The sequence below is a fragment of the Mytilus galloprovincialis genome, chromosome 8, assembly GCF_965363235.1.
Source record: "Mytilus galloprovincialis chromosome 8, xbMytGall1.hap1.1, whole genome shotgun sequence".
NCBI lineage: Eukaryota > Metazoa > Mollusca > Bivalvia > Mytilida > Mytilidae > Mytilus > Mytilus galloprovincialis.
Genome location: NC_134845.1, coordinates 44,274,824 through 44,346,912, shown reverse-complemented (window position 1 = coordinate 44,346,912; position 72,089 = coordinate 44,274,824). Strand labels below are relative to the sequence as shown.

General features: G+C 31.5%; 3 protein-coding genes across 3 annotated transcripts in view; 2 read left to right on the top strand and 1 right to left on the bottom strand.

Moving 5' to 3' along the window:
* Positions 1-28,763: 28,763 nt before the first annotated feature.
* On the bottom strand, positions 28,764-32,169 carry LOC143042024 (uncharacterized protein KIAA1958-like). Its single transcript, XM_076214240.1, has 4 exons — positions 31,458-32,169; positions 30,685-30,942; positions 29,990-30,136; positions 28,764-29,648 (listed from the first exon to the last, which is right to left on the bottom strand). The coding sequence occupies exons 1-4, from the start codon at positions 31,915-31,917 to the stop codon at positions 28,846-28,848; spliced, it is 1,668 nt and encodes a 555-aa protein (XP_076070355.1). The 5' UTR covers positions 31,918-32,169; the 3' UTR covers positions 28,764-28,845.
* An 11,553-nt stretch (positions 32,170-43,722) lies between these two features.
* On the top strand, positions 43,723-51,369 carry LOC143042023 (uncharacterized). The gene is made up of 6 exons (XM_076214239.1): positions 43,723-43,918; positions 45,631-46,196; positions 47,074-47,299; positions 47,560-47,751; positions 49,309-49,578; positions 51,070-51,369. The coding sequence occupies exons 1-6, from the start codon at positions 43,741-43,743 to the stop codon at positions 51,291-51,293; spliced, it is 1,656 nt and encodes a 551-aa protein (XP_076070354.1). The 5' UTR covers positions 43,723-43,740; the 3' UTR covers positions 51,294-51,369.
* Positions 51,370-68,855: 17,486 nt separating this feature from the next.
* The window catches only part of LOC143043312 (uncharacterized), an 8,539-nt gene continuing 5,305 nt past the window's right edge, over positions 68,856-72,089 (top strand). Inside the window, exons 1-3 of the mRNA XM_076215685.1 lie at positions 68,856-68,966; positions 70,209-70,792; positions 71,414-71,639. Of these exons, the coding sequence (XP_076071800.1) occupies positions 70,238-70,792; positions 71,414-71,639 (781 nt within the window). The 5' untranslated portion in view covers positions 68,856-68,966; positions 70,209-70,237. The remainder of the gene's footprint in view (positions 68,967-70,208; positions 70,793-71,413; positions 71,640-72,089) is intronic.

The following is a 72,089-nucleotide window of genomic DNA, read 5'->3' as shown; positions in this document are numbered from 1 at the left end:
TTCAAAAAATGACAATGTTGTCATTTGTCATTCATTTAAAGGTCGTTAAAGTATACATGCACAGCGGTTGTCAGATCAATACTACTTTAATCGAAGATAATGTCGACGGATGCAAAAGTCTTTAGCAATCGGAACAATATGGATGCGTGAATTTTATTACTTTTAAGTTTAGAAAGGTCGATCCAAGATTATTAGAATTGATGACCAAGATCCATCTGCCATTATTTTACGAACTACGAGGACGATAATGTATTTTGCTTGATTTAATTTTCAAAATTACCGCAATTTCACAATTCAAACTGGGATATCAAATTGGTTTGTCATTAGGAGCCTATAAGGTATTAATTTTGCTTATTTGTGAGGACTATAAGGTGACATTAACTAGAGGTCGTTGATGGGGGATTATGGAATTGGGAATAGTGGACAAAAAATATAAACAATAGAGACAATGGACCAAGAAATAAATAAAACAGCTAGAATAATGGTGTTAAAATGTAATGATAAGAGAATAATTGTAAAAAAAATATAAAGAATAGAGAAATATGGCATAAAATATCACAGAATACAGAAATTAAGAACCCCGAATCCAGACCATCATACTAGTTGCCTTAATGAACGTTAGTTTGTCTCTGGGAGATTGCTATTGGTTATCATATGGTTTCTCTTTATTTCTATGTCTATTAATTCAGAAGCATGCTTTCTTTATTTACCAACATTTTACATATCACATTATAAAAAAAGACTAATTATTTTGCAAACTACCATAGATTTCCGGTAATTGTTCTGCATAGACCACACCACATTGGAGTCCCTGTAAATTTTTTCAAGTGGACCGCAGTTACCCACCCTACCCCATCATTACATAAAAGTTAATAAACAAATGTCTACGGAAATACTTCTATCTGAACAACGTGTAAAGGGGAGCTTGGTAGCTGATGTCTGCTGGAGAAAAAAATCAAGGTTGCTGTTTAGCTTATTTTTTTAAAGACAGGTCCAAAGTTGGGGTCGAACACCCAACCCTATCCTTACCGAAAATGTAATAAAAATTGTCCTCACTAGGTGCAAAGGGAAGCTGGGTAGCTGGGGTCTACAGTAGAAAAATCCAGGGTGTTGTTCTGCTTAGTTTTTTTTCTAAAGTAGGTCTAAAGTTGAGGTCGTATACCCTACAAAAACCCTTACCAGACAGTTAATAAAAAAAATCTGCGGCAATACTTTTATCCGCTCTAGATGAGAACGTAAGCTAGAGATCTAGGGCCTACTTGATCAAAATTACAAGTTAATTTATAGCACGGATCAATCTTTTTTAAGCTAATAAATAATTTACTTGCCCACCATACTTTGAATACAAAAAATAAACCTTTTGTCCAGTCAAATTTAAGCGAAATCCACTAGTTCAGAGGTAGAATGTTTTGTAAAAACAGTTTTGTGTGGCAAAAAAAAAGTTAAAGCACGAGTGCAACTTTCTTTTCTTTTAATGCAGAATTATTATTACTTTTCATGAACTATTTGACAGGATGCCGATAATAAGAAAAGCTATTTCACCCAATAGTGCAATTTTGCCATCATTAAAAAAAATCATAATTATTTTCGATTCTATAAACACTCCAAGTGTTGACTATTCAAAATGTAAAGCGGGCAGTACGCTGTGTAATATATCGAAAGCGATTGATTTTGGCTTTATATAACTAATAATAACATAAGATGTATGTTTTATTATAATTCGTTATTCTGATTGGCTAACTGCACATCTCATGTTACATTACACAACGAAAATCATTATTCATGATGACACGAGGTCCCACAATAAAGTGCAAAGGTGAATTTAATAAAAACTTGATAAAAATCGTGTTTTCATGATCCTAGCTAAAACATGTAATTATAAATATTGAATGCTTCTTTTTGTAACTTCATAGGGTTGTAAAAGCGTTGACCGTGCGTACATTTTCAGAATGAAGCGCTTCCGCTTTTCATACAAAATGTATTTCGGTCATCGCTTTACACCTCAATGAAGTAACAAAAAAAATGCATTCAATTCTTAAATAAACCAGAAATGAAATTTTAAAATTCATTGAAAAGTGTCTTTGACTGCTTAATTATATTTTAAAAACTGATGATATATAGTGGTTATATATTAATAAAAACATTTTAAGTACGTTTGAGTCTTATGCAATATTTGTTTTTATATATTTGAAAACTGACTGCTACCGACTGGTTGCTTGAGCCTGGTCTCACAAACTCGGCATTTTCATTACAGCCGATTACATTGAGTGTGTAGACAAAGGTAATATCTTTGGATCGCTTGTTTGTTAGCTGAACTATGAAGTAACTAGGTAAGGTATACCACCCTCCTGTAGAAGGAGCCTAGTACTACAGACAGATTGATTGGTTATTTGTCGAACTAGTCTACTCTTAAAGGAGGGTAATTTACCTAACATAATAATACAAGCAAGCTAACCAAGGATAGGTTACCTTTGCCTACACACTCAGTGCAATCGGCTGTAACTTTTTTACATTACAGGTTGCAATACCTTGCCAAATCATTAGGTTCCAATAAACGTTTGGAAAATTTAGTTAATGTGCTTTCCCATAGGGTTTTATGCAGAACAATTACCGGAAATCTATTATGGAAACTTGCAAAAACAATATCAAAATCGAAATCTAAGTGAACAATGAAGTTACTCACATTTAAAAAGGTTGTAACATTGAAGGCCAAATATTTTTTTTTTTTATTCTTGCGTGTCTTATTATAATCAGACGGTAATTTTAGAGTTTACAAAGAAATTTAATATTAAGACAAACATTAGTGTCGAGTATCATTGGTGAAATTAACACTACAATACAAGTAAAGGATTCTCAAATGATCTCTTGCTTGTAGTAAAATGATCAATCAATCAATCAATCAATCTATCAATCAATCAATCAATCAATCAATCAATCAATCAATCAATCAATCAATAAAATTGAGAATGGAAATAAAAAATGTGTCAAAGAAACAACAGTCAGCTTAACCAAAGAACACAGCCGAAGGCCACCAATGAGTCTTCAACACAACGAGAAAATCCGGGCTTCAGCTAATCTCTAAATAAAAATATATACTAGTAATGTGAAAATGGACGTCACACTTAACTTAGACAAAAAAAAAATAAAAAAACTAACAAAGATCAGAGTCTACTGTCTTGGGACAGGCGCAAAAATACGGCGGGGCTAAACATGCTTTGTTAGATCTCAACCCTCCCGCTATACAATTATATCTAGCTCAAGTAGAATAAACAAACACACAACAATATGCACAGAGAAACTCAGTTTAAAAGAAATCCGAGTCCGATGACAAAATAGTAAACAAAAGAAACTACACAAAACGAATATGATTCATAAATTAACAAAGAACTACTAGCAGTAACTGACATGCCAGCTCCATACCCCAATCAAACATATCGAAAGAATATATAGATATAAGAAGATGTGCATGGTATGAGTGCCAATGAGACAACTCTCCATCCAAGTCACAGTGTGTAGAAGGAAACTATTATAGGTTAAAGTACCCTCTTCAACACGAATCCTTGGCTCACACCGAATAGCAAGTTATAAGGATCCTCCAAAATGACTAGTGTAAAACCATTCAAACGTGAAAACCAAAGGTCTAAACTCTATATATAACTAGAGGCTCTGAAGAGCCTGTGTCGCTCACCTTGGTCTATGTGTTTTTGGTGATGGTGATGTGTTCGTAGATCTTACTCTACAAAACATTGTTGATGCTTACAATTATCTCTATCTATAATGAACTTAGCCTAGTAGTTTCAGTGGAAAATATTTTGTAAAAATGTACAAAATTATGAAAATTGTTAAAAATTGACTATAAAGGGCAATTACTCCTTAAGGGGTCAATTGACCATTTTCGTCATGTTGACTTATTTGTAGGTCTTACTTTGCTGTACATTATTGATGTTTACAGTTTATCTCTATCTATAATAATATTTAAGAAAATAACCAAAAGCTGCAACATTTTCTAAAAATTACCAATTCAGGAGCAGCAACATAACAACAGGTTGTCTGATGCATCTGAAAATTTCAGGGCAGATAGATAATGACCTAATAAACAATTTTACCCATGTCAGATTTGCTCTTAATGCTTTGATTTCTGAGATATAAGCCAAAATCTTCATTTTACTCCTATGTTCTATTTTTATCCATGGCGACCATCTTGGTTAGTTGGCAAGGTCACCGGACACATTTGTTATACTAGATATCCCAATGATGATGGTGGCTAAGTTGTTGAATTTGGCTCAGTAGTTTCAGAGGAGAAGATTTTTGTAAAAGTTACGACGACGGACGACGGACGCCAAGATATAAGAAAAGCTCACTTGACACTTCGGGCCAGAGAAGCGAGAACGACATCAACAAACGACAACCACTGTTTTTTGTGTGATTTTTTTATTACTAGACCAAATATTTCATGATTTTTTATTATCTAGGACTGTATGATAAAAGTTTGATAAAATCATATGTGTGTATAGCAAACATATTAACTTTGGCTTGAAAGACGTCTATTTAATTGTTTTCGACTCGCTCTGCTCGGTCGGAAAAATTGACAAGAATAAAATCCTAAGATTGAACGCGTTCGTTCAGCAATCTTATTTAAATTAATATATATATTAATTTTCTCATATACATAAGTATTACGAAATTAGAGATATACATTTTGATTAGATTAGTTCGTCTAATTTACAAATGTAGTGTTATCTGTAGTAAATTTACTGACTTCTTTAATAAAGGATTTGAATAAGAATGTGTCCATACCACATAAATGTCCCACTCGCACTATCATTTTCCATGTCTAGTGGACCGTGGAATTGAGGGTCAGAACTCTATATTTGGCATTGAAATTAAAAAGATCATATGATATAGAATATGTGTACTGAGTTTCAAAAAAAATATATCTGTACATTAACTTCACTTTCAAGTATAGAGATGTAATTTTTTTCTGAGACAAGTGCTTGTGACAATCCAAAAGAACTTGCAGTCATTCGATGTTTAGTACTTCAGTACTTGGATTTTTTGAAAACGAGGTAAAAATACCCTGCCACATTCGGTATGTGTTTTTCTTAGACCTTTTTTTTTCCTTCTGTTTTGTATCGATCTTATACGTTAAGCCCTTTTCCACTGATTTGTATAGTTTGTTCTTATGCTGTGCTGTAACAAAACTGTCCCGGCTGTTTACAAGCATGTTAAACGCCACAATATATTGCATGTGCCTGCTCCAACTCAGGAGCATGTAGTTCAATGGTTTTCGTTGGTTGATGTCTTTTATATGTGTTTTTCGTAATTCATGTTGTTTTAAAATAGGCTGTTATTTTTCTCAATTGAACTGTTTCATATTTTTCAATTCATGGACTATTGTAGCCGACAATACCGTATGTTTTTTCTCATTGTTGAAGATTATATGGTTGCCTATATATAATTGCTTACATCCACTACATTTGAACTTTGTTGGATAGTTGACTCATTTGCATTAATACCAAATCTCCTTATTAAAAGTTGAGGGGTGTGTGTGTTTCTTTGGAAAATTTCAATGTTTTTCTCCCAGGTCACCCAGTTTGAATAGAATATTTTGACATTTTGCTGTGCTCTTGGATTTGAGTTAAGAGTTAACCAAATCTCACGGCTTGTTGGTGGGTAGTTGATGACTATATGGTAAGCTCTGGATGTCTTTTTAAGTATTGCATACGGTGATTTGGTGATGTCTTCATGCCATGCATTGTCCCATTACTTTATATAGACAGCTAATCAGTCAACCTGATCTATCAAGTAGCTCTCCTCGCCTTTTGTATAGTCAGACGAAAAACAAGATATAAACTGACTTAGCTTGGTATATACATGTTTATTTAATATACTCATATAAATATAAAAAAGAAGATGTGGTATGATTGTCAATGAGACAACTCTCCACAAGAGACCAACATAACACAGAAATTATCAACTATAGGTCTTCGGACGGCCTTCAACAATGAGCAAAGCCCATACCGCATAGTCAGATATAAAAGGCCCCGAAATGACAATTGAAACAAGAAAACTAACTTATTTATGCACAAAAATTGAACGAAAAACAAAAATGTAACACATAAACAAACGACAACCACTAAATTACAGGCTCCTCACTTGGGACAGGCACATACATTTTGAATGTGGCGGGGTTAAACATGTTAACGGGATCCAAAATTCAAGTCAAATTGATATTTTAAAACAACATAAAAGTTAAAGTGTAAAAAAAAATATTTTAATAAATGTTGAAAATATTATTGTGTTTGTGAGTGGAAAACTACTTAAAATTGTAGAAATATTCAAAAGTAGCTCTCGCGTTTTTGTTCTGCCGCTACGTTAACGGAACATCAATCAAGTAATCGATCTTCATGACTATGGCTTCAATATTTAATGGTATAAAATATCATATTCTGCTTGTCGTAGACTCAAAAAGACTTCAAGTTGGAATAGATCTACGAAGACTAAAGAACGTTCATGTGTGGTTTAGCAATTGTACATGCCCACGAAACCGACGTCCAGATATTGTTCGGAAGATGTTTTGAGAACTTCCGATGCAACCGGACAAGTAAAATTAAACTGTTACAGTATATTATCTTTGCTGTAAATACAAGTTAAAAACCTGACATGGTTTACATTAAAGCAAAAAATCCCAATCTCACGGCATCAAATAATTTTAAAAAAAAACATAGCATTGAGCCGTGTCCAGCTCCGAAATAGAAAATAAAGAGATGTGGAGTAAATGTACACGGGACAAAATCGCACACAATATATAGAAAAAATACAAATTATTAATGAACAGGGCTTTTATGTCTGTTCTTCATCTTGAAAGGAGTTGGAGGGTCTTCAACGAGAAACTAGACCATTGATCCTCATTATACAAAAGTAACATAGGTTAGTGCATCGGACTATACAAAAACATAAGTTCCTGGTTCGATCCCCGTTCCGCTGAGAAAATTTCCAATCCACTATTAATAAATATGTTTAAACTAACAATAGCCACGCACTTGACTTTGTGGATTACATTATTTTTTTCATCATCCTACATATGTCTTTTGATATTGTTCATACATGTAAATACTTAAAGTCTTACACTGTATCTATATATTTTGCTCCGAGACCAGAACATAATAAAATAGATAAATTAAAACTTGCGCTTTAGATTAAGAAAGGGTGTGAAATATTTTGTATCATTTTTTCCAGTTCTTCTGGAGTCCTTGAGCCCTTCCCTCGCCAACAATACATAGTTTGCTTTATTTGTAAAAGAAGCTAGTTACGCTACAATTTATCATCTTAGATTAACCTCTCCAAACTTAAAAGTAAAGATCACGCACCCTTATTGTTTAGATTGATAAAGACTTTTGCATCCGTCGACATTATCTTCGATTAAAGTAGTATTGATCTGACAACCGCTGTGCATGTATACTTTAACGACCTTTAAATGAATGACAAATGACAACATTGTCATTTTTTGAATGACAATTAAACTGTGTTGGAAAGATAACATAAATACACTTTCGTTTTTCGTTTTTTGTTTTTGTGAAATCAAAAATGAAAAATGAAAACACTTTCATTTTTCGATTTTAGTTTTTTGAAAAATCAAAATTGAAAAATGAAAATACTTTTGTTTTTCGTTTTCTGTTTGTGAAATCAAAAACGAAAAACGAAAACACTTTTGTTTTTCATTTTGGTTTTTAAGAAATCAAAAAGGAAAAATGAAAACACTTTCGTTTTTCGTTTTGGTTTTTAAGAAATCAAAAACGAAAAATGAAAACACTTTCGTTTTTCATTTTGGTTTTTATGAAATCAAAAACGAAAAATGAAAACACTTTCGTTTTTTGTTTTTTGTTTTTGATATTTCAAAACGAAAAACGAATGGACGCAGATATACACGGACCGATATTGATAAATGTTTTGAAACTTAACTTTATTGTTTATTGATTTAGAAATTTCAGAAAAGATTTTTGAATAGAAATATATTTTCATTATATTTCAATTATTTTTTATTTCTGTTTTCGAATAACAGTTAAAGATTAATCTTCAAGTATCTGCATCTTTGAAAAATGTCACAATTATAAGAGTAGAATACTTGTTTTACTTTATAAGAATCCGGCAATATTAACAGTGTAAGTGTAACATTAATATAACAGCCCGGTTTCTTTATCGGTTTGAATAGTTTATGGTTATACTCAGTTAACAGCCTTCTAATTAATAAACTTTAAAACAATAACCGTAAACATGTATCATTGTCTCAAACCACTAACGATACGTGTCCAGTGTCTCAGATTTTATATTTTAGTCAAATCGTCTTTAATCTGACCGATTTTGTCATATTTTAAATTGTCTCTTTCTACTGAGTGTTGATTCACGACGCATAAGATGCTTTTTTACTGATTCACATGATTTTGCCCCTTTTGGTGATAATATGTTTCTTTCATTTGTTTTTTGGTACAATGATTTGCCACTTCTAAACCGATTAACGACATTTATCATCAGTTTACTCCTGTTAGCTTTAATACACTTCTGTTCAATATTTCATTACGGTTTTTGGTATTTTTATTATGCTTTCTAAAACTGCTTGAGTCTAATTTCATTGCACTTCGTAATCAGCTCGTTTGTGAGCTTTAAGACTGTAGTCCCAGCATGATCATAAAAGTAAAATGAACCGTATTCTAATCATTTTTAATGTTGTTTTTTAATTACACGTCAACATTTAAAAAAGGAATTTTGCTTTATATTCTCTATCGTTCAATTTGGAATATGTTTTCTTTAATCTTGTTATCTAATTGATGTAGGCCTATATTTTTATAAGGATTGTGATACAACATGTACAAGTTATTGCAACTTATATTAATCCCTTTCCATTTTCAATCTAATTTGTTGACACACAACTTAACTACGGAATTTTATTTCAGTACCCTACACTCGACTTTGTATCTGGACCAGAAGAGAACAACTGAAACACTAAAGTGCATCAAACACACGATAGCATACATAAAAACAAAATATTTAATAACAACCGTCATATTCCTGATCTGGTATACGTACAGGCCATTTAAAGAAAACTGGTGGGTTGAATCGGGTTTTATGGTTATCCAATCCTCCGGCTTCAATTTAAAGTGACGACTCTACATGACAGATATACAGCATATACAGCACAAAAACAAGTAAAAACACTCATCACAGAAAAAACGCACAACAAATAATATAATAGACGATACAACATACAAACTGCAAGAAAACAAGAAAACTCTTCTATTTACGACGTTGGTCATATATTCATTTGTGAATTCTTCAATGAACTCAAGACACTGTCAAAAAAGGTTTTGATCTGCATCTATTCTGGTATACTGTAATTGATCAACTTTATCTCAAATCCCTCCTAATATTTAAAATTAAGTACATTTTGTAAAACAGTTCACGCGGTAGAATTTGTCATGTCTAACTTGAAACCAAATGTTATTTTGTTTCTGTGATTTATCTAAATGTTATTTTGTTTTGCTTTGTTGAAATTTTTTTAAGAGATAAATTTCATAACAAAATGTTGACTGCCGGATCGTTATTTTTTTTTTGACAATTTTACCTATTAAGGATATAGGAAGATGTGGTATGAGTGCCAATGAGATGACTTTTAATCCAAGTCAGAATTTATAAGTAAACCATTATAGTCCAAAGTACGATCTTTAACATTTTAATACTTGGCCCACACCGAACAGCAAACTATAAAGGACCCCAAATATGACTAGTGTATCATCAATCAAACAGGAAAACCAATGGTCTAAACTATGTAAAAAAACGAGAATCAAAACACTTTTGAACCATTACAACACTACAAATTATAATTTTATGCGACTGTCAGGTTTAATCTATTCTACATTTTTCGATTTTGCATGTCAAAAGTTCTGTATCGCTCACATCATAACTAGAGTTAAATATGCCAAATTCACATGATAGTTTATGTAAACTTGCATCATTACCAATAATATCATCAACACTTCATGAAATAAGGGAAGAGACTCAGATGCCATTTCACTAACTGGTATTTAAGTAGTAATAAAGCTTCCTCTTTCCTTCTTCGCATTTTTTTTATTATAAAAAAATTCAATTCTCATGTATGTTTTACAAACAAAATGCAGAAGATGAACTGATTAAATACACTTTACTTTTTAAATAGTTAAAATAAAAATTTTGTATTTCCTTTACAATTGAGTTTCTTATATCAATTCAATTTTTTATAATTTTTCAAAAAGTATGCATCTGGTCAAAATACTCATATCGATTTAAAAATGTATATATATACTTTAAGTTTACCTGTCTTCAAGTTAAAATCAAGCCATTCGTAGTCTATATTACGGTACATACCTAGACATGCAAAAAAGGGAACTAGTCCAATGAGCAAAAACTGTATAAACATTATTCTAACAGAAAATTCGAAATAATAAATGATTAAATTATTCATACATTGTAGAATAAATATGCCGTTTGTGATTTATGAAAGAGTGTTAAATCGATAAAAGCCATGTTTAAAGTATGGTCGGAAATAAAAATTCAAAGACGTTATCTGATTGGATATACTTAGACAGTATATCATTGTTGTAATACACCCCTCATGGTATAAATCTCGTATGACGTTCATTGTAATAGTAGAGGTTAATCATATAACAAAATCCTAAAATGTTGCCAAACAAATGTTTGTATTATAGTTTTTAAACATTAATTCGACTTGTATCATTAATCTATATCAGTAAAACGGGTGATTGTTTTGAATTATAGGAGAAATATACTGCCAGTTTAATACACTTTGTGTTTTCCTGTCAACTTTCCATTTCTTAGGAGTAAGACATCCTATGCAACATCGATCTGCGTTTAGATATTTAACTTAATATGTTACTCACGTCAATATTCACGAGTTTTCCTTACACAATCAATGCTCCAGCAGAGCTAGAGGTACGAGGAAGAACGACTACTTTGGACAATGCCAACGTTATACTGTCTCAATTTTGAATAGTATGACCAATACGACGTGTCGCTGTCTCTAATAAATAGCGACATGTTTTGCAGTCCTAAATTTTTTTTGAAACCTTGGTTTATTTCTTTTAAATTTATTGTCGAAATTACATTATTGGTTATACTGTCGCTGTAATCGAACATGATCGTTGTGTCAGTTCAAGAATTTGTGGATTATTGAGAACGAGCAGAAAATTAATAAACGAAAAGATTAGTGAAATTACACAAGCTTGGTTTGGACTGCCAAACAATTCAGCTAAAAAAAATAGCTTTTATTTAAGCGACGATACAGACAACTTTTGCTTTTCCGTCCATGAATTTTTGTCCTTTATCGTTTGGAAAAATCCTAATCTATGGAGGTTCAGATAATTTGAGAAAATTTTGAGAACCTCCTAACAAATAAATTGAAATAAAGAAGAAACATTCATGAGTTTTAAGTACAAATAAAGATTAATTGGCTTTAATTAAGGACGCTTACTGTTCGATACATAGATTGATTGATTGATGTCTGCTTAATGCTTTGCAGATCTAGAATTTCGATATTTCAAAATTAACATGATTGAGTGTTATTTTTTAATAAACAATAGCAATAAATGTTTCTTGTCTCTCGTTTTTTATATAGATTGGAATTTCATTAATTTAGCACCAGCAACAAAGTATTTCTTTTACAGATTTAGTGGACGTTTTCAATTTCTTAGTAGCACTCTGAAAAAATAATGCTATAATTGTTTAAAGACTTCAAATATTATTACAAGAACACTAACATGTCATACGGACACAAAACATGCCCACATTATCGCCTTTGTTTATGCATTCTTATGGGGCATACTTCTTTGGTATAGAACAACTTACAAATAAATGATTTCATACGCACATCTGTTAATTTCAAAAAATGTAAGCTATGGTATTTTTGAAACTTTTTCAAACATTCAGGACCCGGGAACACGGGTGAATCCTTATCGGAGGTTTATTTTGATACAAAAAAGCATTGAATTGAAATGAAAAAGCAGTGGAAGTTAATTTCTCATAAACCTGACTTGGTACAGGCAGTTTCTAAAGAAAATAGGGGGTTGTATCTAGTTTTAAAGCTAGGTTAATTTCACACTTGTGTGACAGTTGTATGTAAGTGTTCTTTCTATAAAGCCTTAGAAATGTTAAATAATCTTCTGTACATGAATTTCCCTTAATCTCTTTTTAAGTTCTTTTTATCATTAACCCTTGTTTAGAGTATATTGCATATTTTTATTTCAAAGTATAATGTTCTTCAACTAGCAAGTTCGTTTTCTATTATACCGTTATTTCATATCAAGGGATAATCATATCCTGATTTATAATGCATGCTATCTGAAAAAAAAAATTTAAATTACGTAAAAGTATATCTTATATATATGTAGGACTCATATCTATGATGGGTTTTAAATCTATGGTAGATTCCTAATCTATGGCAAATGTGACGTCATGCCATCCCAAATCTATGGCAAGTTTTGTAATTTCCTAATCTATGGCGTATTTTCGTTGTTTCCAAAATCTATGGCAAAATGTTGTGCAAATGTAAAACAATGCAGTACAAATACAACTTGTCTTAAACAGGTTGAATTCTCGTTTCTCGTTTTGATAAATTAGACCGTTGGGTTTCCCGTTTGAATGGTTTTACACTAGTAATTTTTTGAGCCCTTTATGGGTTGATGTTAGGTGTGTGAGCCAAGGCTCCGTGTAGCTTGACCTATAATGGTTTACTTTTTAAAAAAATTACTTGGATGGAGAGTTGTCTCATTGGCACTCATACCACAACTTCCTGTATCTATGTGTACGACAACGGGATCATGTCAAACATTTGTGAAATAAACATTCCATAATGGTCAACCAAAACATTTTGAAAATGATTAATTCATAGAACTTAATACAGACTTATTATCAAAATTATTAAAGATTAAAATGATGCGCCCGGTACAAATAAATATTTTTTAATCTGTGCATGGTACCTGTTTAGCCCATTCATCAAACTAACTAGTAAGTCCCTTATCAAACAAGAAGGCAGGCTTTTGAACAGTTTTAATTTTCTCATAATGTTATTTCATTGTTTGTACTTTTTTTACAATTTAAATCAAGTTAGTATCTGGTAATTTAATTTTTCACTTCATAAACTGTGTCAGCCGTAAAATATTTATTATAAATCCTTTTCTAAAATCTCAGGAACTGAAAACAGCGGTGTCGTTATTCAGCACGTTTTGTCTTAGTAATATGTCGCTATTCAATTGTGACGTTATCAAAAAGATCTGCCATAGATTTGGAGAAAACAAAAATCTGCCATATATTTGATTTTTTTGACGTTTGTAACGTCCCATTTACCATAGATTAGGAATCTGCCATAGATTCGAAACCCGCCATAGATTTGAGTCCTACATATATTTAAACATAGTGGTTCATTTCTTTTTCCGTATTTCAACAATATTCCGTATTCCTAATTTCAACCTTATTGTCCATTAGTTATATTCATCCCTTTGATGTAAATTACTTATATCACATATATCTTTATTAAGCGGACGCATTATTCCATTTTAAGAAGCAACATATATATTAAAATGTGTTGTCGCTATTTTCGCCAAATTGTCGAAGTCTGTATTTAAATCCGGGAGAACTGATTGGAAATAAAATCGAAAGAAATCATCAATCATTTAAATCTGAAAAGGGAATTTAAACAGCATAGAAACGATCTCAAATATATGCATAATATTTGTAACGTTTAAAAATTTTTTCAATATAGTGGTGTGTGGGTGAGTATTTTTAACGAAACAATATTTGTTTAATTTATCAGAAACCAATTTTTATTTATCTTCTTTTCTCTGTTGCAGCGTGGAAAAGAAAGATTGATCTAACAGTTATCAATGTTAAAATAATAAACGTTTTATTCCATCGAAGGTGAAAGCGAGATAATCCCGAAAATTAAGCCTACATTACTCCGAAAACTGACTGTATTCTTCATACACTACAAACCATTAAAGTCTGAAATGGCCTATATCTGTACTCGACTGTACTGATTTTTACTCGATCAGTCTGAATTGTTCTGACTTTTACTTGACATTACTCGACCCCAGTCTGAACCATACCTGACTGTACTGAATCGTACTTGACACTTATCTTTGCCGTTGAAAATAGTCTGAACTATTACTCGACCAGTCTGAAACAGTCTTAACCCATTCTCAACTTTTACACGACCTATTTTTCCAGTCTGAACCATACTTAACTAAAGGTCTGAACAGTACTCGACCAGTCTGAACCATACTAGACCAAAAAACTCTACTTTTTTAAATGTTAAAATAAATTTCTATTTAATGACATATATAACAACAGCCAACAAAATTTATAAAAAAATTTAACCTTATATTAGAAATATATCTATGATTATATTTAGGATGAAAAAAAATATATTATATAAAACTTATATCAAAAAGGGATAATATTAAATAAATAAATAAAATTGTTTTTCTGATTAGTGGTGAAATATAAAGAATAACCTCTGCTTGTGGCAAACTCATAAATAAGATCACACCTGGTCAGAGGTATTAAATTCTAAATAACATTGATTCAAAATTGCAACATCCTGTTTAAGTTAAATAACAAGGCCTTTCAAATATACATGTATGTACTAGATAAGTAATACACGAATTTAAGAAAATAGGGCTTTCTTCTTACCTGTAAAACACACATGTATTGAGGTAATTAGAACATATTAAAGTGCTTTCTGTATGCCATGTTAATTTGACAAAAAAATAACTTAAATTAATTGAAAAAAATTTTTACTGTTACTTTGGAATACATTTCTTTTTTTAAAAAGGTTATCAAGGATTGCTATGGAAATTCTATTATCATGATTACATTAAATTCTTGATTTAATAAAACAAAACAATTAAGCTCTCATTTTTTTAAATTTATTAAGTTGTTTTATATACTATTTTATATATATATTAATAAAAAAAAACATTCACTGCATTTTTAATTCAACTCAACTAAATCTTTACTAGGTTTAAGTTAATGGTGAAAATAGTCCAGTTACCATAAAATACTTCCGAAGTATTCATAAAATTTTGAATAAATATTGAAAATATTAGTCATTTATTAGTCACAATTGATTTTTTTAGATTATGTGATCAGCTTGATTTATTTATATTTTAAAAGTTGATATATATTTTTACGTAAGTGTTGATTAATATTGTGTTGACGTTATATTATGATTGATTATTGTGAAATTTTAATATCAATACTGTATTGAATACATTTTTAATTTCAATTTATTGTTCAAATTTCATTTTTATTTGAAACAAATCCTAAATTGATAAAATTCATTTGATAGATACAAAGAATAGGTCTAGGTTGGTTAAGACTTGGTCGAGTATGGTTCAGACTAGGTCGAGTATGGTTAAGACTTGGTCGAGTATGGTTCAGACTAGGTCGAGTATGGTTCAGACTAGGTCCAGTACGGTTCAGACTAGGTCGAGTACAGTTCAGACTAGTATAAAATGGTTAAGTACTGGTCAAATACACATTCAGACTGTTAAGTATGGTTCAGACTACAGTCGAGTATTATCAAGTAAATCTCAGACGAATTCAGACTGGTCGAGTACAAATCAGTACAGTCGAGTACAGATATAGGCCATTTCAGACTTTTAATGGTTTGTAGTGATAGGAATAAATCATATAATTTAATATAGGTTTGGTTAATTTACTGGTGGAGAATTACAAATAAGGTTAAACCTGGCGTCTATTTTCAATTGGAAATTGGAAAAAGTAAATCTAAACGATATTAATTTCTTATTGTTTCTGTTAAATTATTATCACAATTTTTTGTTGATTTGGGACGCCCGAATATTTCAATATATTATATACATTTATCTCTTATTCAATATGGTCATTCATATAAACTTCCTTTTTAAAAAGTTCAAAATACTATAGGTGTTCAAAGGAACCAATCTTATAATTTGATTGGGCAGACGCGCGTTTCGTTATCATAAGACTCCTCAGTGACGCTTATATTAAAACAGTTTGAAAGCCTAACAAGTATAAAAGAGGGACGAAATACACCAAAGGGACGGACACCATGATAGGAAATATCGTATCAATTGGGAGATATATACCCCGTATGCAGGTGCTGCTGGAATGTTGCTACTTAGAAATGGAAAGTTCACAATTGGAAAGCTGAAATCATCTCTTTTGTCGTAAAGTTTTGTCTTCAACCGACCCTCATTGTCAATTTCTAGATGTAAGTCAAGATATGAAGCCGACTTAACTGTATCTGTAGTATCCTTTGTCTCCAATTCGATGGGATAGATGCGATCCACATAGTCACCAAATTTTGAATTGTTTAGTGAAAGAACGTCATCTATATAGCGGAAAGTAGAGTTAAAGGATATTGCTAAATTCTTATCTTTCTTCCTAAGAAGTTCCTGCATGAAGTCAGCCTCATAATAATAAAGAAACAAGACAGCAAGTAGAGGGGCACAGTTTGTTCCCATTGGGATGCCGACAGTCTGTTGAAAAACACGTCCTCCGAACGTAACAAATATGTTGTCAATCAAGAAATCAAGCATCTTGATAATATCGGTTTCAGAGAATTTTTTGTTTGAATCAGAATGATTCTTTACAAAGTAGGATTTATCCCTCCCTAAGACAAGATACTTGTATCTACGTTGGCCATTCTTTTTTATGAAGCAAAGTAATACCAACTCTTTTAATTTGTCTTTTAGTTTGGAATATGGAATACTTGTGTAAAGAGTAGAAAAGTCAAATGTTTTAATACTGTTACAAGATGAAAGAGAGTTAGATTGTATGTACTCTAAAAGATCTTTGGAATTTTTAAGTATCCACATCTGATTCACGCCACCTCTAGAATAGGCAGTTTCACAATAATTTTGAAGCCCGTCTTTGATTGCTGATAAAATGGATGTTAATAATTTAGAAAGGGGTTTTGTGGAGCACTTGGAAGACCCAGCAATATACCGTTGTTTGTAAGGACACTTATGTAGTTTAGGTATCTAATACAGTGATGGAAGATCCAGTTCTTCATCTTTGGTTGAAATACCAAAGGAACAAAGAACAGACCTATGATTATCCAGGATTTCCTCTTTGGTAAGTGTCGTGAGGGTATATGTTGGGTTTCCAAGTGAATTGTCTATACCTAATTCGTTTATCGTTATCAACGGTACCAGGATTATAATTTAATACGCCAGGCGCGCGTTTCGTCTACATAAGACTTATCAATAACGCTCATACCAAAATAGTTATAAAGCCAAGCAAGTATGAAGTCGAAGAACATTGAGAACCCAAACTTTCAAAATATTGTGCACAATACTTGGAAGATAATCTTTGTTTTGGATAAGAACATCCCTAGCATTTTGAATAATTCATACGCAAACAGTTAATTTATTAAATTTTTCCTTATATTTGATATTCATGACTGTTATATCTTTACGTTTTTATATTTTATTTTTTATAAGATTTTGGGATTTAAATGAGACAACTACCATCCAAAAACCAAATTATTTGGATGTAACCAACTATATGTCATAGTATGATAGTCAATAATGAGCATAACCTTTACATTTACAGATTGATAATTTTTCTGATAAAATGTTATATAAAGGCCGGTGATGTGAACATAAAAGATAAATTAATTTGGTATTTTGATGCATTAATATAATTATTATTATATATATTCAATGCATATTAAAAGTATATGTTAACGTTCTCCCACAAAGAACAGATTCCTGACGAGATTTATATTGAAAGATTGTCAAGACGGGTTTCATGACAGTATGTGGCTTTTGTTTACTTTTGTCGTTGACGTACACCATACTATTTTATTTACAGGTTATTCTAATAAAGTGATTGATGGTTTACATGTTTATGCAACTGCAATTACCACAAATGCGTATGGTGCAAAATCTTGATAATTTATTATGTAATGTGATGGTTGTTGTTAATATGCAGGGTGTTATTTGATTTTAAAAATAAGGAAAATAAATTACAGAAATTGAAAAATAAAGAAAAACCAATGATGTTACAAATGTTATTTACATTTTTGTTGTGTAACTCAGAGTTACAAATGTCATTTACATATACGTTATGCAACTCTTGGGGCTTTTTAGCAGATCCAAATATGTATTCTCATATAATTTTACATTTCAAGCAGGTAACATTTGCTTATGAAATAAACAAAATATATGATACATACTTGACTGTTGTTAATTTTTAAATGTAATTTACTTTTTTACAACTTTGTAAAGGGAAATTTCATGCAAAGATTCCATGTCGTTTTGCAATCTGATTTCACCATTAATCCCAACAATCAGTGCATGAAGGTAAAGTCTCGTCATCGTTGTCTGTATATTTTATGTACAAGCTGTTTGGTTCCGATTGAATTATAAAAAGGCCAAGCAAGATAAACGCTGTTTGTCTCATATTACAAGAGTGTCAGACATTCAACCCGTTGAGAAGAAGTTATTTGGGTAAATGAACTCATCATAGATACAACGATTGAATTTTTGTATAAACGACAGACGCGCGTTCCGTCTACAAAAGACTCACCAGTGACGCTCGAATCAAAACATGATAAACAACAAAATAAAGGACGAAGTTGAAGAGCATTGAGGAACAAATTGGTTTTTTTTAAAGTTTTGCCAAATAAAGCTAAGGTTATCTATTACCGATGTAGAAAAGCCTTAGTAATTAAAAAATTCAATGTTTTGTTACCAATTAATGAACATATCAATAAAAATTCATTTCTACACAGAAGTGCTGACTACTTGGTCGGCGATACGGTAAATAGTCCGTATCAGACCGTAGATGATTTAAAATAATTTTATGACATGACATCACTTACAAGCAACATACACATGGTAAAAAAAAAGGCAACAGTATTATACCGCTGTCGAAAATGCTAAATGTAGCCAGTTTAAAATGGAAATAAAAATACCTGAAGGCATAGTAAGAGTAAGTCTAGTAAGACCTCTTTTCCATTTAGGGAATTTACATCTTAGTAACCCCAATATCCTGTATGAACTAAAAATTTAAATAAACATATATGGAATCAACTATTAACTACAAGCTATTTACAGAAAAATAACAGCATTATTTTTAAGCTGAAATTTATAATTCAATAGGCAAACATTATCTCTATGCTTACTTTTCTGTTTCAGGCCTGCTTTAATCTGGTATTGGATAAGCAATGCGCTAATTAGTATGTGTAGGGGCATTGAAATATGTAATGTTGTCCAAAAGTACTAACGTTGATGGATGCGATGAAAATAGATAAGTCGGCATTAGCTGCTTCATACTTTATTTTGCACATATATATTTACATTATTGTCTTTCGAAACATGTACTACAAAATAAATCCTTATATTTTTTTTTTATAAAATACATATTAGATAAGTGTAAAAGCAAGTAATATGGAATATAATTATCAAACAAAAATATCTGTCTGATGAGGATTACTAGTATATATTATATATATATATATATATTTCTGTGACTGTATCTTACATTAATTTGTAGGATCCTTTACTATAGATAATTTAGCTGATCTGTAACAATAACATCTTCATGCCTTATATATCATGTACTGCAGTACGCCGCTAGATTAAAACTGACGTGGAAAGGTAACACACGGCCAGCGAAAGCTCTTTTTTTGAGAGCCCAGGTGGTCGTGTGGTCTAGCGGGACGGCTGCAGTGCAGGCGATTTGGTGTCACGATATCACAGTAGCATGGGTTCGAATCCCGGCGAGGGAAGAACCAAAAATTTGCGAAAGCAAATTTACAGATCTAACATTGTTGGGTTGATGTTTAGACGAGTTGTATATACATTATGTACACAGCCATGTATCACCATCATTGATGGGGATCCGATGGACAGATCTGTTGTAGGGTTGTCACTGACTCAGACGTACTTATAAATATAATTATTTTCTGTGACTGTATCTTACATTAATTTGTAGGATCCTTTACTTCTGTGACTGTATCTTACATTAATTTGTAGGATCCTTTACTATAGATAATTTAGCTGATCTGTAACAATAACATCTTCATGCCTTATATATCATGTACTGCAGTACGCCGCTAGATTAAAACTGACGTGGAAAGGTAACACACGGCCAGCGAAAGCTCTTTTTTTGAGAGCACAGGTGGTCGTGTGGTCTAGCGGGACGGCTGCAGTGCAGGCGATTTGGTGTCACGATATCACAGTAGCATGGGTTCGAATCCCGGCGAGGGAAGAACCAAAAATTTGCGAAAGCAAATTTACAGATCTAACATTGTTGGGTTGATGTTTAGACGAGTTATATTATAGAAGACCATTATGCAATATATGTTCAATTTGTAATTTATAATGTTACAACATTAATTCAATGTTTACCAGTTTATAGCCGTGACATGCATTTTTATTCTAAATGATACAAAATTCAATCAACTTGAGGTAATACTCATTTTCCATTTATTCCCCAGCATCTTACTTTTGATTCGAATATTAAACCCCACAGGCAATTGGTTGGAGTTTATGTGATACGGCTAGTTAACTCGTAATTTGTAAGCTGCATGTATTACTTATATAATTTTGTTTTATATATAGAAACTACAATTTCATTTAAAACCCTGATTTAAATTACGATTTCAAATAAAAAGCGGTTAAAATGTATATATATAAATACCGAAAAAAAGTAAAATCACAAAAATACCGAGCGCATGGGAAAATTCAAAATGAAAAGTCCCTAATCAAGTGACAAAATTAAATGCTTAAACATGTAAAACTAATGGATAACAACTGTCGTATTCCTGATTAAGTACAGACATTTTCTTATGTAGGAAGTGGTAGATTAAATCTGGTTTTAAAGCTAGCTAACATCGATCTAAATTGTATGACAGTCACGTAAAATTCCACTAAATTTTAGTGTATAAATTTATGTATTTAAGGAGATGGACGAATGTAAAATAAACAGCAAGTTCATTGTCATTCTTCATTAATCATTGCCTTGCATGTTATTTCGGTATTTCTTTGACTTTTTGTTGTTCGTTTTGTATTGTTCCACTTTATTTTACTGATCACATAGATACACTCTTCAGATATATGAAGTAACAATTTTATAATTCAAAATGAAGTTTTTTAAGAGACAATATATTAACAAAACCTTGGTTCCATCTTTAGTTTAACAAATTAAAAGATAAGAAGATGTAATGATTTGCAATGATAAAAATTTCCATTAGAGACCAGATGAGGCAGCAGTTACTATACTAGGTAACCATACGGCCTTTCACAATAAGCAACACTCATACCACATAGCAAGCGTGTATACACTGTATATAAGTATTGTATGTTCGTTATGATTTTAGCGATCTTATTTTCATGTACATAAGAAAACCTCGTTACGACAAATAGGCTATATAGGTCAAGGAATATGACAGTTGTTTTCCATACGTTGTATGCGTTTTAGATTTTGATTTTGCCATTTGATTCGGGACTTTCCGTTTTGAGTTTTTCTCGGAGATCGGTATGTTAGTCATTTCACTTTTTTCAATGAGTGTGCAGGATAAATCTTTACGAATTCAACTTATGCAACTGTTTAATGGAAGTTGAATTATAATAATAATTAAAAAAGGAAGAACCAATCCCATAGCTGAATAAATGAAGCCACTGTCCTTCTAAGAAATATTTTATATACAATGAGATATTTGTTGATTAAAACTATGAAAATGTGATTTTTTCCGAAGAAACTAAGATTTCATAGAATGTTTTGTTTAGAAATTGTCACGAGAAACAATGATGGAGAGAACACAAATTACCTGTATACTTGTTTGGCTTGCCTACTATTTTGATTTAAGTGTCACTGATGATTCTTATGTAGACGAACAACCGATTAATAGATGTGGTATTATAATAAATTTGAGACCAATCCATCAACAGAAAGTTGTAGAAACTAACATTGTTAAACAAAAATGCATGCTATGTAAAAATATAAAGAAAATTCAATTTATTTTTTTCTGTTATGCCATTAGTATATTACATTCAACTATACCGGTATAAAATAATAATAAACAGCTTTTGCTCTGATCGAATGAGAAAGTCAGATTTTAACTTTCTTATGAATGCAGTAGGACCTTTTTCCAGGAATTGATATTTTCAAATCGTAATTCTTAGTGTATATTATTAGTCTAAATTAAAGAACATTTTCAGTGTTTGATAATATTTCAAATTGTTAGATTCTATAGCTTGTGAATTCTCTCAAACACAAATATCTGGCAATAGTGGGTTATATAATAGAAGGTCATTATGTAATTATACGATGTTTGATTTATAATTAATAAAATACTTATTCAATGTTTACCCTTTATTGGCCGCGACATGCATATCATTTTCAGTTAAAGTAATTTTCACTTTTTACTTTATTCCCCAATATCTTAATTTGATTCGAATATAGAATCCCACTGTCAATTGACTGGATTTGAGAAGATAGGTTCATAATATGTTTAAAGAAAATTAAAAAAAAACATGGTGTCACCGAACTTGTTTTCTTGCTACAAGTAAAATTTAAATTTTCCTATTAGCCCAGTATAAATTTTGTACCAAAAGAGTTATCTCCCCTTAAATGGCTCATTTGAAAAAAAAATTGATATTTGTTTAAATATTTTAAATAATACAATAAATAAACAATTTTTCTTTATAAAAATAAACAGTCTAACCATTAAATTGCAACGCTGTCTCCAAATTTGCAGATTTGGGCAAATAACTAGACCGATTTTGTACTGTGATTGTACAATACAAGATGGCGGTATACCATGAATCTACCTTAAATTACGACTTATATCAAAAACCGTTCATATTTACGGATATAACAACTAACATATGATCCAATTGTTGTAACTCTAATCCCGTCCTCTTTTTCACGAATATATTCTTACGATTTAGATTTATCAAAGGGTTTGAACTTACATTAGCAACATATAGAGCGTGGTATGATTACCTTTCCGGAGTATCTGAGATCACCCCATGTTTTGTGGGGTTCGTGTTATGCGGTTTTATGTTTCTGTGTTGTGTTTTGTGTACTGTTTGTTCATGTTGTTGTTTGTTTTTTTTTTTTATTTTAGCAATGACGTTGTTTAATTTTCGACTAAAGAATTTAATTATATCTTTCGTCACTTTTTTCAAAAGTATCTTTCCTTTCTCAAATTATCAATATTAGATCACTTGTAATTTGACTATATATTTGAATGAAACAGATAAGTTAATAACAGGTTGTGCACAGATGTCCATAATCAGTATTTATCTATGTTGGAAATTAGGGAAAAAAAACTTAATGTTTATAAATTGCTCATTTTCTTCAAATACAAATGTTAATTGGAGTAAGAAATACAATTTAAAAAAAACAAATTCATAGCTGCAGTGACGAAGCTATTATCTTTGTAAGAAATATATTAAAATATGCAACTAGATATTCGTTAATTGAAAAATATTAGAATGCAAATTTTTCCAACGATACTAAGATTCCATAGAATGTTTTGTTTAGAAATTGTCACAAGAAACAATGATGGAGAGAACATAAGTTAGTAAATATGGTAATATAATAAACTCGAGATCAACCAATCAATAGAAAGTTATACGTAAAATAGAAATAAATTCTATATAAAGTTGTAAGAATATTTTACTGTTGTGACGTTTATATATTGCATTCAACTACACCGGTTCAACGTTACATGAAATTACTGTTCCAATTTACAACCTTTTCTCGTAGAAATTATCATTTACATCCAGTTTACTTTGCTGTTAAAACTAACTCATCAATGTTATTGTAAATAGATAGATATAATTTTTAAGAAAATATATTATTAAGAGAAAAAACAGTCAAATTAGCTATTGATCAAAAGCATTGCATGCTTAATAAAAATGATTAAAAGCACAATAGAAAGAGGCGTTTCTCATGTATAGCTCGGTGCAATAGTGCATTTAGGTCAATGATACGTATATAACATGAAACTTCCCTGAATATATGACATAAACCAAATTAAATCACCCAAAGACCATTGGAAAAGTTTGTGATATTGTGCACAGCAATGTTAAAGTCCTTGTGGGTGCTTGCATTTTTTGTGGTTTATTCAGGTAAGAAGAAAACATTTTGCATTTGTCTACTCTTTATATCTATTCTATTTCTCTTCTAAATTTTATTCTCAGACTAAAATCTTTAATGAGTTTTAGTAATTATATATTCTTTTAAAGTAAAACGAAATTCATTTGTTAAAGATTATTATCACGTGTAATTTGTTTGTGTTTTGTTGTATGGGAGATTAAAGTAAATAAAAAAACGCAGAATCTATAGAAATCTAACAATTGAAAATATTATCAAACACTGAAAATGTCTTTTAATTTAGATTATTAATATACACTACGAATTACCACTTAAAAATATTAATTCCTGAGAAAAATTCTTACTGTATTCTATATAGAAAAGGTAAAATCTGACTTTCTCATTCGATCATAGCATCAGTTGTTTATTAATTCGTTGTACCAGTATAGTTTAATGCAATATGTTAATGGCACAAGTAAAATCAAATTGATTTTGTTTTATATCTTCACATATCATGCATGTTTTTTAACGATGGTAATTTCTATAACTTTATATTGATTGATTGATCTCGAGTTTATTATATTATCATATGTATTAACTTATGTTCTCTCCATCATTTTGTCTTGTGACAATCTCTTAACAAAACATTCTATGGAAGCTAAATTTCTTCGAAAAAAAATAACAATTTCATATTTTGAATAAACTTATATCTCACTGTATATTAAATATTTCTTACAAATATAATACATTTAGATTCGTTTCTGCAGCTATGGGTTTGGTTCTTCCATTTTTTATTTCATCTAAATTAACTTCTATTTAACATATGAATTCGAAGTTAAATTTGAAAAGGTTGATCTTGCATTTTCTTTGAAAAAACTAAGATAAAAAACATACCGAGCTCCAAGAAAAATGCAAAACAGACAGTCCCTAATCAAATGACAAAATCAAAAGCTCAAACAAATCTAGCGAATGAACAACAACTGTCATATTCCTGACTTGGTACATGCATGTTCTTCTGTAGAAAATGGTGGATAACACCTAGTTTTATAGACAACTAATCCTCTCATTTTTATGACAGTTGTATTTCTAGTTCGTTTTATTTTGTTTTGTCATAAATCAGGCGGTTGGATTTCTTGTTTAAATTCTTTCATATTGTTTCTTGTCGCTGCCCGTTTATGCTAACTGTTATGTATGGGTTGCCTTCATTGTTGAAGACCATGTAGTGGACAACAGTTGTTTCATTTGAAATTAGGTTGATAGTTATCTCAGTGGAAATCATACCATATTCCTATTTTTCGTCATTTCCGTTATTTATAAACAGAATAAGAATGGGTATTTCGAATTAAGATTTCTTTTACGGGATTTTTATACCTAATATCCCCTGATTTTGTTTTTAATATTGTTTTGGTGGGATTTTATTAAACAATGTGAGTTTTGGAAACATCATCGCGATAGGCACATTGGCAACTTTGTCTTACTATGATTGTTATACTTACTTCTGCAGGTTCTTTTTTTTATTTCTGAATTCTTAAGGGCATTCCAAATTGCACACATGATGTGTGTCTAATTAGTTCACAGCCAGCTTGAATCTATTACAAACATAGTGTTTTTAAAATATTTGGACGCAAACTCCCTCAAAAAGGTTAATGAAAAGACATGCTTACTAACACTTAATATTTTTGATTGGTCCAATAAGAGCATAATTGCATGTACTTTGCTTTAAAACACTTTTAACTGGAAATGGTCGCAATTTTCCGGACTTAAACGGCAGTACCATAATTTTCAAGTTACTTGTACTCAAATATTCAAAATAAGTTCCTGAATAATACTTTGTGCCTTTTATTACTAGAGATCATAAAATACCTTATATATGATGTGTATCACTCAGTACATTGATGTTTTGATCTTAGATAAATATTCAACAACAAGGTCTTGAAATGATATGCATATATATCATATATTAACAAATATGTGTACTAAGGGAGTGGCGAAAGATATCTGAGGGACATTCAAACTCATATATCGAAAATAAACACGGACAACGCCATGGCTAAAAATAACAAACAGACAAATAACAGTGTACAAGACATAACATAAAAAACTAAAGACTTAGCAACATGACACCAATCACAAACTGGGGCTGATCTAATGTGCTCTGGAAATGTAAGCAGATCTTACTCCAAATGTAGCACCCGTCGTGTTCTTCATCTACGACATTAGGAACATATCCGATATTACCTATGAAACGGATATTCCATAACGGTCAAACAACTCGTAAAATTTACGAGGGGATGATTTCAACTTTACTAAGATTGCATTAATTATCCAGTAAGCTATAATTTTTATATAGACATTATCATGAAAATTATTATATATTTACACAGCTACTTTTGCATAGGTACTATGTCTGTACTTAAAATGTGTAGTACTGGAAATTTACTTTTAAAGTTTAGTACTATTTCTTTACTTTAGAAATATTGTAATATTCAAGTATTTGTATGTTCCAGTACTTGATTTGTACTTAAAATATTGGTACACAAATAGTACCAACAATGATCACAGTATTCCATGTATGAACATCATAATTGTAAAAGATTTCAAATAGACAAACTATCAAAATGCTGAAAATGTAACCGTGTAACCAAAAATCTGTAATACTTAAATTTCAATTATAAATCTATAAAGTACTGTAAAATACGGGTACCTAAATATTACAATAACTTTAAAGGAACAAAATAGTACTGAATATTAAAAGTAGACATCCAGTACTACAAATTTTGGGTGCAGAAATAGCACCTAGGCAAAAGTAACTGTGTAGACAACTACCGTTACCTTTAGTGTAAAAACTAGCTGCGTTATATAGAACTTTTTTTGTGTTTATCTGCTGAAACCTATTTGTTTTATATTGAAACCTTTCATAATCTACCTAAAGAAAGTTTTGCAATACTCCTATTGGGATAAATGGGGATCTACTTTTGAGGTTCCACACCTTTATAGAACATGCTCAAAATTATTGAAAATTAACAGCATTTTTGTTTAATCGATTAAAGCGAAAACTATGACAACTTCATTTTAGGTGTTAAATTGTGCTATTTTGTTCATTTTTTGCAAGGAAAATTCTTAGTTGTGTGCACTATACAAAATGTCATCAGACTCATCACTTGAAATTTTTAAAAACTGTTTCTGATAAAGCTTTAAATAAGTGTAGTTTTCTAAAATTTGAGCAACATAGGTGTTATATTTTCGATTAGGCAACTGATTGAAGGATAAATCAAGATATTGTGTTACTTTATTTTCAGTCAGAAGATGTGTTCCAAAACGTTTTGTAGTAGTATAATCGTTTTTTTATATATAAACACGTGTTGGACGAACGGAAGTGAGGTCTTTCTTTCTTCTTTGTCTGTTAAGATTGTAAAGGTGAAGACATAGATGAATATTTTGTTTTAGATATATATGTATACAGTTATCTCAATATGTATCATCTCGTGTAGAGCTATTTGTATGAATTAAGTGTAAACAGCTGCTTGAGAATATGAAAGTTGTTATCCATTCGTTTGATATGTAATATAAGCTTTTTATTTTGCCATTTGTTGAAGGACTTTCCGTTTTGAATTTTTCCTCGGGTTTCGGTATGTTTGTGATTTTACTTTTCCAACCATGAACAACACTATGAAGTTCTATTTATGTAAACTTAAAAATGCTTACTTTTTCAGCTGCTCAGTCTTATAATTTTCCAAAGGAATTAACGCTTGAAAACGATGGTTCCCCGGCTACTGATTCTGGACTTAGGACTCTTATATTCAGTAACACTAATCCAGCATTTCACTTAAAATTCTCAAGTGGTGGTATTACCGTTGAAGATACAACTATATCAGACTTTATCTGTCAACAACAAGATAAAGACTTCTAAAGCATGTTTATTTCATTTCAGTTACAGCAATAGTTATCATTTGTAATCTAATTTCCAGATGAAAAAAAATCAGAAATAGATTAAACATCAATGAACACATCACATATATTTATATACTATTAAAGTTGATGTTGACTAAACTTACATTTTTATTTATGATCTTGGCCTTTCTAAGTTGGCTGTGTATTTGATAATTGTTTTGGCAATACACAAATTATATAAGAATTACATTAATTATCCTAGACGACTAAAGATACCTTTTTAGGATTTTTTTAAGGACTGGTTGCTATTTGAGCTTCTGAGAGACTGCACCGTTATAAAAATTAACCGTTTATTTTTTTATTTTATTTTTTTATACATTTTTGTTGTTTTTGAACGGGGTAAATACTGTTAACAAAAACAGAAGCAGAAACTTCTCGTACATTCATTTTGAATTCTATACACTAGTACATGAATGCCCTCAAAGACAAGTTCATTACTATAGTATTAATAAATGGGTAATTTTATAATGGACTGGTTATATATCCAAGGTCTGTAATAACGGCCCAAGGATTGCTGTAATGGCCCGAGGCAACGCCGAGGGCCATTACAGTAATCCGCGGGCCGTTATTACGGACCGAGGATATATAACCAGTCCATTATTAAATTACCCATTTCTTAATACTTTTATTAACCAGTTCTGAGGCAATAAAAATGGAATTGTATATTTTCTTAATTATTTACTGATAACAAAATTTTTCAACAAGGACAACAAATACAGATTGAATTAGGAACTTGTCTGATAATTATTAAGACTCTTGAGAGCTGGAAAAGTCATCCCGTTTCCTCTTCCCAGAAAATATGTTTAGATTTATGACTCCACCATTAATAACAGCGCCAGTTAGAATACTGAATGGATTACTGCAGTCTTTTCTATTGGCAATCATGTTACTTTTACTATTGTTAACAATGCTAGAAGCCTGAGATGGTTTTTCAAACATAGATAGCTCTGAATCATTTTCCTTGTCATAATGAATATCAAGAGTTTTTTCTTGAGAGGAAACAATGTGAATATCATATTCAGGACAGTCACTGGTATCCTTATCTGAATTCTCAGGTGCCGTTTCATTCTGATTGCTGGAACATGGAGGAATGACAACATTTGATATGATATTTGATGCCTGGTCTTGTTGTTTCATAGACGGAAAATTATAGTGTGTGAGTGTCGAGATTCCTTTCCATCCGCCTAGCTGGGCAACTTCAGTAGGTAGGCGCTCTGAATGTAACAAACTGGTTGCAAAAGTTTTACGGGTTGAATGATTGACTTTACGGCCATATAACTGTGCGGCCTCGGCCATAGTTTTCATCATAGTCCCCAATTTGTTCTTCCCAATACATTGATGTGAATACCATACATCTTCCTTAGGTTTGTCCAAAGGTCTTAAATAAAACTTGGATGATGGGTCATTTTGAAGATCTGCTGGTCTTTTGCTGATGTACAATTTTAACATTTTTATCGGACAGTTTGGGTTTTCTTTTTGTTCGAACATTTTAGGTGCTACTGCTCTATAGTCAGACGACTTGGCGCCAGTTCTCGTCTTAGTTGTTCTCTCTGAAAAATTATAAAAACAAACACATGCTTTCAATATCAAACATCATTAGGACACTGGAATGACACTTTATGCTAAATAGATAGCAGTTTATTATTGTTGTTGAACAAAACTTTAATGGTTTGTGTGTTAACGACACACAAACAAACAGACAGTTGCACGAAATAAGCGTAAACATGTGGGTAAAAGCTTATGTCAGATGAAAATTTGTATCAGGCGTAAGGAGAAACAGACATGAATAAAATTATATGCCCCAACAAGTTATTAAAATTACCTCTGATAAACTGCAATGTAAATGAAAATTTTGTGTACCATATGTGCACAACATGTGCTATGAACTAACCATTAAATTCCACATATTCTTTCCCATTGGAGTCTTGCTTCATAGTAAGGTCTCCAAGAAGGAGGGATGCATGCTCCTGACGACCTCTGAATCCGAAGAAAACACCATTTTTGAGCCAGACTGTGTTTAGTAGTGACGTGGGATTAGCTGAAAATAAACAATGATAAATTTAAAAATAGGGCACTATCCAGAGATTAAATGGTCTTACTCCGAAACCAGTAAACAGATTTTTCTGAAAATCAAACTTAGCTTAGCCTGTTTTTTTAATCATGCTTAACAACAGTACAAAGTTTCATTGGAATCGGTCAATCTGTTCTCAAGTTATCATCAGGAAACCGTCGGGGGACAGACGGATGGACAGACGGACACTCAAATGAAATCACATTATACCTTGCCACTTTGTGTGACAGGATATAAAAACAAAACAATTTTTTTAATTAGCTTCATTCCATTTAATTTTTTAACCTAATTTATCTTGATATTCATTTGTCATGTTTGTAGGAAAATCAAAAACTATATTCATGCTATTTGTACAAATGCAGTACAATGTCTCCTGTATGACACTAAATCTGTTATATCCCAAAACTTTCATCAAAATTGATATAGCACCATGTTTTTTTAAATATTGAAATCCAATATTCAGTATCTATTGTGATGTACAAAAATGTACATTTGTAAAAATAAATTAATGGTACCTGAACCAAGCAGCTGTTTGTCATAAAGATTTTGGATTTCCTGTGTGTCTATAGGTTCAGCTCTATTTCTTTTATTCCCTTTTCCCTCTTGTTTCAATTGCTTTCTTTTGGCCTCGAGCACCTTTCTTGAATGGCTGAAATCGTCATTTCTTTTCAAATCCACTACAACTTTATTGTTTTTCAGGTGTCTCTCAATACTATTCTGGAATCCTGTAAGCGTGTCTGGTTCATACTCCTGTCCCTCTTTGTTCCTTACACCTTTAAATAGAAACATAAAAAAAGTGAACATTAACCCCATTCAGCCTGTATCCTCACTCTGTATGTAAAAAATTTACATGAAATACAAAAAATATACATGTATCATACAAAAATCAATTGATATCAACAAGAAAACACAGATGTCTCACACGGTAAATTGTGCTATGAAATTGTTAACTTGTATTGAATTTTCATTTTAATTTTCTTATTTTGAATGAGTGTACAAAATTCAATGAAGATCTGACTAGCTGTTTGCAAGGATTCAGCCTACATACAAGCGTAACTTCAGCTGAAATTCAAAAGTTAGTATAGGACGGACAGACTGATATTACAAAATATAAACAAGATGTCCTGAATGATATTGGACAGACTAAAAAATTCAGTATACATGTTCCTATCCGTAAGCCGTCACGAAGCTGGCTAAAGCATGTACAAATCTATTTTATCAAAAATCATTACCATAATAACATATTTTTAGGAGTCTTTAAGTTGAAGTAAAAAACTTTTAAACTAACCTAAGTAAAACCGGGCTAAAATAGCATCTAGTTCCTTAAACGGAATCATCTGCAGCTCTCTAAACTCTCCTACTTGCTGTGCCCAGGTGTAGAAAGTTTTGACATCTGATCTTGTTTTGTAGTCCGTGTTTTTATTTACATTTTTCCTGAGAAATTCGTCTGTGTCCTCATTGGAAACTGATCTAAATCTACTGCTTCCTGTGTCACGCTGTTCGTGTGTTTCCGTCGGATCACCTTCGTCATTGTTGTTGTTGTCATTGTTCAAGCGGTTTACTTCGATTTCATGTAGCTCGACATTGTCATGGGATTGTTCCCCTTGCAGGACGGAGGTAAGAGCGTCGAACGTCTCCTTCTCTGCAAGCATTTCGTACCTCATTATGTCATGAGACAAAACATCAAGCATGTCTTCGCCATTCTTGGCGTATCTGTCCGATATTTTTGCAGGAACAAGGCCTGCCATACTGTACTGTCGTCTGCGTCTATAGAGTTCCGGTTCTAAATATAGCACGCAAAATGTTGCTAAAAGAAGTTACGCAGTCCTGGACTTGTAGGTAATTCCACAGAAAAGTTGCACAGATCTTTTCAAAACATAAAATTGAAATCGAAGCGGACACTGATGTCAGCCATTTTTTTTGGTTTTTCAACATTATTGCACGTGCTCATAAAGGACTGGCAACAAATCAATAATGGACCGGATATGAGTCATAATGGACCGGGTAAAAGTCATAATGGACCGGGGTGACTATTTTGGGTAAAATAATGTTTGACACCTATTATAATGATAGGACAGTTGAGCTTATAATTATACTAACTGGTTAATAAAATATGTTTATAATTTGCATGCTGTTTCTTCCTTCATCTTGACTTGAAACACATAGTAGTCCAAACATAATCTGCTTCTGAAAAGTACATCTGGTTATAAAACAACGGAAGACAAAAAATATCAGAAAACAACTAGCTTTATTCATTTATATCTAAACCATTAGTATTTGATAAAAGTAACAAATAAAGGCAGTAGTATATCGCAGTATAAAAGTCATAAATCGATTGAGAGATAACAAATTCAGGTTAAAAACTAAAACCAAGGGAAACACGTCAACTAGAAGAGAAAAACCACGGAACAACAGACCACTGAAGTGCAACAAAAAAAACGACATGCAACATACATAAAAGAACTATTAGATAGCAACTGCCATATTCCTGACTTGGTACCGGACATTTGAAGAATAATGGTGGGTCGAACCTGGTTTTAAAACACTTCAAATACTATATTAATAATTTAATTTAATAATTTAATAAATGGTAAATGTGTACATGTGTACATGACATTTAATGTGTAGGTCACAAACAACTATACCGGGTGAAGGAGGAGGCGAAGATGAGTTTGTTTACCTTTGTATTAAGCTGTTTCAAGACGAAAAAACATTTTGTAATCTAACATGAAGCACAAGCATGTGTTTTCAAAGCAAGTGTTCCAATATACTTGTTTGCTTAATTTCAGCTTATTTTGAGAGAAAGGCTTATTTTGAACATTAGGAAACGAAATCTTTGCATCTACGAGAACTTATAGGCGATCAAGTACTTTTGGGTAGTGACGTGATTATGAAAAGGACATTACAATTGCATTAACACAGGATTAAAATTATTTTTTCTCTGAATTGACAGAAACTTTTTTTTCTTTAATTCAATTAGTTACTCAGCAGGTGCTTACTAAAGTAGAGTGTCACTGAATGCGGTGATTTACTGTTTCGATTTCGAGACATGGGCGTTGTTTTTGAACATTTATTAATGCGTATGTATCGTTAAAGTGATTTCCTCAAATTTGACAATGAACATCGTGAAATTCTTCAAATGTGTGGCATACGTTTGACAAATGTATTTATTACACAGGTATTTATTCTTACACTTCATCACTAGCTGCTTTTAACCTGCTTGTTGTTTTTCGTTCATTAATAAATTCTTTTGCAATTATTTGCCCACTGATTTTATCTTATAATTTGAAAGCCCTATATCGGTTCTTTCTAAATATACCTCACATTTAACTGTGAGAAGCTGCATTTAAGAAACCATCCACTTGAATATCCTGTATTTATGCATTTTTCACTGAAATCCAAATTTTCCATTTGAGCATATCTTTACTAGCTGGTAGCAGAATAATTGATAATGGTAAATATAGAAAATATGTGAATTTGAAACAGATTAAAGGTCAGTTATATTATATTATTAAGAAAAAAAGGATATGTTATACATAAATCAAGTACTAAACAGTGCAAAATGTCGGTTTTTCACTTTTTCAAGAGTTAAAATATGACCTTTCATTGCAAAAAATCAACCTTTGTGTTTTCCATGGCAACCGGAATATTCCGGAAACATTTGTTTCCTGTTATTGCCTTTAGGTATGGTACTGGCTATTATATAAAAGTTTCATCAAAATCTGAGACCTTGTGCCAGACTTTATTAGAATTTCTTTGGTGGTTAAAATTGATTTTGTTTTTGTGTAACTTGTTTTACAATGTTTTAAAAGTTTTTTCCGGTACGTTTCACATAAAACTCAGCAAAACAATAGAAATTAAAGTCGAGCGATTTTTTTGCAATTGTTTAATAACAACATGCCAGTACGTCTACAACATGCATTTGTATGTTTCGTTCGTCTGCATTTATGAGAGGGATTTCACTTTAACATATGATTTTGTTATTCTAGCAATGGTAGGAACCACGTCAACAGATGCTGATGATAAAGGTTAGTTTTATTAAATAATAGTTACTACTCTCGTATAAAAACAGTACATCTTTACCCCGAATATCTCTATTTGCCTTTGTGATTAGATGGTATTTAGTACTTATTTATATTTATATGTAGAGTAAAGTAGCTAATCGAAGAATTCATATATAGAAAAATATTAAACGAATGACCGAACAAAACATGATTTCACGGAAGTGCGTAGCGTTGTTCGGTCATGAATTAAATATTTTTCGATATTTGAATTCTTTAATTAGAGATTTTTTTTAGTACATTGACAATGAGACTTTTTAATTGAATAGCAGTAGAAAATGGAAAGAAATATTTCTTTTCTACACAATTTGTTTTAATGCAATGTAATTGACAACGTCTTGCCAACAACTATTGTTGTATGACGTCAGTGAAGTGAAATAAAAGAGTTTATGTCACATGTGAAAAAAAACGGTTTTTATTTCAATGGGAAATTACTTGAATTCATTGCAACCAAATTATTACTGTGTATTATTACATTGTATGTGTCTCTATGTCTAAAAAACTTTTAAAAACCAAATTTCCTGATATATACAAACACAACGTCACACATATACAGATTTATATTCATAAAACACAAATAAAAATTCTAGTACATTCTTTGACTATTGTTTCTTCGTTTTGTTTTCGTTTTTATATTTTTTCTTTCTAATTATTGTTGATTAATGTATTAGGTTGTAGTATTTTTATGCATGTTATGATAACATTGTTTTCTATATAGCAATATTAGTAACGACAGCAGTCAATGCTGATTTTTGTGATGTCTGTAGACCTCATGTGATTGACGGTTCCGTTGTAGCTAGCGATTCTGACGTGTATTCAGTGATACGTAAGTGCATATCCAAAATGTATTAAACAAATCATATAAAAAATAAAGAAAACGTGTGTGTGTCGTCACTTATTTTCATCTCAGTACCTTTTGTTAAATTAAAGCATCTTGGCTATAATTGTATCATATCGAGGCAATTCTAATGAAATTGATGTATGATTAATTTTCAGACGTATATTTACATAGAGAAAAATAATAAAGCATTCAAATTTACTTGGTATCCACATAAGCCTTAACAGGAGGTATACCACAATTAGTTATTCCCTGTTTAGTCTTTGTTAAATTTGTACTTTCTACACCTTGAGCAGAATTTATCATTGTTTCAAATCAAAATAAGTTTAGCATGAGTACAATGGTTTCATGCCAAGTACTTCAGACAACATTTCATTTATCATTTCATTCATACAATTTAATTACTATAACTGAAAGTTAACCAATCAAATGCTTACCCCTTTTTTCCTGTTTACAAGTTTAAATAACCATGTGATCTCAAGTTTCCAAAATATTTTATAAAAAAACATCAAATGAAGAACAAAACCTGTGCATTAAAACTGCCCAGATATATGTTTATGACTAAGAAATACCTGTTTCTGAAATGAAATGCGGGGTTTATTACCTAAAACTACCAAACTCAAGAGAACATGTTTTCGACCTTTTCATGTGATGTACCATTAATTTGTGATAATATACCTACATAGATATCCATTTAATTTGGTTTTTATTTCTATTTGACCGTTACAGTAATTTCCTCTTTTTCACAAATGAAAAACGGAAATTGAATATTTACAGTTCATGATATCTGATATTAGACAATGTTATACAAATATAGCCTTTGTATGAGGTCGATACAAGGATATATTGACCTGAAAGAAGTATATTGACTGAGGACGAAGTCCGAGGTCGATATACTTCTTTGAGTCGATATATCCTGTATTGACCTCATACAAAGGCTATATTTGTTATATTATTAATTTCCGACCATGTTTGTATCAAAATCGTCATTTAGGTTTGTTGGAACTTTATTGATATTACATTTTCTCCTTGACAATAACAACATATTAGTTGTTATTTCATTTACTTTTTTTTGTGGACATCTTATGTATTTTAAGATTTTTTTTCGTCAAATAATCGATCACAGATATCATTTGTTTCAAAACGTTAAACAATATCCTGAAATTCATTACATGACGTCACAAAGTATATCGGTTTTTAGATATTCTAAAAATAATCGTGCAATATGCTTTTTGCCGGTCAATATGCTTTTTGCTATCCGCCGTTTTCTCTCTACCTTCGAAAATATAGTTTAACATGTGACTATCCCTTAACGAATCAAATTTGTTAAAATATACGAATTAATAATATTAGTGCATATAATGATTCTCAAATAAGAAGGAACACGAACGTAGAATAAAACAAAATACATGTATTTTCAAAAGACCAATTGAATAGATGCATATAAATTATAATGAAAAAAGGAGAAGGGCAAAATCAAAGGAATCAGGTAACGTTGATAAAAAATTTCTTCCCATAGCATGTACAATTCAAAAGGTATGTTACATTAAACCGTATGGAAAAAGTATATATTCTTGAATGCTATTTCACTTACATGTAGTAAATTTTTTTCTCCATATAAACGGCAAGGTTGAAACAATCCAAATCAATTGTAGACATCGAATTATGTGGAAACAAACGTTTTTTTTATATTTTAGCACAAACCTTTAAAGATCCGATATGTAAGTAATCAAAAATAAATATGATTTTTGCACTAGTTTTATTCTCTTGAACGACTAACATGGATGTTTGAGGTTTTAACTCGTAAAACGTTCGAACCCGCTACAACTGTTTGCACCTGTCCTAAGTTCAGTGGATGTCGTTTGTTGATGTGGTCCATACGTGTTTCTCGTTTCTCGTTGTTTGCTCACCTGGCCCCAAGGCCAAGTGAGCCATTTTCGACTCACTTGGCGTTTGTCGTCCGTCGTCGTCGACCGTTATCGTCGTTTACTTTTCAAATTTTGAACTTGTCTAGAGAACCACGAAATGGAATGAATCAAATATGTCATGAATGTTCCAATTGGAGTGTTGACCAAGTGTTGTTTCTTGGAAGCCGATCCATCATCCATGATGGCCGCCAGCTGGAGGACTTAGTAAGACATAGGACCCTTTGGGAATAACATACAAATGTTTTCTTTTAGAGAACCATTGAATGGAATGAAACCAAACACGGCATGAATGTTCCTTAATAAGTGTTGACCAAGTGTTGCTACTTGGAAGCCGATCAATCATCGAAGATGGCCAACAGCAGGGGACTTGGTTTAACATAGAACCCTATAAGAAACACAAACACAAGTCTTCTTTTAGAGAACCACTGATTGGAATCAAACATGGTATGAATGTTCCATATGATGTGCTGCCCAAGTGTCGTTACTTTGAAGCCGATCCATTATTCAAGATGGCCACCAGTAGGGGACTTCTTTAAACATAGAACCCTATTGACAATACATTCAAATGTCTTCTTTTAGAGAACCACTGAATGGAATGGAATCAAATATGGCATGAATGTGTCTTATGAGGTGCTGATCAAGTACTGTTACCATAAAGCCGATCCATTATCCAAGATGTCCACCAGCGGGAGACTTAGTTTAACATAGGACCCTAAGGGAAATACATGTTTGTGTTAGATGTATTTATGTTCTCCATAGACCTGTCCATCGTTTTGCATTTATTTTCATCTGCTTATTTCTTTTTAAAAATATAGAAAAGACCATATTTTGCAGTGCCGTGCTTTTTGTCTAATTTTCATCGTTTTTCAGCCGTAGGAATTGTTTCTTAATTTTCGAATGAACCTGTAATTTTCATGTTTGTTTTACCCTTGACATATCAATTCTAGTTTATTCCATGCACAATATTCTACACATAAAAGTTTAAGAACATACATTTTTATTATAGTTGTTAGTGGCTTTGACCTAGCTTGCTGTGAGTACTTTCAGATCAGTACTTATTGTCTTTTTGTTGTTAAGATATACAAGTACCCGGCCACGTCCACTCTGCTTGTGTTAGATGTATTTCTATTTGTATCCATCTGATGAATTAAGCCTTTTCCGGCTGATTTTTAAAGTTCGTTCTTATGATGTACTCTACAACCACTGTAATGGTTGGGATCCCGCTAACATGTTTAACCTCGCCACATTCTGTATGTGTGTGCCTGTCCCAAGTTAGGAGCCTGTAGTTCAGTGGTTGTCGTTTGTTGATGTTTTACATATTTTTTTTCGTTAATTTGTTGTACATATAAAATTAGGCGTTAGTTTTCTCGTTTGAGTTGTTTTACATAAATTTTGTCATTTCGAAGCCTTTTATAGCTGACTATACGGTATGGGCATTGCTCATTGTTGAAGGCCGTACTGTAACCTATAGTTGTTAATTTCTGTGTCGTGTGGACCCTTGTTGAGAGTAGTCACATTGGCAATTATACCACATCTTTTTATATGAATTGAAATTTCAAAACATTTTACAAATCTACATGTAAAAGAGGGACGAAAGATACCAAATGGACAGTCAAAGGATATATGAAGATACGTAATGTTGTGAAATAAAACTACTAAATCATAGATATAGTGCATACAAACACACTAAAATTGAAAAACATACGTCACACATTTCAGAAACGATAACGTGTACGGCATTGAAAACTAAACTAATTGTAGCATTAAATCTATGAGTGTGTGATACGAGGGTTTATATATAATTACATTATCAGTATTTATATGCAAATATATAATTATAAAATTATTAGGACATTACATGCATACTGTGCACAAAACCATTATGATATTATTTCATTATATCACACTTGATAAGTGTACATTATAGAAATCCATGAAAGTGTAGTATATACCAAACAAAAGTTACCAAAGACAAAACTATTTTATTCTAACTAACAACTCATTATTTTCTGTTATATTTCATTAGTTCCAGATCCCGTAAATCTTGGTTGCAATGCCCCATCAATGTGCAGTTTGCAGAACGACGAAAATGTAATCCAATGCGTTACGTTGGAGTTATTTTGCAAGCAGCTGATAAATAGTTTAATCTATCGACATCAGTATACAAGAGGATGGAAGAAACATAAGCTACGATGTAGGAAAAACATAAAGTTGGTCAGACTGATACTATCTACCTGCAGGAAGATCTAATCATAAACCCTCTCTTAACGTCAATGAAACTCTAAATTTTTGTCAAACTTGTTTAAAATATACTACTTTGTTGTATTTATTAAAAAAATTTAAAACCTATATTGCTTTCTGCAGCAGCAATTGTTTTAATCTCGTCATAAAAATATATCTCTGACTTGTCTTTATTGTCGCTTCATTGGTATCAGAAATATTTTTATTTTTTCAAGCTAAGTGACCAACTTGTATATGTTTTTTAACATTACTAAATCTGTATATATTTCTTTGGCAAATTTCTATAATGAAGTTATTTATTTTTTTACATTTTTTTCAAATTTATCGTACGTTTGAAATACATATATATTATATCCTTCGTATAATATGTATCCCAACACTGACAGATCTGCGAATTTGCATTTACCAAATTTGTCTCTTTCCACTGTCCCTTGCATCTTAGACATAGTGACAAAACCACGAACTCATGATCAACAAGACCAACGAGACAAAATTGAATTTGAAGCATTCTCAAACAGTAAATAATAGCATTTGAACTTGTTTGGTCCAATGTTCTTATTATCTTTTTTTGACACACTAGTCAATTAAGTTTAACTATAAAATGTCTTCTCCAAACGACTTCGCTCTTCAAAAAGATGCTCATATTTGTCAAAAATATGTTCGAATAATATACTGGTAAAACAAAATATGTATAGTCAGAAAGATATGAATGTATATTGTTTTATCTAGAATGTACAAATTTCATTGAACTCCAAGGCAAATTCAAAAAGATGAAATCCATAAAACCTAATTACGGCCAAAAACAAACGCTATCAGTCAACGATACAAGTAAAAAGTAAACTGCATGTTTCCTGTAATGGTATAACAAAACTTTACAATAAAAGATGATGATTTCAGATTCTCAATTGTTAACTTTTTATTTCTATTAAGCAATATTCCAGCAGTGGCTACATACGTAGTATTTATCTCCAAGTTGATTCGATATTCCAGAGCTTGCAATTGTTGTATGGACGCCATCACGAGTTGGTTGACCCTTTTGGAATATCCGTTTCATATATGATCATGGATATGTCCCTAATGTCGTAACTACAAACCAGTCCCCTTTTCCAGAATGTAACCTATCGAAATAAGCTTATTACCGGCTTTGTACAAACATTAGCAACATGCCGCATGCCACATGTTGAGCAGAATCTGCTTACCCTTTTGATGCGGTTCGTGTTGCTCAGTTTTTAGTTTTCTATGTTGTGTTTTGTGTACTGTTGTGTGTCTATTGGTGTCTATCCTTTCCATCCATTGCTTTTCAGTTAACTTTCGACTGACTGATGCCTATGGATATCTCTTTGGTATCATTAACTTCACTTTAAAGAAGTCAAAATTTTATCTTTATATACCAATATCAAGTTGGGTTTTTTTTAAAGGAATTACTGAACACTGCACTGCTCAATTGGTTTCTACTGTGTTATATTAACATAAGCATTGTGCCATTTGAAATTTACAAATAAGTGCTTAATCTTGAAAGTTGTCTATGGTGTCTACTAACAAGGAAGCTATTAAACCAAGAGTTCCAAATGGTGAAGTTGAAATCATCCCTTCGTAAATTTTACAGACGCCATCACAAGTTGATTGCCTGTAGTGGAATAACCGTTTCACAGATTATATCGGATATGTTCCTTATTATGTCGTAACTACAATACCCTTCCCATTTCACGAATGTGACCTACCGAAATAAACTATTTACCGGATTTGTAATAACATAAGCAATACGACGGGTGCCACATGTGGAGCAGGATAAATATATGCTTAGCCTTCCGGAGCACCTGAGATCACCCCCAGTTTTTAGTGGGGTTCGTGTTGCTTAGTCTTTTGTTTTCTATGTTGTGTCTTCTGTTCTATTATTTGTGTTTGTCTTTTTCAGTTTTAACCATGGCGTTGTCAGTTTATTTTCAATCTTTGAGTTTGACTCTCCCTCTGGTATCTTTTGTCCCTCTTTGATGTAAAAACTTTAAAAAAAAACTTTTGATATGTAAAAGGCCAGGGGTCAATGTGTCCTTTTTGGTTTGAACATTTTCCATTAAAAAATATGTTTTTCAACACAACTTAACTGAATTCCAAGATAAATTGTGATACGACTAGATATATAATTAACCATTGGTAAGAAATTATTTTGTCATATCCCATGAGATTTTGGACAATTTCTTTTTCTGACAGGTACATGTCTAAAACTGAAAACAGGTATCTTATATTTGCATTGATTGGTGTATTACAGACGTTATATTTGCGCATTTTAACCTATAGATCACATGTTATTAATACTCCAATCTTAATTGCCTAGGATCGTCAGTTTTACAAGCGGAGGTTTAGTGGTTCTCTTACCACTCCAACTTCCTCCTCCAATATTCACAAACTTCCAGGAAATAGTCACGAAAGTGCTGAAAGTAGTGATCAGCAATATTTCTTTCCATGTGCAAATTTGCTACAGTTTTATGATTGCACGAGAGTATTTTTGATATTAAATGATATTCAATGACCTTTAATCTCATAAAACTACATTCCATAATTATAGAGAATAATGATATTTACAATAACAAAGTCTAATTATCTAATTCGATTTAATTAATTGGGTACGACCTTTTTTATAAAGGTTAACGAAAAAAGATAGCTATGTTTTCTAACCAAATTAAAAACATAAAAATTGCATTTGTGTTTAACCCATGAAACACGACTCTTAGGAAAACTAAATAATTTAAATTACATTCAATAAAACATCAGACAATTTCACATCTTATGGTATGTTCATGTTTAAAACCAAATATTTTTTTTGGGGCGGTAAACATAAATGTTAAGTCGAATATAAGTGAATAGGATATAACATTTAAATTTGATGTAATTCATATTTTTTGATCTAGTGATAATGGAATAATTATCTTCTTAGATCTAAGTAATTATGATGATTTAGTAAATATTGGGTTTTATATAAATGGGTATCTTATATCATGGTGTAAGTAAGAAAGTAAGTAATTTGTTTATTACAGTGACATAATTTTATGTATCAATAAATATATAACACAAACACAAATACATGTTTGTATAGTCAAAGTTGCACAGGACCCATTGAACCCGGATAAGACTTCAGGTTAAAACATTTGATAAGTTTAAAAAGAATCAAGGACTTCATGTAAGCATAACATTTCCCAAATGATTTAAAATTAAAAATAGTGTTCAAATATTTAGATACATGTATTATATTACATTGATAAGAAATTAAAAATCATCAGATTCCTTCGCTCTAATAATTATAAATGGTATATAGAATATTGTCAGGCATATATTTATTATCTACTAACTAGGCTAGTGTTTTGTTAAATGCTTAATCAGTGAATTTTGAAATATTCTCAAATATTCTAAATGAATTGTCCCAGTATTGCGATGACACTCATCGTAGTATATTTATTACTTTAAAATATTTTCTAAAGATTTATTACCAAATAAGAAAGATAATTCGATTCTTAATATTGCCTTCGTACTATGTTGATGAATCCCAAGTTGATACACAGGCTTTCAATGATTTGTAAGCAGTTATAACTATATCTGGGGTCGATCTATACGAATTAGGATAGACAGTCTTGTTGAATTTGATTAACACGAATAACTGGCTGCTATGTATTATTTTACATTATTTTCTATGTTTGATAAAATGGTTTGAATAGATAAAGAAGTTTCCCCTAAATGGCTTGAAAATTTAATTTTCATCTATTTCTTGTTTGAATGTATTTTATAGGTCTGTATATTAGTTAAATTTGCAATGGTTTTTTTAATATGTTTTGTAATAAGACGTTACTGTATATATATGTAAATTGATTTTATTTATTTTTTCAGTTATAACTATAAAAAATGATAAATCTTAATTGGAAAGACATTTGTGCTGATGATATATTAATAAGGATAAATAGATTTCACAATATATAAACTCATCATAGATATCAGAATTCAAATTTCAACTTCAAAAGACTCATCAACGAAGCTCGAATCTAATCTTTTTACAAAAGCCAAATGAAGTACAAAATTGAAGTGCATTTAGGACCCAAATTGTGTTTAGAATCATACGTTCAATAAAGATAAAATAAATGAAAAAATAAGATCAGATCAGATGAAAAACATCTTAACGTTTATATTCTCTTAAAACCACTGTCATAATGTATCCCCGAATTGTTTCTTGATCTAGTGTTCTATATCCATTAAACCATTTCAGAATATCAGAGTAAATAAAAAAATAAAAAATTTGAAACAGGAACATTGTATTCAATACTCTACACCTTCTACATTTCACCCACGCGTTTTTCGGTGTGTATTTGTGTGAGTACAAATACACTATACTTTATTTCCTATGTTGTTACAGCGCAGTGTTGATTACATGAATTTGATTTAAATGTTTATTCATAGTTTTTAATATCCAATTTAATCTGAACTCCTACATAATAAGGAACAATTACTGTGAAAGTTTACATGAATACATCATTTGTTTTTAATTGTATAGGTATAGGACTTTTCATTTTTAGAACAGGAAAACTTCCGGGTTATCCATCCGTAATACAAGTATATCTACAAATCAAAGTCTATACATACACAGGTTACTATATGACCTCACTTTTGTATTTTGTTAAAGAAACTGAAACATCGGAGGGTATGTATAATAATATATAACAAATTAACAATTGAATTAATATTTCACTTATTTTCTCACATGTTTGTTCAAGAAATTTACTTTTTGTTGAGTAATAGAATCTGTTATTGTCAATTCGTTTTTTTTCTTCTTCTTAAATTATTTGATTTAAAAATGAAAGACAAATTTATATTTGTACCATTACTATTGATATATTTTGAAAATTAAACGATCAATTTGTATTGCTATTCTAATCATACTAGAAATTTCTCATATTGTATACTTATATTTAGTACAGTTTAAGTGTGTCCGTTTTTTGTTTTCATAAAGATTTTTGTTTTCATAAATCAATGTGTAGTAATATTTTTAATGTAACCAATTCTGTGTAAACGTGTCCCAAGTCATGAGCCTATAATGCAGTAGTTGTCGTTTGTTGTTGTGTATCTTTTTTACGTTTATTGTTTTGTACATAAATCAGGCATTCAGTTTTTGGTGCTACATGTATCTTTCATATAATGACTAAACATACTTAATGAGTTTTGGTCAAGATTGAAGCTGTACGGTGTGTTTATCCTTATCTATAACATGTATAAGGGTGTTTATATCCACATTGATAAATAGATATTATATAGATGGGATAGAAAAATTGGTCATAACTTCAAATTTTAGCAAAACAAATCACTATTTTGCGATATGATTTCATAGCCCAAACAACAATTGTAATGGTCATTTAACTGATCAGTTTCTTGCCTGTTTTTTGCTTTTATATTTTATCTCCAAAAAGAGTAGTAACCTGTGGTTTTTCTATATTTAAACCTTAATTCTAAAAAATGTTATTTCGGTTTCTTTCAGTCTTAGCTCAACTACTACCCGTATAAAAGCGAGAGGTTTGGCATACCATTAAGGGCATACGATACAGTTACAGGGGGGGGGGGGTAATGCCGTTGCTAACGTAAAATGTTATTTTCGGGACGTCAAACTGTGACTTATCGGGAAAAGATGCATTTTTCGACTGATTTTTATAATTAAAAATGATTTATTTTGAAAACGAGTGCACGGACCCCTATTTTTTAAAACGACATTTTGTTTCATTTTCCAGGGAGATTATGTAGACCAATTTTTATGAAACTGTAGAAAATACGGCCACAAATCCGAATTTTGAACAAATATATCAAATTTCGACCTAATTTAACTCAAAAAGTAGCACATGTAGGTATACTTTTTATTACACTATAAAAAAATTATTTGATTTAATCAGGCAAAAAAACAGCCTATATGAAAATGTTCATCAAACTGTAAATACAGGATCAAAACTGTATCGTATGCCCTTAAGCAAGGTTCAACCCACCATATTTTCCTAAAATGTCTTGTAGCAAGTCAGGAATATGGCAGTTGTTATCAAATATTTCGTTTATATGAGTGTTGGCGTTTTTTGTTTTTTTTTGTTGTTACATCTCGTTGTTCCTATTGTTCCTTTATTTTCTTCTTATAGTAGATGTGTTTCCATCTGTTTAAGGATTTTGGAACCCGGTATCCTACTGTTGCCTTTATTTATTGGCTTTTTAAACAGGCATTTTATCCTGATATTCTAGATATCACATATTGAATGTTGAGCAATAAGTGCATATATAAAAATTAAGGTTTATGAAATATTGTCACTTATGAAATTTAGATTAACATTGAGCGAATTGATATAATTGTCTTTGTTAAAATTTTCCTGTTTCTATATTTAGCACAACAAAATCTACAGATTCCACAAATAATGTCAAAAGAAGAAACTTTGAAGCAGATATTCAATCTTTTGCAAACAAATATCCATGCCTACATGAGGTCATCTGACCAATATATTGAAATGAGGGAAAGACGTGTAAGAAGATCAAGGACAATGAAAGCATCTAGTTGTCCACCTAACACACAAAATACTAAATATTATAAAGACCAAGGTACATGTGTAACACCACCAGAATCACCAACAGAATGTAAATGTTTATGTCACTGTGAACAGTCATCAGGTCTTCGGGGTATTTTTTCTTCTCACAAAGTGGTGCCCGATGTTTGTGTTTTTTATAACAGTGAAAACTTGCCTGATCAGAAAATTTTTACAAAACCTGATAGTTCATTACCAGAGGGTGTGAATACAAAAAATGAAGGAAAAGAAGATGCTGAAATTTGCTCGCGTTCCCAGAAATGCCCATCAAGTCCAGACACAGAAAATTCAGATAGTATTGAATGCAACATTGTGGAACAACAATTGTCACTCATGAGAGAAAACATAGATTTAAAGATTCAAATGCAAGAGGTACTATATATAGCTATTTGGATAACACATTTTACATAGTGTGTTAAAGTTACTCTCTTATACATTTATATATATCTTATATTTTAAATTGAAAAAAAATTAATTTGGATTACTAAGCATTGAAACGGAGGCTCAAGCTTTTAAATGCAATCAAATGTCATATTTCTTATATGCAAGAATGTCGGAAGACATCTGAAAAATATTTATCTTATGATTGTCACTTAAAGAAAAGTGTTAATATGTCATTATATTGGCTATAGAAGAGAATGTTCCCGTCCTGCTTACTGATACTTGGTGATATCCGAATGGGGTCATACTAGTTTAATCGATCTAGTAGACATCAACATCCTGCACTTATGTCATATGCTTACATTACTTCCCTGTTCTCCTCCAACCCATTGTAGCTTCCTTGTCATGTAAATCTTAGGACATCATCATTTGTATTTTAGATCTACAATACAATAAAGTCCGAAATGATTATCTATAAAATGAAATACGTCACTGGGCTTATAAAAATGCATTCTAACAGAGGTTCTACTATATCGACCTAAATTATAGTTTATCAGATTTAAATAAACCATGTCCATTTTCTGTGTTCATAGAATATATAATATTTGATAATACACTTTCGTCTTTGATGGGGAATAAAACCAAAACGATTATACATATTTGTTTTGGTACATTGTGTAGTTGGCAAAAGTTAATGTTTTAGTGGTTTGCAAAAGTTAGTGTTTTCTATATAATTAATAATATAAATGGAAACAAAACTCATACAATGAGGAATGTTGTGTCTACGTGTTTTATTTTAAAAAAAAAATTTTGTTTGTCTATAAAATTGTAAAACAACAGAAAAGTATTTAAAACTCTTCTTTATCAGGTTCAGAAGCATATCAAAGGTCTACGGAAAGACAAAGACGACGATGAAAGCATGAACCAACATCTTATTTCAATTGATGATATATTATCAAAGGTTTTATGTACACAGAAACGTTCAGAAATCATGTGTGACAAACTGTGCGAGGGACTGAGCAGAGTTAAAGACAAGGGGAAGCAACTACCAGCAGAACTTAAGGAGTTTTGTGACAGTATAAGAAAAACAGTTGGTAATTACATTGAATTCTATTTAATTTAAATTATTCTTATTCATGATATAAGAGTTCTTTTCCTTCAATTATCCTCTGAAATATGACGAAAATCTAAATTATATTATTTGGAGCAGTAAATTAATTACGGCCTGCATTATTTTAGTCATTCAGCTTAAAGGTAATTTTTATTTTAACTTCTGCAATGAAATTGAATTTTAAAAATCTGTCTGAATTTCTATGTCAGTTATGGATTAATTTTATTTCGCCAAATTCGATAGGTCAAGATTATCGACAAATAGGTAGTGAACTTGGAATAGAACCAGATATTCTAACCCACATTGAGGACGAGTATTCAGAAGCAGAGGAGTGTTTGCATCAAATCATTTTGGAATGGAGTAAACGAACTGAAATGCCATCCTACCATGCCTTAGTTACAGCATGTTATAATGTTAATCCAGACATTTTGAAATGTGAGTAATGAGGACGAATACTTTTGAATTATGTCAACTTAGCCAACCATAGCTTTTTTCCTTTTCGTGTCTATTGATTTCTTTTTTCTATAAAGTAATTCGCTAATGTGATATGAATATAGATATAAAAAAGAAGATGTGGTATGATTGCCAATGAGACAACTCTCCACAAAGGACCAAATGACACACAAATGTATGACTATAAGTCACCGTGCGGTCTTAAACAATGAGCGAATCCAATACCGTATATATAGTAAGCTACATATGAATGAAAGGCCCCGGAATGAAAAATGTAAAACAAATCAAACGAAAAAACTGTCGACCTAATTTATGTACAATCAAATGAACGAAAAACGAATATCTAACACATCAACAACGACAACCACTGAACTACAGGTAATATATAATTTTGCATTTTAAATTTTAAAAGCGAAGATAGTCATAAAATTGTCTGACCAGCTGCAATGACTTTTCATTGTGATTTCCAAGATATTGTAGAAGCTTCTTATATTTAAAACAAGGCTGAGAGAAAGAACATAATACGCCCGTGTTCTGCACGTTTAAAAATGAATATAAAGAGGAAACTGAACATTATTTCAGGTTATTAAAATGCCTCTGTATAAAAACTTGCAGTAGCAATCCTTCGGTGTATGAATATTTTGTAACAAATGACTGTTAAAACGTCCTAGAAATCTGGAACTACCATATGAAAAATAAGATGTGGTATGTTTGCAAATGAGACAACTCTCACAAGAGATCAACTGACACAGAATTAACAACTATAGATCACCGTACGGCAACAATGAGCAAAGCCCATACCGCATAGTCAGTTATAAAAGGCCCTGAAATGACCAAACAATCGATCGAGAAAACTAGCAGCCTTATTTCGGAACAAAAATGAACGAAAACCGAATATATATCACATAAACAAACGACAACCACTAAAATTCAGGCTCCTGACTTCAGACACGCACATACATACAGAATGTGGCGGGATCCCAACCCTACCCTAACCTGGGATAGTGGTTTAATAGTTACAACACGAGAACGAAATTAGTAGAAAAGGGCTTAACATATCAGATAGATACCCAACAAAAATACATCTAACAAAAACACAGAGAGTAAGTTGCCGGGTATATCACAAGAATCGAAAACCATGCTTTCAACTAGATCACCATACTGAGTTAGATTTTTAATGTGCTGGTTCACAACAAGGTCCCGCACGAAAACATTGTCACTCTACCAAGACACACTATGCTGATTCCGAGAAACCCGGTTTGACCTATACTTGGAGGGAAAAGAGGCATATGCCAACCTTTCGAGTATTTTGTTTTAACACGACGGAAATCGATACTATCATGCAACCATGAGACCCAAGAGACGGTAGCAAAATTGTTAATAAAAATATGATATTGTCGCTTATCTATACAATGACCTGGATCACTTTATGTATTGTGTATATACACGCACACACACACGCGCTCACATGTGACAAAAATAACACCCTCCTTTGTTTGAAATGCATCTAAAACCTTGTCAATTGCATATTTACTTTAGGTAAACCACTTGAAGAAAAGAAGGCTACGTTACTTGAACAAAGTTACAGTATGATGTGTGACGAAATGCTAGAGATTCCCCTCTTACCGCATTTGATTTCTTCTGGAGTGGTGTCATTGAAAATGCAAAGATATATTTTACAGCCAAAGACTCGTGATCAACGAATCTGTCGACTTTTAAGCATCCTCAAGACGAGACAAAATGGATTCGAAGCTCTCTTATCTGCCCTTGATCTTTCCGATCAAAGTCACATTTCCAGTTCACTCAAATGTAAGTTTTTTGGTATAAAACACATGATTGTCTTTATTTTACTTAAATCAGTACGGCTCGTGTCGAGCACTCCAAGTTTAGAATGTGAAGTGTTCGGGAGCACCTGAGATGACCCCAAGTTTTTGGTGGGGTTCGTGTTGCTGATTCTATAGTTGTCTGTGTTGTGTCTATGAGTTTGACTATCCCTCTGGTGTCTTTGGTCCCTCTTTTTTAATTCGAAAGCTTGCTTATAATGTGTAGAAAAAAAACGTGACAACGTTTTTTCTTAATGAAAATTCTTTTAAATAAGGGATTTTTTTCTTCTTAAACAAATGAGTGTATTTTAATTAATTGTTTTCTCCTAACGAAAACGGTTTCAAGGGCGCACAGTTACAAATACATGTGTAATCCCATGAAGGTCGGGATGGGGTCCTTCTCTATTCTTAATATCTTTGGCAATTATTTTCTATTCTGTAAATCTTCATCCATCCCCTCATCCTATAATCAGAAGTCAATTTTTATTAGATAAACGCAAACATGTGTAATAAGAGAGGAATCACGACTATGTCCAGTTATGAGAGGCATTTTATAAATACGAGAAAGGATGACCGGTCGTTGAAAAAATTGCAGACACCTTACCTGAGTGTTCTTAAATTCCAGTTAAAATTGATTAATATATATAATAATTATCATCAGTATTATAAAATAGAACAAGCTCTACTATAGTAGATCATTCCATATAAAGGGAAAATATAGGTGAGGTGTGGATAAACGTCAATGAAACAGCCCAACATAAAAGAACAACTTTAGTAAACTCTTTCTTTTAACTTTTTTTTTATTTATTTATTTTTAATTTTCAACATATTTTATTAATAATCACCTCTTTCTTTCAACTTGATTAATAATAATTTTCGTATTGTAGTGTCACATTCCCCCTTTTCATAGCAAACAAATGTCTGCAGTTAAACCTGTGCAAAATAATGTGTTCACCTGTTCTGTCTGTGTCTGCTCTTTCATTTTTAAGGAATGACTGTTATATTTTATCTATTTATGCTGAAATTTAAAAAAAAATGTAGTGCACACTATATAACCCGCGTAATTCAATTCGAAATTCAAATTTTAGCCGGAGTAAATCATGAAAAAATGTTGATGACGTCGCAGTCACATGACAAAACTATGTCTATTGACTGAAAGACGAAACACTGTCAGCCATTCAGAAGATGCGTTACATCCAAAACTAAATTATTGCTATGTGTTCGTGAATACTATGTTTAAAGGAGCCATACACTCCAAATCATGAGGTTTGAAAATTGTTATCAGCATGTTAGCTTTAAATATATATGTTGTTTTTGCTTTTGTTTTTATTTTTTTTTATAACAGGAGGTCTAAATATAGGTATACATATTAACTTCCTTTTTTAACTCCACCTATCTGTCGAAAAGTGGATTGTTAACTGTTCTCTGTTATTTTGTTTGTTTATTTTAATATGCATTTTTTCTCATATATTTTCAGCATTGCAAAGACAAACCGGAGAAACCTTGACACAGCCGGAAGTACAGTGCACAGAAGATGATGGAGCAGGCAAAATGACACAACCGTGTATTTTAAGACCGAAACGTTTTCCATCGTGCGAATCCTTAGATAGTGATGATAATAAGGGTCCAGCTTTCGATATATTGATGAAAATACAAGACATTATAACACAGGCGGTCTTCCCTGATAGACTTACTCCTTGACTTCACATATTTACTTACTTATTATTAATTGATATAATGCAACTTTCGAATAAAAGTTGAATAAATAAGCAAAAAAGATTGATGTAACATGTTATCATTGACATAAAAAAAAATCCGATTTTCAAGTTTTACACAAGTTATTGAGTACAGAGGAAAATAGTGTGTCTTCATTTATTTATGCTCGTCCCGTCATATTCTGTAGTTTTTGGTAGAGGGATTTTAGCTATCAAATTCAAGTTCACCTTTTGGACCCGAACTCTCATATTTTATTGATAACATGGTAAGATATATCTCAATAACAAAACGTCTGAAAAAAAACAGTTAACAATGCATGGGCTCGCTATAATGTATCAACATTCCCTCCGTATTGTAGACCAGAAGCCACATATATATCATTTAGATGACCTCTGAAGACTACCAACAAACATAAACTCAGACATAAATGTAGATATAGATGTAGATATGAATATGAAGAGAAAGCGAGCACGTGCAACCGGATTCTCAAGATCTGTCTTATTTCATATTAATGGTAATAAATATATGTAAATCTCCTTGTTACACGTATACGAATGATTTTGTTGGCCGGAGTCAGGCCGGTGTGAGCCAAGGCCCCGTGTTGAAGACCGTACCTTGACCTATAATGGTTTACTTTTATTAATTGAACAAAGCGAGCGCCATCTGTCGTCATAATGATCGTTAGCATAATATAAGGTCGACATTTAACACTTCGACATATAACAAAATCCTTAATATTTCGAATAATTAATACTTTTGCAAACAGTAAATTTATAAAAATGACCATATACAAGAAATGTTTTGGTATTCTTAAACGGAAGATTATATCGACAGAAGAAGTATACGTTACAACAAAATTATTTTCTTTTACCTGTGTATAATATGAAGGTTTTTTTCAAAGTTTAATGTTTTTCTAAAATTGTTCAACATTTCACAGCGGTTTTATACTTTTACTGAAATCATTTATCACTTATTTTTATAAACTATACGTTTACATTGTATCACATATCAAATTTATTCGTTCATTGTGTGTCAATTTGTGTTACTACGGTTTTTTTTATTACGTTAAGACATTCCAATTGATATTTTATAGTGTGTCTTTCTATGTTGTGGTGTTATACTATTGTTTGAGAAAATGGAGAAGATTTGATACCATAAAAACTTTTAATCCCGCTGTAATTGTTTGCACCTGTCCTAAGTCAGGAATCTAATGTTCAGTGGTTCATAAGTGTTTTTCGTTTCTCGATTTTTAGATTGATTAGACAGTCGGTTTTCCCGTTTGAATGGTTTTTCACTTATACTTTTGGGGGCCCTATATATCTTGCTGTTTGGTGTGAGTTTATGCTCCTTGTTGAAGGCCGTACATTGACCTATTATGGTTTACTTTTATAAATTGTGACTTGGATGGTGAGTTGTCTCATTGGCACTCATACCTCATCTTTCTATATCTATATAATTGATATTCATGTCAACACCGAAGTGCTGACTACTGGGCTGATGATAGCCTCAGTGACGAAATTATCCACCAGCAGTGGCATCGATCTTGTGCTACTATAATTAGACTTTGGGTAATCTCCTAAACAAAACTTATTTTTCAAAATAAGCAAGTCCTACACGTATTGCTAATGTTGATAGAATGACATTACATTTTACCACGGATGGGGACGATTACTGACAAATGTAATCGATTAATAATCGATTACATGAAGGATTTTTGTGTAATCGATTAATAATCTTTGTATGTAATTGATTACAGTCGATTACTTTATCAAAAGTAATTACTTTACTTTTCGATTACTGCCAATTACACGCTATAAAATGATGAAGACATTTTTAACATAACTGCTCAACTTATTTAGAGTGGAAACTTAGAACATTTAAAAAGCAGCTTTAAAGCATTGTTTCAAAATATCATTTTGACAGATGTTTTCTAGATGGAAGCTCTTACAGAGGTTTTAAAATATTTAAACATTCTTAAATTTGTGATGATAAACATGAGAAGCTGCATATGCTTGAAATGGAATCGACTATTTATCAGTTGCTTCTTTATATTGCAGATCTTTTTCTCAATAGTTCGCAAATTTTTTCTGTCATACTGACTTAATTTTAAAAATATTTTTATCATATATATTTGAAGAAAATTCTTTGCAATGTCAGAGGCTTCCTCTAGATCTAAAAATAATAATTCCCCAAAAAATAGTTGATCTAATTTTGAAAGATGGAAGTTTTAATCTATAATTACATGAATGAATTTACCCTTTTGTTTGGATAATCCCCCTCATAACACCTTATAAAACTGTCAATGGAGAACAATTTATAACCTTAGGACATATATAAATCTCTCACTTATAATTAATTAGACATAATTGGAATCAAAACAAAGTCTGTGTCTTATTGATTAGAAGTCTTTGATCACCTGATTAGTGAAAACAAGAAGGTTGTTGAGATTTCAAATCATAAACAATATACATTTTAGAGTCAAAATTTGAATATACATGTATCTTTTACAGAACACAATTTTAAATGCACTGGTTTATTATCGATATAATATTGTATTCTTTCCGTATTTAGATGTCATACCATTACGACGAATCAATGGTTATCTATTCTAAGATAAATTGTAAATCATATTGAAAATTAAGCTTTAAGGAATTTTATTACAATTATGCTTAAGGGAGCTACCATTATATTTTTATGGGGGGGGGGGGGGGGGCTAGGATGAAATTTGAAAAAAATAGGCAGGACAGAAATTTTGAGAAAAAAAAGGCAGGATGAGCAACTTGGCAAATAAAACAAAGGCAGGATGACAATTTATGTAAAAAAACTAATAAGAGTTTAAAAAATCAAATGGTAGCTCCATTAATACTTCAATGTAGTTAATAACTTTACTTAGGACTTAATGTATTTTTCAATTTTCAATCTATTTTCGTGTTTTTAGCATTTTTGTGTATTATATAAAATGTCTAGCTAGAAGTATTGACAAACATTGAAAGTCATTTATTTCAAAAGCTGAAAATATAGTAAGATCGGGTTAATCTTAATGTAGATCTAAATAATGTATATGATAAACTCTCAAGTAATATTGATACATTATATTTTAGCAGTACTATAAACTGATGAATACATGCAGTTGTCTATTTTCTTTTGAATTATAGGTTTTATTTTATCAAACTATTTTACCAAAGTAATTAAAATGTAATCGAAAGTAATCGATGATTACATCATAATGTTTGCTGTAATCGATTAAATTACGATTACATGTAATCAAAAATATGGTCGATTACAGATTACTATCGATTACTTGAAAAATTTAATCAATTACAATCGAATACGATTACAGATTACGATTACCCCATCCCTGAATTTTACATCAATTAAATTAGTCGTGATCATCACGGCTCGCAGGAAAACATTCAGACTAACTTTTACAATCATATGATATTTTCAAATTTACCTAGTTATAAACGATGTAAAAACACTTTGTACATTTTATGCTTCGGAATCGTTTTTCTCTATTTACCTCCACGGAGAACACTTAAAAACATATATTAGAAAAGCCAGAGTGTCTCCCTCATTTTAAGTTTGTAGCTGGATTTGTTTTCTCTCAATCTATCTATGACTTTTAAACGGCAGGATACTACTGTTACCTGTTAAGAAGTTTCTGAGTTTATCCATCAGATAAGGCAGACATGAAAATTTAAAAAAGTAAAAATTGCTCTTTCACAAATAAAATCGACAATGTAAGCTTGATGTAAATTATGTTTCCGCTGATGATTGATGTGGGACTTATTTGTTATATACGACGGGTAATGTAAAATAACTGCATCCTCTGCATTCTCTTCTGGTCATCTTTGTAATGGTGTTAAGGTTTTCTTTCAAGTTAAGTTTCATTCTTCGTATTACTGTGTGTTTGTTCATTCTACATTGATTAGAGGTAAAGAGGGTTGAGATATCATAACATATATTTGACAGACCGCACTTTTGCTCCTGTCCCACAAATAAGGAGTTTTTGGCTTTTGTTAGACATATGTTTTTTTAATGTAAGTCAATTTATATAATTTGGGGTTTCCGTTTCATTTTCACTGAACTAGTACAAATTATGTTAGCTATGTTGAAAACCTATTGGTGGCTTTCGGCTGTTTTCTCAACTTTGGTCTCGTGTTGTTGTCTCTATGACACATTTCCCGTTTCAAGTCTCAATTTTGTGTATCATAGAGTTAAACACATAGGGTTGTTTTACTAACCCTATCATCATACATTTTAGAAATAAATAAAAAGTACTCTGGTGTGTAATTGAGGTATTTGATTGTCCACAAAAGGGCGAGTTTCAACACTTTAGACCAATGAATACCAATGCATGCAGAATTGTTATGCGTTTACTTTTCTGCATTGGCAAGAGGTATAGGGGGAGGGTTGCGATCTCATAAACATGTTTAACCCAGCCGCAATTTTGCGCCAGTCCTAAGTCAGGAGCCTCTGGCCTTTGTTAGTCTTGTATCATTTTTAATTTTAGTTTCTTGTGTACAATTTGGAGTTTAGTATGGCGTTCATTATCACTGAACTATTTTTCCATCTGATGAGTTAAGCCTTTTTCAACTAATTGTAATAGTTCGTTCTTATGTTGTACTGTTATACCACTGTCCCAGGTTAGGAGAGAGTTGGGATCCCGCTGACATGTTTAACCCCGCCACATTATTTCTGTATGTGCCTGTCCCAAGTCAGGAGCCTGTAATTTAGTGGTTGTCGTTTGTTTATTTGTTACATATTTTTTTTTCGTTCATTTTCTTAAATATATAAGGCCGTTAGTTTTCTCGTGTGAATTGTTTTACATTGTCTTATCGGGGCCTTTTATAGCTGACTATACGGTATGGGCTTTACTCATTGTTGAAAGCCGTACGGTGACCTATAGTTGTTAATGTCTGTGTCATTTTGGTCTCTTGTGGACAGTTGTCTCATTGGCAATCATACTATATCTTCTTTTTTTATAGTGTATATATATTTGTTATGGGGACAGCTGAAGGACGCCTCCGGGTGCGGGAATCGCTCGCTATATTGAAGACCTGTTGGTGACCTTCTACTGTTGTCTGCTCTATGGTCGGGTTGTTGTCTCTTTGACACATTTCCCATTTCCTTTCTCAATTTTAGAAACAATAATAGCAAAGTAAATCCAGATATTCTCTAAACCATAGTAGATATCAAAGTGATAATTTGAACAAATAATTTGTTTCACAGTAAAGTAGAGGCAAAAGATACCAGACGGACAATCAACCTCATAAGTCCAAATAAACTAACAACGCTAATGCATAGAAAAGAAAATGATCAAAAGACAAAAGCCCCAATAACACTGTCACGTTACAGAGCTACGTTTTACTACGTTTTGAAAGCGTATACGATACGCATGTTTAGTGTTCGGTTTAGTAATGGTAACGTTAATCGACGTAATTTTCATCAAATTCAACCGACTTCTGTACAAAACGTTCAAGCTTTGCACTATTTTTAATACATATGGCTTTTTGATGTTTGAATACTTATTTTTTTTTAATGTAGACTGTGAACATGACTGATTATATATTTTTGACAAATAATCTTTCCATTCTCGATTTTATTTATTTCCTTATAATCTTAACTTATTGAAATAATTTTAAAGTCTTTCTATCCGTACTACAAACATCCCAATTATGTGTCTTTCGAGAAGATTATAATGAAAAATAATTCTCGTTCGGGTCAATGGCAGCAACAGCTAATATAGGTAACCTCTTTTTGCTTGATCTAAATTTTCAATTTCATCCTCACCTTTTGTAAAGAAAACGGCAGTTTGAAATTGCTCATTTTATTAAGATCAAAAAGTGACATAAGACATAAGACATAAAGCTTTATTTAGAGTCGGTATAAGCAAGCAATTACAAACATAAGCTCTGAAGAGCTTTTAAAACCGACATAACAACAAGTAAATTAAAATATACATATCGAGTCATGCACACAACATGAAACATATAAAGCAAGAGTTCATATCAGTATATAACCATGCAGCACAAAAGTTCTTTTTTGATCTACAGTCCTTGAATTAGGATCAGTATTTTTCACATTCGTCAGTTTGTCGGATGAGTGGAAATAACTGTTAGTGTATGCAGCAAACATTCGTACTAGCAGAAACATATCTTTTACTAAAGGTCCCAAAGTCGAAAGGTTCGGTATTATAGAAAACTTATCACTTATATATATATATATTATCAAAAACGTCGACGCCTTTAAGATCAGCACATGTATTACAAAACTTTGATGGAAGTCAAACTTCTTGTTGATTTATTACATTTTAGAATAAATTGATGATAACTCTCTCCAAAAAATATATTATTAAACAGAACGTGTCAAATGCTTAAGACACAAAATTGCTAAACTTTTAGTCTATGGAAAATTGAATATACATAATACGTTACATTGACGTTCCTTGCAAAAAACGTTCAATTTGGACGTGGTAACATTTTGGAAAGACATGGACAACTTGATGGAAACTGATGAAAAATTTAGCGTTTCCTTAACATTGAAGGCTCAAACAAATCTTTAAAAAAATCACATTTCAGTAGTAACATTTGTTCTCGTAGTTCATTTTTCTGTCGTTAGTTTAAAATACCCTAAATTAGCATGGTACTTAAAAATCTTAAACAATGGCTCTATGGTAACATTTAAGGGAGACACTGAAAATACTGAAAAAAAATAAATGAGAGAAGCTATGTTAGAAATAAATATGTGTTCGTAAAATTCAATAAAATTACATTTGCATGTAGAGTTGGAGAACCTTTCCTATGACTTTCCTATGACTTATTTGAAAATATTGTAATATCGAAGTGCTTGCTTTCATTTTTGTATACTCGAATTGTAAATTTACAACTGTAAGGAATTTCGAAAATGGCCACTTGAATGCGAACTGTAATGATTTTTATCGTAATCGTTTCACACTATGCATATGATCATATTACATACAACCTGTTTAAATTCATCGTAATCCATTCAGTAGTTTTTAATTTTTTTTCGTTTATATTTGTATGGTTAGTTACGTCTAACACGGCAAAAATGGCATTATGAACACGGGACTTATTGCCTAATTATGTAATAATACATAAAATTAAATATATTAAAATTAGGTTTTATTTAATATCGTTTAAAATGATGAACCAAGACAAGTAATTATTTGATAATACGCAAAATTGATTTGTTTGTGTCCTACTTATGCCACAAGAAATTGTCAAATGAAACATAGACCGAATACCGTGCGTAACGTCGTACAAATGTAGCGAACCTTGTAAATACATGTACGTATCAAAACCTAGAGGAACGTAACAAAGCGTGCTTACTACGATCGAAGCGTATCAATGCGTGGTGGATACGTGGGTCTACACGTACTAATACGTAGCAAAACGTCATAAAAACGTAGCACAAACTTTGTAAACCCTAGATTTCAAAATAACGGGACATTTGTTTATTCCAACCGTAGTTGAAACGTAGCATTTTACAGTGACTTGACTGTTAGTGTTGCTCTCCACCAATTGCATTTTATTCAAAATTCTGACGAAATTGCAATTTGTTTTATAAAATCAAATTGTTCAACTGGTCAAAAATTTGAACTAACTGCTGAAGAAAACTACAGCCAAGTCATGAAAGTGCAAGGTGATAAAATAAAACATACTGACAATCCTATAAGACTTTAACTCCACTTCAATGATGTTGTGACAAAATCAGTCTATCAGTTTGTATAGATATTAAAGTCATTTCCATGCTGAAGGAACTGTTATTATTTCGAATGGATATACAAATGTCGAAACTAAGCTTTCATACAGTTTTTCTTTCTTAAGTATTCTATATTCATAAGAATCAGACATTATGTGAATTAAAACATTTCCTATTCAGTAAAATATGTGTAAAATTGCCATATGTTTGTAGGTAGTTTCTATGGGGAGATAATCATTTTTTCTTTCAAAAAGTCTTTATTCAAAATAATAATATTTTAGGTTATCTCCCCATGGAAACTTATCAATAGCATATTGTTATTTCACACATATTTTACTGAATATATGATGTTTCAGGGCCGTAACTAGGGTTCGAATTCAGGGGAGGCATGGGTTTGAGGGCACAGCCCCCCGCCGATTTTTTTCTCTCAGTCATTGGCTAAAAATGACCCATTTCCCTTCGATTTCCTTACTTTAAGAAACATCAGTATTGCTTGAACCTGGAAGCAACTTTTATGCAAAAACAAGCTGAGTTTGCTGTTCTGGGTGAGCAAAGGCTCCATCTTGAAGGCCGTACTTTGACCTATAATTGTTAACATTAAATACATTATGACCGCGGATTTTTTTCTCAAATGATATGGCTAAAAATTACCCGTTTTCCTTCGATTTCTTTACTTTAAGAAAGATCAGTGTTGCTGGATCCTTGGAGCAATTTTCATGCAAACAATTATTATCTGTATTTAAAGATATTTTTTAGAACCTGTTAAGTTCAAAAAACATATAAAGCAAGATTATAGAACGCAAGATATTTTTTTTTATCGAGGATCTTGAATTTCAATATTGTTAAAAGCTGAACAGACATATATAACTACAACCAGGGACTTTCTATATTAGTCTAGTATATACCGGCTTAGTATAGAAAGTCCCTGCTACAACGAATGGGAGTGTTTACCTACTTAGGAATTGACCATAATGTTCTCATACGATCGGGAGACTTAAAAAAACGATCCAACAGCTATTTCAGCCTGTAACGAATTTCCGATATCTTAAAAGATTCACAATACAAAAGGAACTCCCTCTGCTTAATTGAGCCCCCAAATAAATGTGAACAGTTTTTATTCAAAATGATCGAAAGCAACGTTTCATATGTATTCTCGTACGAATACTGACCCCTAAATACTGAATAACAGACGGACGGCCACACGAAAAAAAACCCAAAAAAACCAAATACTAAAACAGTTCACTTTCGATAAAAAAAAATCCGAAAAATGACAGACATATCACGTATCATGATAACACTGTTAAAACTGTTAAACTTGTGTTGTTTATAATATAAACTAAAGTTCTCCGTGTACATATTGTCAATATCTTATTTTATTACTTCCAAAAAAAGTTTTGCCTGAAGAAAATTCAGGGGAGGCAGTTGCCTCCCCTGCCTCATAGGTAGTTACGGCCCTGTGTTCTATTTTAAATGATATCTGATTCTTATGAATAAACTCATCATAGATACCAGGACTAAATTTAGTATATACGCCAGACGCGCGTTTCGTCTACAAAAGACTCATCAATGACGCTCGAATCCAAGAATTAAAAAGGCCAAATAAAGTACGAAGTTGAAGAGCATTAAGGACCAATATTCTTAAAAGTTTTGTCAAATACAGCTAAGGTAATCTATGCGTGAGGTAGAAAATCCTTAGTATTTCAAAAAATTCTAAAATTTGTAAACAGTAAATTTATAAATATACCGTATAAATGACAATTCATGTCAGCACAAAAAGTACTGACTACTGGGCTTGTGATACCCTCGGGAAAATAAATCTCCATCAGCAGTGGCATCGACCCAGTTGTTGTAAATAAACTCATCATAGATACCAGGACTAAATTTAGTATATACGCCAGACGCACGTTTCGTCTACAAAAGACTCATCAGTGAGGCTCGAATAAAGTACGAAGTTGAAGAGCATTGAGGACCAAAATTTCTAAAAGTTTTGTCAAATACAGCTAAGGTAATCTATGCCTGAGGTAGAAAAGCCTTAGTATTTCAAAAAATTAAAAAAATTTGTAAACAGTAAATTTATAAAATGTTGTGTCTTCTGTACTATTATTTGTCTATTTTTAGCCATGGTGTTTTCAGTTTATTTTCAATCTATGAATTTGACTATCCCTCAGGTATCTTTTGTCCTTCTTTTGGTCAAACTCTCCATTAGTTTTCAGGAAGGGAAAGTTATTTTCTATAGTTCGTCTTCATTCATTCGGAAGTTATGCCCTTTTGAAATTTTTATAGGCACTTTTTTTAAAAAGTGTTCACCCATGGGAATAATTTTAGAGGACGTCACGCGATATGAATGAAGACGAAATCTTACTAAAACGACTGATTCTGGATTTTTTAAACTGAGATTGTAGTAATAAAATTAATACTAGATACATTTATCTCAATATTACCAAACCGCTTTATTTGTGAGTCTTAATACTATCTTTTTAAATATAGTATCGTGTTCACTAAAAATTAATCAATATCATCATCAATTTGTTTTCAGATTCAAATGTTGGCTGAATTTCTGTCACGGATAGTATCAAACTGAATAAAAACGAATATTTTCCATCAATTCCCATTCCTCTTCTGTGTATCTACAAAATATCAAATGTGTCAACTGTTTGTTAGTCAGTGAATTATATTGTAATATTGCACATATTAAAATTATACAATAATGAAAGTAAGAGAAAATATATTTCACATAATGATTTTATTTTGATTTTACCGTTTAAGATATGATTTCCTTGAAATATTTTGAATTAGTACAGCAACAATCATTTGTTGCATATTTATATGTATATATATGTTGAAGGACGCCTCCGGGTGCGGGAATTTCTCGCTACATTGAAGACCTGTTGGTGACCTTCTGCTGTTGTTTTTTATTTGGTCGGGTTGTTGTCTCTTTGACACATTCCCCATTTCCATTCTCAAATTTACATATATAATTTGCGAAACAAATTTACAGGTCTAACCTTGTTGGGCTGATTTGTAGACGAATTATTTCTACAAGTCAAAAACTGAAAACAACATTCAAATTTATGATTGCGTTGGATAATTACCGCAATTTATTGACGTGTGCATGCCAACACATTTCGTAGTAGAAGGGTCTAAGACTAAAAGAGTGAAGAGGTACATTTTAACAAAACGCATATATAAATGTATATATATAAATTAAAAACACAAAAACTACTCGGATTGTTTCTACAACAATATTTTGTTTAATAGAATAAAAAGTACAAGAAACTGTAATAACAAAAATGGCGTATTCGGTACTTTATTTGATTGTTCGTTTTTATAAATTAAATATCGTACTAATGAATTAAAATTGAGGGTATGAATAACAGTTGAACAAAGCTCGTGTTTAATCGTTGCGAGAGTAATCAATTTTCAACGGAAACGCGTAACATAATCAAATGCGTTCACTATCCAGTGGCAAATGTAACAGTAATATCGGCAGTGTAAATTAACGGCGTTAATCTTGAAATAAATGTTTAAATGGAATTCAAAGGTAGACTGCTCTCCACATAAGTTAAATACATACAAAATGAAATCCAGAAATGTTTTTTTTAATATTGCGAATTTTGGTTTCTTAAACTTTTTTGCTTCCTTTCTGATAATAGGGTAGAATGATACTTATTTTTAGTTTGCTCCTATTGCTATTTTATAAACGGTATACAAGTTTTGTTTGTTCTATTTAACAAAGGGAATAACAACATGTTGTGTTGTGCATTACATACTGTGTTCTTCTTTCATCGAATGAAACGGTTTGACATATAGAATCATAATGTAATTAATATGATTTAAATCGAGCACACCGGTATTTGGTATATAACCTATACTAGAGTGTTACGTTCCTGAAAATTTATTCTAGTTGTACCATTTCACTTTTCTAAGATGATACTTCATTCAATATTTATCAAACGAGAAACACATTAACATATATGGATAAATACTAGGTGTTTAGACTATCCTGAAATATGACTTAAACACACAAATAAATATCCTTTCAATCCCATTATAAGGAAGACGTGCGTATCTATTGACTTCAAACATAAATGAAGTTATATAGTTATTATTATACTGTTCATAAATACATCGTTAAGTGGGTAGATGTAGGATAGTTTAGTTAAGGGACATCTATCAAACAATGTGTGTACGATGATAGTAAAATGGAAGCCAATGATTAATTAACATAACCGATGATTCCTGCTTCTCGACTGATTACATCTCATTTCTTATTAACAACATTCCATGTGTTCATCGTGTTATAACACCGACATAAAGTATGTTACACCCATTTTTATATTAAAATGGATTGAAAAAATATTCTCTTTAATTTGACAGAACTAAGAAATTTACCCTCTGAGTCATAAGTATTTATTTTGGGTGCTTCAATCACGATTATTTAAATATTTAGTATCCAGTAAAATATTTTGGAAACTTGAGGTGAAGTAGTTACAAAAGCTTGTAAAGATGAGAAAAAGAATGAACGGGAGCGAGATTTACTCACGATGACAACTGTTTTCTTTCTGTATTCCTTACGTTTACCAAGTATTTCTATGTCGGAAACATAATTTTAAAAACCCTTTCTGAGCACGCTCACATATCTGCACGCCCAGTCCCCCCTCCCCCGATGGTCACTGGACAAACGAAATCTCACCAGATTCGTAAGTTCAAAGACTCATTACTTTTCAAAATTCAACTAATAAAAAATTTCTTGTTGATATGAACATTAACTACAAAGTTTCATAAAATTATGTTCTGTGATTTCAGGCGAATAGCGATTAAACACTGGTGCGGTAGTATACTTAGGCCAAAATTCTAAGTTCAAAGGAGCATATCTCTTAGAAAAAATTAAATCGTAAATTCCTGTCAATATGCACATTGACATGGTATGTCCTTATTTTCTACAAATCTTCACGAAATTCCGATGTATAGTTTCAGAAAAATTGCGATGACTGTTGCAGTAGTTTTGTTGGGTAAAATACTAAGTTAAAGGGCCATTACTCCTAGAAAAAAAGTTGAATCACAATTTTCAGTCGATATGCACATCTGCATAGTATGTCCTTATCATCTTCAAAGTTTCATGAAATTCTGTTATGCGTTTTCAGAGGTGCAATGACACAACTATGACTGACGGTCTGACATACATACAGACAAACAGACAGACAGGAAAACAACTTTATATCCTCCGCAACTTTGTTACGTGGGGTATAAAAAGCTTATTTAATAATCACTAATAGAAGAAAAGAATGGTGGAAGTACCCATCCATCAGCGACTGTATATGAAGTATATATCTATTTATATTTCAGACCTTGAATTTCCTCCGGCAACATAAAAGAGTCATTAGAAAAATGGTTATTAATTTGTGCCAAAGTGGAGTAAAAAATTTCCGGCATTTAAAAACACACGATGCGCATCAAGATGAAAAAGTTGCACGTTTAAGAAAAAGGGATTACTTGGGTAGGGCGATCATTTAACACAATTTCGTGCAATTGAGACTTAAAAAAATATTTTACAAAAAAATGGTATTTATATCTGTTTTGGCATATGCTACCGATCTATAATTAGCCTATAAATGAACTTCTGGGTTTCAAATGACAACAAAATTAATGACTTCCATATGCTAACTTGCTTTTGTAAAGCATTGATAAATTGAACAATACACTCATATAGAATAACATAATTTCTGACAATTCTAATTATTTCAGTAGTAATCTTAAAACACATTGTAGTATGTATTTCAAATACGTTGTATAGTGTGTGTGGGAATTTGATGTTTGATATACAACAGATCACTTAAGTACACTCAACTATAGATAATGCATATTTATTTTATCTTCATTAAGGGGTGTGAGGATTGTACAATTGAAAAACAGACCAAAGGGACGTCTTCTTTTTGGGAAATGCTGACAATATAGGTGTTTTGTGTGCCCAAATAAAACTTAAGATATGCAAAATCTGCCTTAATCACCGTCCACATTTATATTTTTCTGCAAAGAATTGCGGGAAGTGTATCTTATTTCTATTAATCAATGAGACAACTCTCCATAAGATACCAAATGGTACAGAAATTAACAACTATAGGTTACCGTAAGGCCTTCAACAATGAGCAAAGCCCTCACCGCATAATCAGCTATAAAAGGCCCCTAAATGAAAAATCCAAAACAATTCCAACGAGAAAACTAACGGCTTAATTTATGTACAAAAAATGGACGAAAAACAATTATGTAACACATCAACAAACGATAACCACTGAATTACAATTATCTAAGTCGGATATTCCTTTATCATTCGTCTAGGCATAACAACGCCCAACGGTTCAATTATAAGGCTACATAACACCACATAAAACTCACTAATCGAGATATAAACAATAGTAATCATCGTCCAGTATAATAAGATATAAATGTTACTGTAGTTGTGTAAGACAAGAAAACAACATTTGTTTTCTGTATATGAAATATTCAAGTCACTTGGTAAGTAATTTATTATATTAACTTTATAAAAGTAGGAAGTTATCCGTTTAATCACATTTTTACCACGAAAAAATCAAAATAACTGTTCATCAATTTAAAAAAACTTATGTATATATTTTTTCTCTCTTTTGCCGAGCATTACAATTATATAATAAGATTGAAAATCAGGATTGCATATTCTATAATATCTTAATAATGTTTTTAGACGGTTATTTCTTGTACATGTATTTCAATGTGATAAATGAAAAGTAAAATCACAAAAAAAATCCAAGTAACAGTCAAAACGGAAAGTCCCTAATAAAATGGCAAAATTCAAAGCTCAAACACATTAAACGAATGGTAAACGATTGTTGTTGCCTAAAACATATAATGAATATTTACGATGGAAACTTGTTTAAAAAAAACACCACCCGGCAAGATCACCCGATTGCTAACAAATGATGCTTATAGAAATGTAGTTTGCATTATAATCGAGGTTAATAATGATCTTGCTAAATTGATGTATGCCTTTCATCTCTTTTCACTGAAACTTGGTATTGTCTAAGTTGTTAGGTTTTGAGTTGTGTACTTCGAGTTTTTATGAGATTATGGGGATTCTAATGGAAATGTATCTGTACAGTTCAATATTCTATTTCAAAATGAAGATAACATAGTTAGTGTAACGTGGCGGTGGCATATATAGTTTCGTTTAGTGGTCCTGCAATCCTCAACATTCTATGAACCAATTGCAACTAAATTTAAATTACTAAGAAATAAAGAAAAATTACAATCTAAAAGAAAACAGTTCTACTGTTACTGTCTCTGTATTACGATACTTGCATTGTTATACTATAACTAAAATCACAAGTGTCCTTATCATTGCTCCTCTGTCATTATGGGTCATTAAAAGTTACCACCAGTGTAACAATCAATTAAACAGTTCCTATAGTCCAAAAGCACTATTTCAAACTAAAAAGACTGCATTCTGCCTAATTCAGTAGAATATGAATATCACTTCCGGCGGGAACGAAAAGAATGATATGGTTGGTTTTTTTTTCATTTCCATTCTTGTGTGTTTGTAATTCCACCGGATACAATTCGCCGTTTGATCGGTTTGCCATACCCCATGTCAGTTTTAGTGATAGCAGTTCGTATAAGTCGATCCTTTTTATTAATCAAATCCTTCACAACTGCTTATCTCCTAGAAAATCATTGTGAACTTGTGCGGTGTCTTCTACTCTTATAGTTTGAATATTATAACCAGTTGCATGAACATATTTCATTTCTACAACGAAAATGGTCAATAAGTTTATGTTAACTCCGAGGTGTTTTCTTACAAGATGTATGATAAGAATGGTTTTCAATATCATCCATTTGATGTGAAAACTAATCAAATCTTCACCAATAGGCAAATGGATTACGCAAAAGGTGACGAATTGGTTACGTCTGTTGAAATATTTGCAGTCGGACGGTTGTTTAGCATACTGTCAACTTCAATTACATTTCGCATTTTTTTTAAATACTTTAATTCTTTCCCACCACCCAGCAAACCAAGGCTTTTAATTTATGAATAAACTCATCATAGATACCAGGACTAAATTTTGTATATACGCCACACGCGCGTTTCGATCGCAATCCATCACTTCATTTTCTTTCCTTTTTTTTCTTTTGATTTTTTTCTTTCTAACAATTACAATGAACACATGACATACATGACATACATACAATATAAAACATATATATTTCATTATTATAAATACATCATCAATGGAAATATTTTAATCATTTTCTATTTAAAAGATTAAAAAAAAAAGACACAATGGGAATCATCCAGTTACATCCCTATCTATATTTTAAATTTCATATATTCAAAATGACAAATATTTGCAAAAATTTCTAGACAGATCCAGCACATCGTGTTGAACAGAATCGGCTTCAGCTTTAAATGTATGAGCGTTATCTTACATCATTATTCTTGGAAGTGAACGACATGCCACACGTATTCGAATAGCTAACATTTTGACTCCTCGGGTACATCCGAAACAATTTCAATTCAAATTTTTAAAGCTGTTAGTATTGCTGCACTTGTTAGCTGGCAAATATAAGCAAATAGCAGTCATTTGTTTGCCATGTTCTACATATAGCACCGGTACAGTCGACGAATACTCTTTTTTCGTCACATGTGTCCATAGTAGTTTGAACATATATTTTCCATATTAGTTTTTTAACGGCAAAGGTTTTCGTGCCAATCAACTTGACTATTGGCGAGCTAATGTTACTTTTATGATACAATAGACATGAAAGGTTGAATTAGCTAGGTCTTTTTTTTTTAAATAATTGTCGTAATACAGAGAGATTTAGAATATACAAAAGCGTTTTCTGAAGAAATTTAGGAAATACCGGGTCTGAACTTGCATTAGCAACACTATGGGTGACACATGTAGAGCAGAATCTGCTTTTACTCCAGTCTTTATTGGTGAGATTCGTGTTTCTCAGTATTTATTTTCTCTTCTATGTGTTTTGCGTACTGTTGCCTGTTTGTCTTTTTGTTTGTAATTCTTCGATAACCTCATGAAAACTTTACTTGCACTTAAGAAATAATGTTACTTCGTAAAAAATAAATGCCTTAAATATTAGAACAGCTAAATAGTTTCGAAATTGAGATATTTTCTTTCTCCGATGCTCGAGGCGAAAATATTTGAAAGCCAAAATTATGATGCAAACGTTCAAGGGTTGATATAGCTACAACGGACGAAAAGTAGGACAAACTCGGACAAGTTGTGTTTTATCTGTAAAAATAGATTAATTTTAAATATTCTTCTGTCTCTCTTAAAAACAGTTGAAATATATTACCCGCAACTTGTTGCTATCTTGTTTTTTTAAACAATCTAACACAATTTGCATATATATTAGATTAAAAAACACATAGTGTTATAATGAACGCGTAAATGATATTTATCAGTTATAAATACGCCTCTTTTACATTTTGTAAATATCAACCCACGTGGTTTTTTTTGTGTAAAGCAATACACTGTTTGCCATGTACACCTGTAGAAAAAATACTTGAAAATTTTATATTTGTACACTGCAGTGATGACTATAGTGCAAACATTTAAATGGCAATTCGTGATTTAAAATCAAATTCTGGCCTTATGATCAGGAAACAAATATTGTGAAAGTTTGCATAACTACATCTTTTGTTTAGGTTCAATAATTTAAAATGGGACTTTTCATTTTACAGGAACACTTCCTTATTGTATATATCCATCCGTAATACTAGTATATATATATATATATATATCTATTATCAATTTACAGTATGAACTTTATCAAAGTTCATATTGTATGTAAGTTACTATTTCACCGAATTTATATTGATTTTTTGGAAAATTTAGGTTTAGTTGTCCTTTATATTTAAGGATAGAAAAACTTGATCAGCGGGTATGTATTATATAGTACAAATTTTTCGAAATTGTGTTTTTTAGCATTTTCTTGTATTTGTTTTTTTTTCTTTTTTTTTTTTTTTGTTGTTGTTATTTTTCTTTCTTATTTCATGTATGTGTTCATTGTGCTAATACTAAAGTTGACAACGTATAATTTAAACAATCATAATAAAACTGAGCCATATTTTCTAAATTTAATAAAAATGGAAACCTACATTTTCAAATTCAATTGACGAGATAAAAATTCTTATTCTTTAATTAAAATATTCATAGTGCAAATGGTCAAATGTTGTTTTTAAGAAGTCATAATGTACTCTAGGGAACAAATTCGAAACTGTTATAGATAAGTAAAGCTTGCATATGCAAACACATGGTATTTATTATAACCAAGCAATATAGTAATACAACAAGAAAATGATATAATTATTGAACAAATACTTTCTGGATTCGCACTGTGTAACAAGTGACAATTTGTTGACGAAGATTGAACAGTTCTACGATTACATGTTGTTTGATTATAAAAACTAGTATACAAAATGTACTGTTGAATTAAAATCAACTCCGGTAGTCGGAGAATATTATGTTTAATATATCAATACATATGTTCAATAAGATGAAATATAAATGAATGAATAAATGAATCAATGATACTGATGAGGAAAAAAATTTGATCGATTAGACATTTTAGGATCTTTTTGGCCATATACATGTAGCTGTTGAACTGTTATGGCTTTGTACATACTTAGCTTTCAGATATTTGGTTTGCGCAATTTTGATGGAGCTTAAATGAAATGAAAATTGTTTGATATATGTATGCCCCATGAACGCATGGGGCATACGTGTACTATGGACACACTCTTGTTTTGGTTTTATACTAGATTCGTTTAATAGTAGATACTGTACTTGAGATGTAAGGCGACAGTAGTTTAAAGAGGTTTCAAACTCGTAGACGGATTAAGAATTAAGAATGTTTCTCTGGTATCTTTCATTCTTTTTTTCAAATCAAGGTAGCGAGGTTACTAAGGGAATCGCATCATAACTTCAATGCTTCTTGGTTGGTTTTTTCTGTACCCTTTATTTGAGGATAGAAGGGATAGAGTTTCTGTGGCTTTTTTTAATTGCCAAATATTATTTCTAAAATGTCATTTCGATGTTTTCCCACCATAGAATCAATATAATGATGATCATCAAATTATATTTTTTGTTCTATCCTATATCAATTTGTGTATTTCTTAATTAGTAGAATACAATCTACCATTACCACCGATAATGTCAAAAGAAGAAACATTAAAGCAGATTTTCCATCTCTTACAAACAAATATTCATGCCTACTGGAAGTCATCTGACCAATATTTTGAAATGAGGGAAAGACGTGTAAGAAGATCTAGATCGATCAAAGCAGCTAGTTGTCCAACAAACACACGCAGCAGCAACCATTATATTGTCAAAGACCAAGGTACATCTATAACACCACCAGAATCGCCTATAGAATGTCAACAAAAACAGCTTTTTGAAGACAGCCATAGCAACGTTTCCTCCCACCAAGTGTTGTCTGAAATTCAGGTTCTGAACGAAAATGAACAATTGCCTGAAATTACCATTTCTAATACATCCGAAGTACCATCGTCAGATTTTATGAATACTACAGATGAAAGCAAAGAAATCGGAGAAGTTACATTGGATGTGAAGTGTAATTCACCTGCTCTTAGATGTCCATCAACCCCAGACACTGAAAACTCTGACAGTTTTGTGTTTGGCAACATTATTGATCAACAATTGTCAATCATGAGAGAAAATATAGATTTAAAGATTCAAATGCAAGAGGTAACAAATATTTTTCTTTTTATTAAAAAAAAACCCTCACAGTTAACAATACAAGGGGACATTTTAGACAATCAGAATCTCCTTCAAGTAAATATCTCTAATAATATTGCAACTTTGCCACATTATACTGTCACTGGTTTTTTTTTAAATGTTCTTGACAAAAACACAAATGACTTACTTCATACTAGGATCTCTATAACAAACTTGACAAATTTCATTTTTCACATTGTCAGGTTTCCTTTTCTTAAAAGTTAACATCTCAAATTTCATGTTACCCGTTTATTGATTTTTATAAGTCATTTATTAACCAGAGTTCATAGAGCTAAACCTTATTTGGAAGTTTCTTCCGATTAAATAAAAGTCACGCAATAAATTTATAAGATACATAAACATCAGTTAACCTTCGATCTTATTAAATATCATTTTAAAAATTATCAGCTATTTTGTTCTGTGCATATAATTTCTAAACGTGATATGTTATATAAAAGTGCCTTGTCTAAAATAAAACAATAGAATTTGAAACTTAAGATGAAATGAAAATATTTTCGGATTTCTGTTTAATTTTTTATTGAACTTTTGTGATCTAAATATATGAATGACAAAAAAATGTTTTTTCTTAAGGTTAGGAAGCATATCAATAGTCTACGGAAAGACAAGGAAGACGATGAAATCATGAACCATCATATCACTTCTATAGATGATATATTGTCAAAAGTTTTATGTACACAAAAACGTTCAGAAATCATGTGTGACAAACTGTGCGAGGGACTGAGCAGAGTTAAATACAAAGGGAAGCAACTACCAGCAGAACTTAAGGAGTTTTGTGACAGTATACGCAAGACTGTTGGTAAGTAGGGCTCGACCATTTGATATTCTAAAGGGGAGGGGAAGGAGGAATTTGTTTCTTATGCATTATGTATTCGGGTTTTGTTTTATGTAATTAGTTAAAACTTCAGTTTCATTATGTATATCTTTTATATTTATTTGATAAAATTTACTGTTTGCAATAACATAAATTGTTCTAAATAATAAGGATGTTCTTATCCCAAGCATAAAAACATAGCCGTATTTGACACAACCTTTTTCAACTTTTGATCTTCAGTGCTGTACAACTTTCGATCTTTTATATCTGGGCGTCACTGGTGAGTCTTGTGTGGACGAGGCGCGTTTTTGGCGTATTGAATTTTAAACCTGAAGCCTTTTGTTATCTATTAATCATGTGTTTCTTTGTCTAATACGTTCTCCTATTTATTTGTATTGTAGTCCTGTAATATTATATTGTCATTTCAATGTTATA

Excerpts from the sequence above, each read along its gene's own strand:
- LOC143042023 (XM_076214239.1), top strand. The coding sequence starts at position 43,741 with ATGAATACATCATTTGTTTTTAATTGTATAGGTATAGGACTTTTCATT. Across the intron at positions 43,919-45,630 it reads AGAAACTGAAACATCGGAGG|CACAACAAAATCTACAGATT; the intron begins GTATGTATAATA and ends TTCTATATTTAG. Across the intron at positions 46,197-47,073 it reads TAAAGATTCAAATGCAAGAG|GTTCAGAAGCATATCAAAGG; the intron begins GTACTATATATA and ends CTTCTTTATCAG.
- LOC143042024 (XM_076214240.1), bottom strand. The coding sequence starts at position 31,917 with ATGGCAGGCCTTGTTCCTGCAAAAATATCGGACAGATACGCCAAGAAT. Across the intron at positions 30,943-31,457 it reads TTTAGCCCGGTTTTACTTAG|GTGTAAGGAACAAAGAGGGA; the intron begins GTTAGTTTAAAA and ends TTCTATTTAAAG. Across the intron at positions 29,649-29,989 it reads AGAATATGTGGAATTTAATG|AGAGAACAACTAAGACGAGA; the intron begins GTTAGTTCATAG and ends ATAATTTTTCAG.